Here is a 72,089-nt window from a genome sequence, read left to right as displayed (position 1 = left end):
AAGATCAAGCAATTACAAACATAGGTACAGATACTTTTCTGGCCACAATATAGACACCAACTCTTTGTATACATCTATATATATATAACTTCTCCCCCCAAACTATTCTGTTAGAGCTTTTGAGCACAGTATGTCATTTCTGAAGCTCATGGTCTCGCAATGACAACATGACAACAAAAGACCGAGTTTGACATCAGGAAAGAGACTGGGATCATGGGAATTGTTACCTCATTTGGTTCTGTGGTGGGGAGAGCTTCAGCAGCAGAACACACAGCAAGCGCTAACCCATCAGTGACAGACACACACATTAAAATGGAAAAATAAAAGGCAAAACACTAGCTCACTACAGTAGTAATACCAAATAATTCCTTTGGGTAAGCAGAGTCAGTAAAGTAGAGGAAATTATTTCAAAGGGACATTATTATTTACTGGTTAAGTGGTCAATTTATAGTTATTTACATACCTGCACAGAAAAAAAAATAGTTTGAGCGGTTGAATGTTATGCTTGATTAATTTCTGATTTCTCAGAGAAGTCCAGAAAGTTGGGAACAAGAAGGCAACTTTATGTTTTATTTGCCAAATAAATAACATTAACATTGGAAGATTCCTGAAATATTTATGTTTTATAATTTTTTTATGGCAGGTGGTTTAATAAATGTGTTAAGCACTGTATCTTGGCCAGTCTATAATTAATTTGCTTTCCGAGCTCCACCATCTGGTCTTTGTGTAACATCACCTTCTGTAAAAGGTCCACTTTCCATTCTGAAATATTAATCATTGGATTTAGATTAAATGCTTTGTCTAATCTTGACTGAGCCTATCATAAATCAACATTTACTTTGCCTACAACTCTGTACTTAATTGATATCAGTCCTATCATTTTACTCTCTTGTTACTTCCATTCATGAAGAACTGAGAATCAGAGAAAGGAGGCAGAACAAAAGAAAAGGATGAGCTCTTTAGCAGCTTCAGTGGCAGATTATATTTATTCCAAAGAAGACGTAGAAGTGTAATCCAGTTTTGGCTGTCTCCACCCTTGGGCAGCAGGGGGCCACTGCAATGTTTAAGCAGTCATCCTGGCCTCACAAAGCAATGTTCAGTCTCATTACCACTTAAGTGCCTTATTAAAGTCCAGCTCCAAACCCCATACTTGACATCAAACGTGTTCCATTAAATTGTGACATCTTGTACAAAGTTGTAGAAGCTATTAAAACGCAATGGTGAGGAAAGTGGGTAGAATCTTTTGAATGGTTTCTTTTTTTTCTCTTACTAAAGCTTCATTTAGAAAATTACTGCAGCTCAGGGTGATTGTGAAATGCTTACCATTGAACACTTCCCCTGAGGAAGTGTCTTATAGGAAGTGTGTGCTTTCCCACATGATAATTAACCATAAATATCAAAGTCTCTTGACCCAATCATTTCTGGTGTGGTAGAGCTAATGCAGCTTAATTAAAATCCTCTGAAGGATCACTGTGTTTAACCTCTGGAATATGCTGCCTGGATCATCGCAGAAGCAAACTTCTTTCATTTACAGTCAACATTAAGTTCTTGCACAAACAAAGCAGAATTTCTCAATTTATTATTATTTTTTTTAAATTGTCCTCTTAATGACTGCACATCTTTTTTCATACATGGCAAAAGCTGAATCTAATGAAACATGATTGCTAAAAAGGGAGCAGGGCGCAAATTTCCGTTTAAAGCTGCAGTGCAAAGCTTTTGGTGAGTTTTGTTGATGTTCTGTTTAAGTCCCATTCAGGTCTTTGCTGCTTGTCCACCCCTCTCTTTTCACCTTATTTCATGATCTCTGCCTTATCATATAATAAAAGCAAATATGCCCCAAAAATATTTCACACACTACCATTTTAAAATTTAACTTTTAATAAAGGGACATTGGACAACAAAATATAATCATCTTCTGACATACAACCAATAACCACCCAGTTTTGAGCTTCAGGTGTCTCAATTCAACAACATTGGACATGCTACTAATTACCTACCAGTGTCAGAATCAGAAACATATGTATTGTCAAGTTTTCACAATACAAGGAGAGAGCAAAAACTGTAAAAAAAAAAAATATATGAAATGAAAATTAACATAATAAGGAAATAGAGTTTCAATATCAATATACAGTATATGCACAGTTTTTCATTTTTTTCATATACAACACTTTTTTTCATATGTATTGTTTGTGTCATGTCATCATTAAAATGTGTGATTTTACTTACACAATTACTTTGGTTTGACAATAATAATGTTGTTTGTGTAACTGTCTCGCAGTCTGCAAAAGAAAATTCTGTTGGTGGTGTCATATTTCAATTATTTGTTTTTAACACATGAATAAATTGTTTTTGTGACTATGTCATTTCACCCAAAATGACACAGTTCTTTCCAGGAAACGTCAAATTGACACAAACTGCAAATGAGAAATGTCTGAAGCCAGTCAGTGACAGAGACACAAACACGTTTGTGTGCTGCAAGCATTATTTTTGTCTGCCAGCTGTTGTTGCCTCTTTACTGTTGAGGATGCTCACATATAAATCATGAATGTGAGGTTGGAACAGCACCTATACAGTGAGCTCGCTGTCTCAGCTCTGACCTTCACAAAGGTCCTCCGAGCCACATTCCCACTATTGCTTCTAGTCACTATAACACACAATGTAGTGTCAGAGAAATGCGAGGTGGGATGGTAGAAATGTAGAACCTGGTGCTTAGTTCACATTTCTTTTATTATATTTCTCCTCAAAATGTGTCAAAGACATTGGGAAGCGGTATATGGCCTCAGAGGCACTTCAACAATATATCAATAGTAGTCATGGCATTTAAATGTCACACAGGATTAGATACATCACTACCACACCTGGTGCTCTTCTTTACACATCCCTCCATAAGCAGAGCACTCCTTCGTCCTTTGCTGTTCAAGAGAAATGCATATGATCTCAAGAGAGAAGAGGAGAGCAGGTATGAGTAGCAGAGTTGCCCCCCGAGGGCAGAGGCATCAATGCAGAGCCCGTTGTCCGACCCGCACTTTTTTTTTTTTCCTCTGGCCTCCCTGCATCGTTCTCCTGGCAAATGATTTGGAGAGGGATGGATCACGCAGAGCCAAACCCAAGTTATCTGGCAGAGGATCACACAGATGGGCCAGACTGAGCCAGCTGAACCCATAGGCAGCTGGGAGTGATGATGCAAAGGATGCTTCCCATCAACAGGATGTACTGTAGCGCAGAAGCTTCACAGACTAACACACCACGAGACACAAAAGGGGGGCCTGCAATAGCAGCAAAGTGGACGCGGTGGAGCAGCTACATAAGGAGGGGATCTGATAAGCATAACTGTGGTGGGTTGAAATGGGGAAAAATGTGAGATGGTTTTAGGGAGGCAAGTGACGGGGACGGGAACATGAGGATAAGGTTTGCAGTGAGTTCAGTGTGTGGTGGAGTAATGCAAAGTAAAGTAATGGTGTAATTTTTACACCCCAATCATTGTAATGGTTTCTCTCAGTAAGAAAGTTTTGTGGAATGAGGAAAATATGTCTTAATGTCATAAGCTCTGTTGACCAATTGTCATTGCGAGGTAATGTTGACCTTGTGAGGACATTTTTAACTGGTCCAAACAACTTAAACAGGCTTTTTGAGGATAAAGTATTGGTTTTAGGGTAAGGTTAAACATTTAAAGAGCCCATTTTATACCCTATTACCCCAAGTTAAACTAGTTCCTGATGCCCTAATGAACATGTCTGTTTCATGCTTTAGTCAAAATATCATAAGGATGAAGCACAATAGCAGTTCAATAACCCTGCCAAAACAGCCCTTTTCAGAATGCTTGGTTTTGTGCCTGGTCATTTACATGTGAATGAGACCCAGGTTAACACACATCCACTGCTTCCAGGGGAGTGTCGATTTTACTTAGGTATGGCCCCCTGAGTCCCAAATATCAGTACTAAAATGATAAAAAAGTTGATTTTGCACAATATGGGCCCTTTAATTATGATGCTAAGCTTACTGTTAGGAGCTAGGGAATGCATTATGTCTATGAGTGTCCACACAAATAATCCAAAAGCAGCATGCGTGTGTGTATGCGTGTGTGTGTGTGAGAAAACAAACACAGTTCTCAAATCACCAGTTTAAGACCACTATGTGGATCCGAGGCCACTGCTTAAATTGATCAAGACCAATTTTGACACTTTGATATGATTTATTTATTCTAAACCTCAATAAAAATGTTATATATAAATGCATTTGAGCTTTTTAACCTTCGTTTATGAATACAGTGTGTGTTAACCGTATAGGCATAATGCATTTTAACAATATGCATATGTATGTATCACTCTGTATATTAGGAATATAAAGAACTGTTGTGTCTTTCGCCCCCAAGGATATTAAAATGGCTGGGGGAAGGAAGAGTGTTACCAATGTTTCATTTACACCACTATGTCATATTATTTCAAGTCTCTTACTTGTGCATTACATGCCGCTAACTGCAAATGAAAAAGCAATTCTATATATTTTTTTTTCACTTATTAAATAATGAAACCCTGTTGTTCCTTTAAGGATTCTCTCATTCATATTTATTCCTCTTTCTTCAACCACAATTCACAGGAGCCAAAATTTCCCTGGAGAAAACATATACATATCCTCATTATTTATGGATATATATTGTACAAATCACAACTCACTAGCCACTTTATTATGTTAGTGAACATAAATATCTATGAGTTGGATTTTTTTCAAATTATGTGTCAAGAGGCAGAGGAGGTCATTCCCATTAAAACTTGATGTCCTTTATTGTCCAAAGCATGTCATGTGGATGTAGTGTCCTGTAGTCCTTGAAGAAAATTAGTCAATTTATCCCATTTCTAGGGAAAGATAGCTCCTCTGGACCTCAGACTGAAGGTCATCCTTTTCATTATAAAGATGTCTTTGACAATATTCAACCATTGTTTGAGACTTGGAGGTTCAGGTTTATACCAGTTTTTTTTAACAATTCACTTGACACTTTTCTACAATAATCACTGATGTCAGACATGGAGGACAAAAGTAGTTGTGGTATTTGGTCACCCTGTGTTCGATGACACTTCTCCTTTCCACAAAAGATAGAGTGCAGTGGTGACTAAGCAACAGCCACTCCTCCTCTCTTCTCTTCTTATAATTATTCCTCCCTTTTCAACTCTCTACACTTTCTCTTTCCAGAGCCAAACCTTCCAAGGAGAAAAAAATATACATATTTACATAATGTATTGATTTATTTACATGCATGTGCACTCTCTGGCCTGACTGTGTTATGACCCCAGGGTCGTGACCGCTTTTCCCTTGTGTGTATTAGTCTGCATGTGAGTGTGAGATGGGTTGCAGGTGTGTGTGTGTGTGTGTGTTTGAGTGAATGAGTCTAGTTGGATCCTGGGAGCTGATTGGTCCTGCACAGGAGGAAAACGAATAAGAGGCCTGTACATCCCAGCTGCAGGGGACTTCCTCAAACCTCTCACAGCCAGACTGCCAGCAGACATATTGTGCTTGGTTTTAATAAACCTTTAACATAGTTTCTGTTGTGTGTTGCTGGTGGTTTCTTGGAAGTTGGGAGGAGGGAGTCTCTTTATTCTTGTTGTGATTGGGTTTTTCTCCTAGGCTTGGTCGTAACAGACTGCATGTCAACTCAAATATCTAATCAGGCATTCACATGGCAGCAACTGCAATGAAATGATTTTTTTGAGTGTATTATCCCATGAAAATGCATAGATGGCAGGTATGGTTGTGCAGCAGTTGGTAACGCAGAGGGTGATGTAGTGCTCAGGGTTACTTGTGATATCAGTTGGCAATAATTACTGTATTCAAGGACTTTACTGTGATAAGTTACTTGTTGGTATTCCCACATTTTTCCTCCTTATTCCCTTCTTCACTTTGTAATTGCTTACATTTCCCAGAGTAACAACCTCCAGAGAGTAGGAGTGAGTTTATCAGTCAGCTGTGTTTTACAGAAAGCACTACAGGAAATGACTTCAGTTATAGTACACATTGCAATACCACACAGTAAGATAAGGTGCACCTCACTCATTGAACAGATGTCGTGTGGCTACGTTGCACAGCAGCCAATTGAGGTTGCTGCTGTTGAAGAAATGGATATTCTTGCCACCTCTGTGATAAATTCTTGTGGGAGATTATTTAATGTTGTTGTAAAACAGTTGGCTACAGGCTCGTTTGCTCTGTTTCCAAGAGGCTGATACAAAACCAAACATTTATTGCTGGAGTGGCAAGTGTTTTTTTTTTTTGTTTTCTGCCATTGAAAAAAAAAAAAAAAAAAAAGGAAAGAAAATTTAACCGTGCAGGAAAATAATGTCATGTCATCGACTTCGGTCACTTATCTGTGAGCATTAAGAAGAGCTGCATATCAGGCAAAAAACGAGGCAAGAAATTCAAGGCACACCACCGGTAGCTGCATTAAACAACTAATCCACTTTAATCCACTCTTAAATATCAGCGATGGATGTATTTTTTTCTGCCTAAAAGGCTGCTCTTGCAAAGTAAAAACAGCTGGAGAGGCTGCAAGTAGAGTTGAATGGTAGCTACCAAACAATGCACGACGACACTACCTGGAAATAGTTTAAAGGAAAGCATGTGTCGTAATGCTTTCAGTGATGGGCTAAAAAAAAATTCATGGCATCTGCCAGATTATAGAGCAGCAATGTATGAGGAGAAGTATGATTCACCCAGTGAGACAGAAAATAGTCTATAGGAGAGAGAAGCGTGGCCACATCACCACGTGACCCACCGACTGTTATGACTGACATTTGGAGCTTGTTTCATACAAGGGTATATTGTAGCTGTCATGGGATCATGGGACTTTTTTTTATAAAAAAACATTTTCTCAAATTGCAAGTTAAAATGTGCAAAATGAGTTTTTTGTTTCTTTTTTTAATACAGCACCTTCCACCATGCACTGTCCAGTATGTGCTGCAGATCATATGTAATCATGCCTCAGCAAGCACAGCATTTTGAACAAGAGGAAAGGGTTGAGGATTTTAACCAATTTGTGTGTGTGTCAGTATTTGTTTATATATCTTTGTGAGGACAAAAAAAACAACATATTAACCATAGGAAGTGAGGACATTTTGGCTGGTCCTCCAAATGGCTTTTTCAGGGTTTATCTTAATAGGTTAAGGGTTAGTGTTCGGCATTTAGTTGTGATGGTGAAGGTGTGTCCAATGTGACAAGAATGTATATGTGTGTGTGTATGTGTGGTGTGGGAAAGCCATGACAGACCAGGCAAAAATCCTCCCTCCTCCTGAAACTAAATTTTTCAATGAGACAGTAAAGTAGTTATTATCAAAATCATGCAAATCTGTGCCACCCACAACCCACTTTCATCTGCAAAACTAATTTTTACTGCGCAATGAAAAAGTTGTTGGCAACTGTGGAGCACAATAATCTAAATCGTATTAGGTTTACTATACCTAATATGTATTGTAGGTTGATGAGAAAACCTGCTTGCCAGTAGAGAAGTTTTCCTTTGTGAGGTGGGTTTAAAACATATACATTTTTATCTTCTAGTTTCCCAGGTGAAGTCAGGTGGTTGAAAAGACCTGTTTGAATGGAGATCTATGGGAAAATTAGTCTACTTCTTACTTGATTTATAATGTCAGTGAACATTTTCTTGTGGCATTAATGGTCTCAATCACTCGTTTCAGGTCTTGCTCAAAGATTGTGTAACCTGCGATCCCAATTACAGAAAAATACATGATAAAATACAACACGTGAGTGGACATTGACAGCTCGTTCTATCCTTTAAGTGTCTGATTGCAGGCGACGTCTGTGAACTTCCATTTGCTAAACAATGTTAGTGGCACTGACAAAATTAAGTGGAAGTAGAAGGATTTAGTGCATTCACCTATGTTTCATGCTTATGTCACAGTTAAATGGAACCAGAGCCAAGATAAAAACAGTGTCTATTAAAGTTATTTGACTCGGGAATCAATTCAAATTATATATTTTCCCACTGCAGATAAAAGCCAAATGATAATGTGTTAGTGTTTTTTTTTTTCTTATGTTTTCTTATGTATTTTAAAATACTGGTTGGTCGAGTTGAATAACTTTTATTGTCAGAAATCAGGCTCACATTCACCCAGGTCCATTTAAACCCATGCAGGCATAAACATTACCTGTAATATGGGTACACTGTTGTGCAATTTCTACACATTTGTAACAAAGAGTGTTGACTTATTTTGGCCTCATGGATTTAGCGGGGAGAGGGGGTATTTTGTCAGACAAAAGAACTCTCTGACAGAAATGAAACAGCCTCTCTGCTTGCCAAGAGTGAGAACAGAGCTGGCATATTAAAAGACTACGAAAGGTTAGGACTCTAAGGAGAGATTCTACAGACAAGATCACATAGGAAGCGCAATAACAACCTGATTACAGGACAGTAATAATAAGGGAGAGATGAACCAATGCACAGAAAAAGAGCGAGACAGACTTCCCATTCTGTGCATTCGTCAGTGGTGGTGGTGTTGAGTGCACGAACAAAGAAAATATGTGCAATTTTCGAGAACTGACTTTGATTTAAAGACTGTAAATTTCTCATGTGTGGTATCTGCATCGCAGGCTGCTAGGAGGACAAGGAGGGCCGGTAATTGTTTACAAGCCTTGTAGCATACAGTGTTATTTCATGGCCACATTGAGATGAGCAGATGTTTGATAATGTCATCCTGCCTTGGAGGAAGACATTACACACACGATCACATAGTTGAGTGCACACAAAATGGACTGATAACTCAAATCAACTGCTGCGACACAGCCATTCATTGCGGTCCTAAATTGTTAAGTCAGTTTTTAAACCCCACCTCTGAACTGTAAATATGACTTGAAATGTGAATATCTTCCACCGTTATATCAAACAAGGATAAGGATGGAAACACAATGACACTTATGCTAATATCCTTGATTATTCCGGATGATTGACAGAGAAATAAATGAGGTTTGTAGGTTTGATTGTCATTTTCCTTAGCACATAATTAACAAGTGATAGTATCCATTGAAGTTATTTATGTATTTAATTATTTATTTTTTGAAACTCTTAGATAAGGATCGATGTGGCAGCATTAAAAAAAATCCTCACACTTGTCTGAAATTTATTTTGGAATGATCAGCCCCATTCCATGAACACAGATAGTCAAGTGTGGCACCAACATTTTCAGCATGTTTCTATCTTCAGCTCAAAACCCTCTGCACATTTTAAAACCCCAGAGAAACTCCTATGAAATAATGATAATTTGGTCAGCCAACTGAAAGAGGGATCTCATGTTTTATGGGTTAAAGGCTAAACCCCTGCATGTGTTCATCTAGTATTTATCACAGCCAAACCAAAATGTCAATGTTTAATCCAAAGTGCACTTTTATACCATCCTGTACATGAAGTTGGCTTCTCATCTGCATCTAAATGTGCACTTAATAGAAAAAAACACATGCAATGTTGAGGCAACACCATGGCCACAAAACTCCCACGTTTCTTTCTTTTGACATGAATTCATTCAAGCATGCGTGGCATTCCTTATTTGTAGGACGCCCACACATGAGTTAACCATGTATGTACTGATCACATTAAAATGGAATCAGTGCCAGCATTACATCATAGTAGTATTATAAATGTTTAATGTATTCATTTAGGCTGTAGAATGACAATAATTGAATAATGTAAAAGTTGAGGATGACAGTCAAACTGGATACACTGATTGTTTGAGCAGGCACAGTGAACTAATTCCTGAGCTGCTGTTTAAACACACCGTTACGTTCTGGTTTAACAGAACGATTAGAGAGAGTTGGACCCGAACTGCAGAGGAGACAGTTGTAAGGGTATGAACAATATTTAATGACGAAACCAGGAAGCCAGAGTTGAGCAAACGAGGGAATCACAAGTACGTTACCACTGGAGATGCAAGAACAATCTGACGCTGGTAAAATGGAGGCTCAGGCTTAAGAAGCCTCCTGACTGCTAATCAGGAGCAGGATGTCGTTGACTAGGTTTTGGAACACTGCGGAGGCGTTGGTGAGGCCGAAGGGCATGACCTGATACTCGAAGTGGCTGATGGGGGTATTGAAGGCCGTCTTCCACTCGTCACCTTCACAAATTCGGACCAGGTGATAGGCACTGCATAGGTCCAATTTGGAGAATACCTGTGCCTTTTTGAGGGGGCTGAAGGCGGCGTCAAGCAGAGGCAGGGAATACTTGTTTCGGATGGTGATTTCGCTGAGACCCCGGTAATGGGGTCGATGCAAGGCCGTAGGGAACCATCCTTCTCGGAGACAAAGAAGAAACCTGCTCCAACCGGGAATGATGACGGTCGAATAAGACCTGCTGCCAGGGACTCGTTAACATAGTCTTCCATACTTTTGCGGTCTGGGTGTGAGAGGTTGTAGAGTTGCCCCGGTAAGCGGTCAATGGAGCAGTCGTACGGTAGATGGGCCGGGCAGAGAGTGAAGACAGTGGAAGTGTAGTTCCTGGTGGTTACCAGAAAGAATGAGCGTGATGGGCTGGGTTCGGTGAGTAACCTGGGCAAGAGGTTTGCCGTAAGATTGCCTTTGGTTCGGGCAGAGGGATGGTGGGGATCCCGGCGGCGAGCATGTGGTCCGTGAAGCAGTCATCAGCTCCAGAGTTGACGACGAAGGTAAGAGGAAGAGATTGTTGAGACCAGATGAGCACACACAAGCTCATACATACAAATCAAACTGTGCATACACAAACATAAATGCTGGATTAGCATGAAAAAGCATTCAAGACACAAAGGTCTGTTTATGAAGCTACAGACAACTGACTTAAACATAAGTCTTGACATAAAACAAATCACTTTCTGTGTGCAGCATGAAAATGTTGATCTAAATAGCACAATACTGAGAAACACAGAAAGCCATGTGGAGCTGACAGAGTTGGCATCAGGTGAACATTGACATTGGTTTGAATATAGTACATTTGTTTATATTTACACAATAGTCTCCAGTAATAGACCAAGTAAAAGCTAAGAAACCTAACCAATTGTGTTTTTGCTCTCAATTTCATTCATTCTTAAGAAGAATTTATAACCACTTAAAAGAACATTACATTATGAGGACATGTATTATGTGTGTATTACATGTAAATGCGTTCAATTTCAATAAGGAAATAAGAATTGGCAATCTTTAAAGCTTTCTTGCTAGTAACTTGATTAAGTAAATATGATCACATGCTTATTGTCTGCTTTCAACAAACACATGAATTACAGGAAGCCTTTAATATTTCATCCAGACACACTCTTGCTTTTAAAGTGGTTCCATAAGGTGCCATATCTTACTGGTACATTAAAAGAAGTGTTGCAACACATATTCAGTAATGGGATCCCATGTATCCCCAGTAATGACTGAATTAATTAATTCCAAGAAATATGATCTTACAGCTGAAAACCCACATTTGTCTCATGACAAAAACCCACTAAATTATACCTAAGAAACACATTAGGGGTGGTTGCACACAGCTTTATTTAATAGCAATGCGTCTTTGAGAGTTAATAGCAACAAGTTCTTTATTTTACTTTGGTTATTTTTTCTATTGCTTGAATGAGACTTTAAAGTGAAATGTTTTTGGCTCAGCTTGCAAGTTTCCATTGAATGAAACCACAGTCTGACGTGTCACCTCTTGTTTGAATGATCACAAAAATCCACAGGACCACTGGCAACGTTCCATTGTTTACTTATTCCAACTGAAAAAAGTAATCTATTTACAAAAATAACAATGAAAAATGGAGGAAATTTAAAGAGAAATTGTGCAAGAGAGAGACATAAAATGCTTAAAAATGCTGTGTGAATCCTCTCCTTCTCTGGTTTCCGCTCATAGTTCAAAGATATGCAGATTTGGGGATTAGGTAAATTTGACACTCTGAATTGACCGTAGGTGTGAGAGTGAGAGTGTGGCTCTGTGATGGACTGGTGACCTGTCCAGGGTGTACTCTGTCTTCCACCTTATCAGCTGGATTGGCACCAGCGACCCTCATGTGGAAGATTAAGTGGTAAAAGATGGATGGACTCCTCTCCTCTTCTTGCCTCAGTGACTAGTCAGGTAACCACACCAGTAAGGTCCTTTAACTTCTCAAACTGATGTTGGGCCGAGCCATTGTAGACTGTTGAGGCTTGAAATATAAAGCCTAACTGAGGCCTGGTCAGAAAGTTTGGGGTCATAAAAGCCAAGAAACCACATGGTGAAGACAAAGGAAGATCCCAACCCACCAGAGGGTCTTTAAATCGTTTTCTGATTAGACACGTCCCCTTTCTACCTCACTTCATTTAAAATTTTCCGTGTCACGGCTGTCATTAGCTGGTGAAAGACGGAAGAGCAGAGTGACAAAATCTGAGCACGAGCAACATCTCATGTTGCCTCACGGTAATAGCGAGTGACGTATCGGTCATTTTAGAAGTGGGAGGAGCGTCACCGTGACAACCGTCACAAGACCCCTACACTACTTCCTTTCTCTCCCCCTCCTTCTTGTTTACCTTTTGGCTTTGTTTGCTTACTTCCGGCTTCCCACGCTAACCAGCTGCCAAAGAGTGACACGCCCCTTTTGCTTTATTCACACACACACAATCCATGTCCCTTTTTATGCACACTCAAACAGTTTATCGGTAGTTATTTTAGATTAGAGGATTAATGTTTGTTCTTGTTATTATTTAATGCTTAATACATTTCAACCTTTATCTTAAAGTACTGTTTCTGTCTTTTGTGTTTGCTTGTTTGTGACAAGGGTAATTGAAAGAAGCCAGTGTACAACCTCACACCTTCCCTTCTTAAATTCAACCAATATACTTAATTAGTGATAAGTGATAGTCGAGAGACATTTTAAGGTCGTTAAGTGACAGTCCATCTGTCGTTATCTTCGCTTTGAGAGGAGTGGTGCCCCGTTTTGATATTCTTAAGAAAATTAGTAATATAATTAATTAATAACATTAATTAATCATTCATACTCATATTTTCTCACCAATTATCACCTTAAATCACAACACTGACAAACTAATCACACTGCATAAGATACATATGGACTGTTTGTAGTCCAGTATTATTTATTGTCCGCATTCAAAAGTAAAAATGCCTGGGAAGATGATATCTTTTTGGATTTGTTTGGATTAGGTCAATACATGTCACTCCGTGGCAACTCGAAATCTAAACCCTGAACAGCACAGTGAGCAATGGAAGAGATTTAGGACTGTACAAGTCATGTAACCCTGATGATCAATAAGGTTGGATTTTCCACTGTCTTGGGAACAGGCATGAAAGGTAGAAAACACTGTGCATCTGCCTGTACTGTTCAGGTCCTGTGGAGCAGGTGATCAGTCTTCCTTACAGAAGCAGTCAACTCAGTCTGAACTTTCTGCCAGGACAACTGTGAGCTCAGCTGAAGTCCTTCAGGTTCCCAGTGGGCACCCGTCCTCCCGATGAAACACAGGTGAATCTATTCCAACTGTGTAGGTCTGTAGAGCTGCCAAAGCCTGCTCACTAATTATGGGATATTTATGGATTTACTGCCCAACACAGGGGATCTTTAACCATCTCAAAGAGCACTTTAGCATAAGAATCTTCTTATGAATGTGGCCTCATTGAAACATGCAGCAATCCTAATTACACTTTGTAATAATTTGTTAGACAGTAACAGTATACTCAATCCTGCAATTAGTACATACACTCATTACTGGTCCAATAAAACAACACAGAAATTGATTTTGGCTGATGATTAACGATTATAGCTTATTGACTGCCAGTGACATTAGGATGCTCACTGCTGTTGCTCTACAGAGGTTCTGCTGTGCAAATTTCACCCTGTAAGGCTACATCCATCTAACATAATATATTATCATCCAGATACACTTGCTTTCTACACCATATTCACACATTGCTGCTGTGACACGGAGCCACACAATTAGAGAAGTTTAAAAATAGCGGTGGCTCCATTGTCGAGTCCAGGGCTGTGTTTTTGTGAAGATGAGCAAAAATTGAGACGTTGTAAAAAATTATGCGGTTACAAACTTTCACTTCCTAATCGGTTCTTATCAAAAGCACTCAAACTGTTAGCGTCCATGTGTCACATGATCAGTTCCACCAGTGTCCACGTGACGTACATTGTCATCCGTCAATGTCCACGGTGGTGCGAGCACCTCCACGTTTTGTTGTGGACTGTGCATGCTCTCAACCAGTCCAGTTGGTGGTGCGTTCCTCTTTGGTCAAAAAAGAAGACAAAGATAGTAACCATGGAGTAGTTTGAGAGTATGGGTCAACCTGTACCCACACCTACACAACTCAATTACTCAAATATTACAATGATACAGAACAGGGTGAACTTCTGGGGATAAATCATAGGTACTGGTGAGGAATGTAAGATTGAGTACTCATGCAAGAAATGCTACACTGAAACGGACCATCATTATTATGAATCAAACTACGGCCATCAATGTAAAGTGTCGCTCTATGCACACAGGACATAGAAAGTATATTCCAAGCTGTATAATTACCATACTTTCAACTCGTTGTTAGTCTACTAGAATAAATCCCTCCTCTGACTTTCACCATTGCTGTTTTTCTTTAGGTATACCTCTGACACTGAGCAAACAAATTTTTGCAAACCTACCTCAAAAAAAAAAGAGATCCATGACATATTTTTCAAATGAAATCATCTGTGTCTATGATTATTTTCACTTTGACGACCTGGGGTCAAATGGAATGATATTTCACTCTTAACCAGGCACATCGAAAGTCTGGCCTGTGCCCACGGTCAGATTTTGTACAGCCCGCAGCTTTGGTTTTATAATATATTATTTTTGTCCAGGGACGGAAAATCAGCCCTGATCATGTGCTATCATTATCTTAATTGGTAAGTAGCTTTGAAACCAGAGTGCCAGGTTTGCAACCAAACCATGACAGACCCTTGACCACAGGGAATCTTCACATTATCAAATCTGGCCATTGTTAAAAAAGGACACCCCTGCTCTGAAGTGTTAACAGAAGAATGACAAATTGGACTGACTAAAAAGAACCCAAATACAAACATTTATTAGAAAAGGTAAAATGTTTAAATGTCTCAATAATAATGTAGTGGTAGTCGCAGAAATGCAAAAATCGAGGGAAACGAAAACCACAAAGGGCAGTGTATACGTTTTCATGATGGTCTCCTAACATACTGGATAGTATTTTGTGTCTTTGTTGATCTGTTGTGGAACGAAGGTTTCATCAGCATTTAGACAGCCTCTCCGGCTCAATAATAAGCTTCAAATGCAGTCTTCAGCAAACAGCAGCAGTCATGAGTGATGGCCAGGGAAGCAGCCCTCCCTCGTCACAACATGTTTTCACAGCAATGCTGAAAACTGTGGATTGCATTTGTTGCTCAGCACTATAAAAAAAAATCCCCCAAAAATCATAAAGGACCATTTTCTACGGAGCCCCCGAAGTGCATGAGAAAAAAAAAAAAAGATGAATTTTGAAATCTCAAGATTTCTACTTTTTTCTCTTCCTCATGTCACTTCGGAGGCTCCGTAAATTTCAGACTAGAAAAAGAAAAAGAAAAAAATCAACATAGGCTTCTTTCATCCAGAGTGAGGTGTGCCAATTGAACATGATCAATTCCCACATGCATTCACAGTCAGTAAAACTGTGTTCAGTTGCACTGTGCCTCTGCAGCAATCACTATAGTGAGGTAGATGGTTGTATTACTGGGTCAATTACTCCATGAAGATGCATTTGGGCAGTGCTCATCCATGGTTTCTGGAGCACAAAGTGAGTAGGAGTCTGAATTGCCAAGCTTCCACTCCAGAGGCAACCACACTCACCACTAGGCCATCTGGGTGGTCACTTGATTTTGGTCACAGTTAGAGAGCACAACACAAATCAGCCAACATATTTGTCAATGGACAATCAAAAAGGACCTTTACATCCAAATATGGGACACTGTAGCACTTTGAGGACATGGATATTTCTTTAACTCCATCCTGACTACTTTTTTTATGATTCCTTTTTATTAAATTGCAATGTTGGCCATTCTTTCACATCTTTTTAAAGAAGCCAGATTTTTCATGATGTATAAAAATACATAATGAAAGGTTTTGAATAGAAAGTGAATAACAGTAATAGTAAATGGGTTGTATTTATATTGTGCTTTTCTAGTCTTGATGCTTCACACTACAGTTTTTGCCATTCACACCATATTCATACGGCACATCTATGTGCAGCACATTTGCTATCACACGTCATTCATACACATTCACACGCTGCCGGCATAGCCGTCAGGAGCAAAGTGGGCTTCAGTGTCTTGCCCAAAGACACATTGGCATATAAACTCGGCATGTAGCCTGGAATTTAATTCAGCGCCTTCAAGATGAAAGACATCTCACCATTGCCTAGTCAACTTGATTGAGCAAGAAAATGGATTTTCCTTGGTAATCTGCACTTGTCTGGCTCCACAATGAAAAAAACATGTAGAGAATAGCTCAAACAAAATCTCTGGAAGTTAGTTATATGTAGTAAGATAATCTACTTTCAAAATGTGTCTGGAAAATCATAAATTGCAGTCTATATCACAGTCACATTTCAGGTGCTGATGACACCACACAGGTAAAAGTGCCCAATTTTTTCACTTAATACTTACCATGATGATGATTAAGTGATTACACAGTTTAGAAAAAAATACATAATCAATATATGCAAGACCTCCTAGCTTTAACATTCTATATATTTGTGGCCACTGGGACAGGAAATTATGACTGACTTACGGCATGAAACACATTATTCCTTTACACACAAGCTGTTGTGAAACTCAAAACGTATTCGGAGTACAGGAGCTGAGATATATTAATCCATGGACCAAATGTCTCAAAACACGCACTTCATGCTTTCTAAAGAATGGGCAGACAATCATAATCAGTGACATCGAAGGGTCAGACTGCAGATTAAAATATTATGAATGTAAAACAATAGACTCTTCTATTCACCCCTCCTTTTCCTAATAGCTTCCAAGAACTACATTAGAACAGATGTTAACTACCAACTGTCATGATTGGGATTTTAGTTTAGCTACTTCCTGTTCTACTTGGCTAAACATTAACCTCTGTCATGTTTAGTTTTGCATCTTCATTGTTTTATCCACTTTTCTTGTGGTTTGGATTCGGTTGAGGTCACATCCTGTGTTATTTAGTATACTGTATCGCCATGTATCTAGTTTTAGCATTCCACTTAAAGTTTCTTGTTATTTCCTCTCATCTGATTATCTTAATTGGTTTTGTGGTTGCTTTTTAGCTTGCTCCATTTCCCCTCCCCCTGTGTTTCTTTGCTCCTTTCCTGCCTGCATTCGCCTCCGACACCTGCCGTTCATTTCGCTTGTTAGCGTTGCCCTGTTCCCAGTGTTTATCCCAGCCTATCACTGTCCTTCCTTTCTCATCGTTTTTCTCCTGATTTTCTCCACCTGTGTGTCTCCTCCCACCTGTGCACATGTAGTGCACATGTTCCCTCATTAGGAAAGTTTGTATATTTTTTCTTTATTTATTTTATTATTTGGTTGGGCTCGAATCATCTTAGTATATTCCTGTGTTTCTGCATGTTCTGTACCCAGGTCTGTTTGTGTGTTAATCTATTTTGCTGTGGAAGCCAGTGTTGCCAACTTAGTGATTTTTGTTTTCGGAACTCCTGACAAATCAACAAAACAACCTGCACTTAGCTACTTTCCATGGAAAACGTTTGCCAGTCCTGCCGCAGAAGTGAGCTGCATGTGGCTCTATTCACCATGGATGAGGAGTGAGTCTGCCTGTAGACAAAGAGAGAGAAAACCATTGTGACTGCACAAGACAGAGAATGAGCTGTGCTGCTGGCCATGTGCGGACTAATCTGTATTGTTCATCCAATTTGTTTCCTCCTTCCCTTATATATATTTATTAACACTTGTGCTTCTGTGAGAAACAAAATTAAGAAGTGCATTGAGCTGCTTTCAACTTACCATCTGATCAATAAGTTTACATGTAAATATAGCCAAAATAATATAATCTAATTGATACAAAAACGCAGTCTAACAAGATATTATGACAAACAATTAGTGTATGACATGTATTCTGGCAGAATTTCACAACTTTTCTGGCTGGCTCCAGTTACTTTCCATTGAAAGTAGTTGGCACTACTGGTAAAGACATTCATTTTGATTAAATATTCTTTATTTTAACTCCCTGGTATGAGTTTTTCTTCCATTTCCAACTTTTGAACTTTTCCGTGACAAAAACCTCCCTCCACTCTCCCACGTTCTCTGCTGTTTCCTCCTTCTGTATTGGTTTATTCACTGATTTTTAGCAAGACTTGTTTAATAACTGCTGGTATTTTTAGTGTCTGCCAATAAACTCTGCTAAATCTTACCCATTGGACCTTTAAAGAATATGTTGACCCCGTTTCAAACACAGACATATGCTTATCTGTGTCTTATCTTAGCTATGCATTTGACATAAAACAAACATATACATATTAACACCCCTGCAACATTTCTATCTAGGCCCACACACATTAACTCCTTGAGTGTTGCTAACACATCCTGTTGCTGCATTTAATTCCAAATAGTTCCCACAGCAAAAGTCAGCTCAATTTGGGTGTCCTGCACTGCTAATCTGCTTGGCTTCATGTGTGGGTTGAAGCAGGTGCAACACTCAAACTGTTGAATATGCAAATCAGCAGCAAATGTGTACAAAGTAAAGCTGAGGAGCAAAGGGCAACCAGTACACAAAACATTAGTAAAAAATATCCGCATAAAACATGCTAAGTATTTTCTCTAATGGAGGTAGTTCACTGTGCAAACTCCCTGTATGAAATACATTATGTACCTAAACAAAGGCAATAGGAGATAAATATTTAAATTATGTTACCTGAAGCCTTCAAAAACAAAAGCAAAGAAACTGTTAAGCAGCTTTTGTCCAACATTTTTAAGCATATCCAGATTATATCTGGCTTGATTCTTTGGCAATCTGGACAGCTAAAAAATGTTGGACAAAAGCTGTTAAATGTTTCTTTTCTATCGTCATCGTGTTAAGCCGGCCTCTAGCACGACTGGTTCCCTTTTTTTAAGGAGATTCTTTAGATGTGTGGTGTCCTTGCCATACGTGTCTGCAGAGCAAAATCAAATATGGTGATAGACTCAACTGTTCACCGAGGCTAAGTAAAAGCTGTAGTTTCAAGAGAAGCTAAATCAACACTACCAACATAATTGTACTGAACAGTGTGATGATGGAGTTTGAATCACACTCTGGAGTCCTGGTTTCACCTTATATTACATGTGCTTTATACGTGTTCAGCTAAAAAATAAAGCAATTTACTTGAATGTACCAGCAGTGCCAGGACAAAGTGTGTTATTTTTTTTTTTTTTTCTTTCAGCAATTGGGAAAGAACATGGTGTGCCACTGCTTTACAATGGTGCTCTGTGTCTCATATCGCATGCATCAATTTATCTTTGCATCAACAAAGAGTTTCATTAATGTGTGGGAGTTGATTTCTTACACATCCGCAGAGGTATAGGAGCCAAAGATCTAAAATGATAAAATATAAAATAAAAGAAATGGCATGCAACTCTGTGAGCCTTGATACTCACAAGGCGGAACACACACACAAATGCGACAAACAAGCACAGCTATACAATACAGTATAAACACAATCACAGCAAACTCATACTGACAGCTTGACTCCAACATATGGTGAAATGCTATGTTTTTTTGACTATCTTTTGTACTAGCTCCTTCTCACTCATAGAGGTGTTTTCTATTGACCGTATATTTTGCCGTGCAGAGGGATGCATGACGCAAGTCCTTAAGTTCAGTTAAGCTTCATTTCATCTTGCTATGCAAAGCTATTCTCTTACCAGCAGTAAAGAAGCCAATTCAGTGGGTGCACTTTACCACATTGTCTTGATTATAACAACAATTCTCTGTTCGGAATGGTTGTTGAGGTGGTTAATGGGGTTGGGGGGGCAGAGGAGGAGATGAGAAGGCAGCATGGAGGAGCAGGAAGGGGGAGGAGTACGAAGGGTGGCATCCGCGTACAAACAAATACCTCTTTAGAATTCTACACAGCACTCCGCTGCAGCGTGTTTGGTTTCCAGGCAGCACTGCATTATTAATGCAACCATCACCCCCATCCTCCCAACCCCAGAGCACAGAGAGAGTAAGGTGGGGACAGAGAGAGACGAGGGGAGAGGACAAGTTGGGTTGGGGTTAAAAGAGTGTGTAAGTTAGATATAATATAGAGGATGCTGATCAGCACACGCTTCATGCATTTCTCTGTTTTCTGACTTTTACTAGATACTTTTCTCTGATGTCATCATTTTAATTTGTGTTGCATGATTCAACAATTTTTTGGTCAACAATTTCAATGAAAAGCCTTAAAAAAAAAAGTGTAAAATGTATACTCCACTTGATACCTCAAGAAATAAGGACAGATAAAAGTGTCTTGATGTTGGTCACCTGTAGATTTGGTTGCAGATATTGTCATATTCTGTAGGATTGAACAGAAACATCACACTAGATGTGTCGCTGCTGCTTGGCATGACTGCTCACGTGCATGTTAATACTGGCCGTCATGTCTGCTGAGTTTTGTTTCGCATGTCTCACCACACCACCAATATGTTTATGACTTTATTTACCTCTGCCAAGGAGGTTATGTTTTCCCCAGAGTTTTGTTTGTTTGTCTGACCCAGGCGTGCCGGCAGGGTGTATTTTGTAGGAACTGTGCCTATAACTTCTTCACAGCTTTAGCCTTATCATTTAGGGGGAAAATGCTAAAAGCAAGTCCAAAGGGGGCTGGGGTGCTGAGCTGCCTTGATGGAGGTCTGTGCTCTCCATGTGCTTTTGTAGTTTCTGATTTATCTTTGACAGAAAAGGTTTAAAACATCACATTGTTCTTTGTTTACTCAGACAGACAGAGTGAGAGCATGAGATAATCTGCCCTTCACCTGATATAATTATAATCTGTTTTTTTCTGTAGTTGCAGCCTCCTCTTTCCCAACATACAGCTTCTATAATAGTTTTAAAAATATATGTTTTTAATGAATTCAGATTGAGCATATTTCTCTATTACCAGATACACTCTCTCACTTGTACAGTATGGACACTCTAATCTGATAACATGGGCCGCTAAATTTAAAACATGCCTGAACACAGCAACACACACACACCAATGCGTCCAGAGTGACCAAGGCCTTATTCTCTCAGTTTCTCTCTTGTTTGGTTCAATGGATGCACTGTCCACCTCCATTTCTCACACACTCCCAATTGTTAGCAGAAGTAGGTTTAGAATCTCCTCACCTTCAGATAACTTAGCAATACATTAAACCATTAAAGGTCCCATATTATGCAAAACCAACTTATTAAAGTTGGTTTTGCAAAACCAACTTATCCTTTGTGGCCAGCCATGGCAAAACCGGTCACAAGTCTACTCAGGGACATTTTGAGTTATTTACATATTCTGAAAGTGTGATTTCTAACCATTCCAACCATTTCTAGCCAATGTAAATCGGATAATATTTGAAGAAGGTATTTTTTTTTTTTTTAAATGTGCTTCCCTCAAATTCTTGGCTCCACAGTGCATCACAGAGTTCTACACAAACTTCCAGCCTCAGAGGATTTTTGAACTGCTTTGGTGCTTCATTCTTATGGTATTTTGAACAAAGCATGTCACAGATGTTCATTAGGACACCAGGGATCTAGTTTAACTTTAGGAAAAAGGGTATAATATGGGACCTTTAAATTATGAAAACGAAGAAAAAGTTGCCAGATATATAAATACTAGTACTGTCAAATGATTAATTGCATTAATGTCATAGTTAACTCTCGATTAATCACAATTAACACACATTTTATCTATTCTAAATGTCCCTTGATTTCTTTTTGTACCATTATTTTTCCTCATTTTAATACTTTGTGTAAATGTAAATTGCATCTTTTGGCATAATGTAGTGTAGGGCTGAACAATTAATCAAAATCTATCGAAATCACAATACAGCTTACTGCAATTTCAAGATACAATATTTGTTCAAGCCAAAATATAATTTTAGATGAATTATTATTAAACATCTTATTCGAAAGACTGAACCACCCTGGCAGACAAACTAAACCTGGCGTGTGCGTGAGGAGCTGTGTATGTGTGTGTGCTGTAGGAGGTACGAGACATTTGTGTACTTAGTGTTGCGTGTAACATCGGAGAGGTGCGTAGGTGAAGCAGGAATTAATGTGGAATTAATCTTGTTTTGTTTCCGGTCTAGCTAGATCCGGTGTGGTGCTGTACTTGTTCTAAAGTTACTAGCATGTGAAAAAAAAAAAAGTTTGCTCGGCCTAAAAAGATTGTTAATCGCGATGAAAAAAATTGATGCCGTTAAAATGGGTTTTGTGGTAACGCCGTTAATAGCGCGTTTAACTGACAGCACTAATAAATACAAATTAATAAGCTGGCAGGATACGCTGCATGGAAGTAAAAGGGGCCAGTGGAGGACATGTGGTTAACATGGCGATGACTGAAGACTTTCACAGAATAATGAATTTAATTTAAGTTTTGTTGATTGACAATTATTCAGGAGTTATCAGGCAGTTGTTGACTGCCAACATCTATGTTAATGGATCTTGGCAGTCTAATTAGGCTCAGGCAGTTGGTTGTTGTTTCACTGCGTTTCTTGACAGTCACAGTTGTATGCGATATTTAATATCACAAGCCTTTAAACTGTTTGTTTTGTCTGGAATGGTAACAGCACGAAGTGACAGATAGACAGCACTTTCTCCACTTAAGTAATTTATTTACAAATGAAGCTTGAAAAACTGGGAACAGCAACATTACAGGGGTTTTACAGCCCAGCAATATTATTCTGCCAACACCGGAGCCTAAAATGATTATCTGATAATATCTGACTTCATATAAAAAAAACTCTCGGCCAGATTGCCAAAGATTTACACCATGAACAGTCTCTCACTCTCTAATTAACAAACTCAAACATGATTGGAATCTGGCAGTCAGTGAGACAGAGACAAAGACATAAAAACAGAGAGAGAAAGAGTTGGAAAGATAAAGATTTCAATTTCCCAAGTCACTGACATCATAAGGAACACAATGTGTCCGCTCACAGATTGGCAGCATGTGGCAGACTTTACGCTTCAGCCACCACTGGGAAAATGTACGGAGTTAACCTTTGGCAACCTAACTTTGTGTTTTTTAAAAGCCAGCACATTCCCCTCATCTTTTAATTCCACATTTCCAAGGAACTTCATTTTCTATTCATGGTAATGGGTGCTGGAGTAATGAAATCTTGTAGTGTCTAAACTATGTTCCCCTTGTGACCTCCTGTCTGTAAATGAAGCAGTCAGCAGTGCACTGGGCAGGAGGTCATTCTGTTATATAGCCTCCGCACACAGCTCTGCAGGGAACGTTCACCGATATTCTTCTCTCCATCATCTCTAAATTGAACCTTTTTGTTTTCTTTAACCACTTTTAGAATCCATCTTGTGCGGCAATCAACAGAGGATGTCAATACCCATTATCTTATCTGTGTTTCTTTGTTATTGTGTATGGGCAAACAAAAGAAAAACAAGGCAGAGACACTGACTGTCGTCTGTGGTCTCTCTGATATGCGACTTGACCAATCAAGCTGTTAAGCCGGCAACATTTATGTCCTGTGAAAGTGAAATCTGTGAGCAGAAAAAGCCAACTGTGGTGAGAAATTGTGTGACATCACCTTGTCAAAGCAGTTAGTCTGAATTTGCTGAAGGGGAATTTACAGGGTTGTTGATCCCCCAGGAACACTGACTTTGAAGCCCCCCTGAAGCCCAGTGCCGCATTGCTGTCATGGTTGTCATGTATGGATTTGTGCAGAATTAATGGCAGAAGGGTTTTGAGTTAAATACAAGACTGAGACATTCTTAGTAGTGCCTTTACAGGAGGTGGTAAAATATCCATTATCAGTGAGCTGCTTCTCTAACATTCACATTTGATTTCTAACATCAATAGTGTTCAGTTGATACGCGAGTGTGCACAGCATGTTGTCTCTTTCAGGAAAATGGCACAGCTTTAAGAGGGTATGACTATCCTGTGACACTCATTAAAATCCTCTTTATATCATTATACAAACCAAGTGTGCTCCAAAAAATTTCTGAAATGTGCCCCTATCATTCACCTCCAATAATAAAATATGATCATACCCAACTCAAAGCAGAATATATGCTGTAGAGAAGCTTAATTACAAGTCTCTGGGAACTATTGGAGAGATTAGTGCTGAACATTTAACTTTTTTTTTCTTTTTTTTTTTGTAAATTTAATTCAGTTATTGAACCTGTGCTGTTTTCCCTTTGAGGGTACAATCAGCAATTACCTTCAGTTTTACAATTTCCTCTGAGGTAGTACAGGCAGGTGACATGATCTCATATCAAAGGTTAATTTGGAGCCGCGTTTTTAAAGCGGACCTAGACCGGAAGTTCCAATTAACGCTGTTTTTTAGTGTGTATCTGCGTCATTACCTTGTTTAAGAAGCCCTGAAGATTCATAACAAACAGTTCAGCCACTGCTGAGAACGCTGTGTTTTATTGTAATCTCGGGCTCAGCGAGATCTCTGAAAAAACCCGGTCCGGTTACATAAACAGCAGTTCTCCTGAACAGCAGATCCTCCTGCTCCAGGCACTAGTCCGGGCACAACCGGTTGCGTACATTGAACCGCAGAAGAAGAATAACGTCTGTTGTGGAGGTGTTTCACAAGCGACAGTGTCTTATGACTCTGGGTCTGACTCCGGGTCAAAGTCATAAAAGGGACTGCCGCGGGCAGTTGTGACGAAGCTATTTTTAAACATTGTTAAAACAATGTTTTGATAATGAGTAGCAGTGCATCCACCGTTCCAGAGGGGGGAGCTGCACTTCTGAGAGCGGGTGTGCGGAATATGTCACTTCCGGGTACTGGCCAATCACAAGACAGTTGGGAAGGCTCTACGCTGGCTGGCCAATCACAACACACTCTGTCTTCTGGGTGTGAGCGTTGAGTCTGAAATATCGCGGCTGGGGAACAGCGTCAGAAAAGAGGATTTCTATCGGCTCTTTTACAGCAACTAGGAGGACCATAAAAACAAGTTAATGTATGTAAGTAGACTTCCATTACTCACATAATATTGCACACATATTATATGTGCAACAGGACCACTCTTTGTGAGTTTTAACAGTGATGACTTTCTCAAACCCATATTTAGAGCACACATCCAGTCAGAAACCATGTATGATTCAAGTCAGGTGCATGTTTGTGTCAGTTGTGTTTACTGCAGTTCAGCATTTTTCTTCTTCTTTTTTTGTGTATGTACAGTTTCAGTGTGTGTGCTGTGTGTACTGTCGTTAAAACTGTTTTTAAGTGACAAAAGACAGTCAGCTCTGCAAGTCTGCAATGCAGTGTCTGCACCAACGCTAATAAATACAACAGTTCAATGACAGTGACACCAAGTTCTGCACCAAGTGACAGTGAACGAGAAGACTAGCAGATACACAGACAGAACAAATTAGGTATGCGAGTGCGGAGTGGGTTGACAGATAATAGTGGAACAAGATAAATATATGAAGGTAGATTCTAATTTAGGAATACAATTACTTTTTAATAGCTCTGTGCATAAATAGTAATATAAATAGTGTTCTTTAATTTGTATTTAATGTGCATAATTAGTTTGTAACAGGAATTCTATCAAATTGGGATGATTATTTCAATAACTTGTTTTTCATTTGGTATGTAGGGGGAAAAATTATTGAGGATCTTGAACAAATACTCGGATCAAAAGATTTTAGGTAAGTCACTTTAAAACTCCAGTGTATAAAATATTTTTTTATTTTTCTTTCATTGGCAGAAAACGAAGATAGTATAATTATTTTTATTTTCTTTCCTAAGTGTGCAATTACCTGATTGTGAGTGAGATGGGGAATATTCAGCTGTAACATATGGCTTCACCAATAAAAGTTGGTCAAAAATGTTCACTTAGGAGCATGTTGAGCAAGAAAGAGAGAGGATGTTATTTATTAATTTAATGTAGAAATGAACTTGCAAACTGTGTCGGAATACAGAGCACTATATACACTAATTCATAAGCCGACAGCCACATGCCACATGCAATTCAATGTGAACTTATCCGCAGGAACATTTAACGCTGCCTTCCCCATGTGTCTCCCAGAAAACAGGGATGATAAGGAAACTTTTAATTATTTCTGTTGCTGTTTCCCATGCCATCCATTGCTCTTCGTCGTCAAATAAAATTATAACAGTTTCCCCAATGGTGATCCTGTGATGAGAAGAAACAATGCACTAAGAAAGATTGTTTCATCACACCCTTCCGACTTTGTCCTCTCAGTGTGTACAAAACTTAAGGGACAGGAAATGACATCAGCCACAGAGGCAACTGGGAGCTAACAACAGTTAGCATTTGGAAAAGTGATCATTTGCAGGCTCTAGCAGGCACATTGCCGTCATATATAACATGCATCCACTGGACAGATAAATCCTCTGAGGCTGAACGTTTGTGTAGAACTCTGTGCTGCACTGTGGAGCCAAGAATAGAACTTTTCACAGACTTCCAGTTTTCGGATACCGTTGCCCTCGCCAGCACTCTCACGTGTTTTACGGACAAAGTGGAGCTCGGGGAGACACCAATTCCAGGAATTTAGTGCATTGTGACGTCCCAAGGAGCACGGAGGTCAACATCGCGTGTTTTATCTCCTGTACTTAGACTGAGGAGGACCACAAAAACATGAGTCCTAAACGTAAGGATTTAAATGATTAAAAAGTTGATTTTGCATAATATGGGACCTTTAAAATAAGCCAGAGCAGAGCTTATTGCTGGTCTTATTTTAAATCATACACCCAAGCTTACTCACGCACTCATTTTATCACATTTTACACTTACTCAACTTTGTATGACTTTCACAAAAGCAAGCATGCCTGCAAACTGTCATTGATCTCGGGAGTGCAGTATTTTAGACAGTGTGTAACAAAATACTGCAGAATCAATGAGTTGGATTAAAATATATGGAATTCCCCAAGTTTCATACTTATTTAATTTCAGTTTCAACATAGGCAATAAAAAAGTTATGTATGGACTTGCTTAGATAAATCTTGCCATATTTTCTTCTTTCTTTTTTCTGTTCACAAAAAAACATTACACTGATAAACTGAAACTTATTGGCCTTTCTATATATTTGGGGCCATTTTAAATATTATATCCACAAATATGCGTCCTCATATCACTAATCACTGGTTCCAGTTCTAAAAACTCACTGCATCTCTATGTAAACTGCCTCCCAGCCATAATCTCAGAATTTAAGTTAAGCATGGCAGGAGCTACACTGAAGCTTAGTCCTCTGTCCAGAAGTTAGAAATTTAAAACAGATTATTCTGTTTTTGGAATATAAGCTACACGTATCCTCGAGCCTGCCTTTTGGCAGCAACACTGTGATCGTCTCTGTTTGAAGGTGATTACAGAATAGCTAGAAGGCATTGTGCGGTACAACGGGTCTGGATGGAGTGGTTTTGTTGCCGAATAAAATAGTGGGACTGAAACAGCTGCATTAGAAGAGCAATTCTTACGTCACGCATGACCGAATTCAATGGTGTATGCTGTTATTATTGATATATATAATGTAATTTCTTATGTATCTGCTAGATAATTTATAAATAAAGATATAAGCATGGCTTTATTGGTTTGTCTGTTTTTCCACTGAGATTTTTTTTTTCATAGCATGAGGGAAAAGTAGACCAAGCTCTGTCTTTCAGTGCATGCAGAGGGCAGAGCGTCCTCTCACAACAAGAAAAAGGTTTTGTGTTCCATAACTGTGTTTTCCACATTCCCAAATGAATGGAGGAAATGCCCCCGTTTGAGTGGGTTTCAGAAACTATCAGGTCGTTGTTGTTACCTTGGCTTCAGTGAGGGGTTTTCTTCAGGTCAGTGACCTGAACATACTGTGCTCAGAGAGGCAGGAAATGTGACTCATGCTGGCAGTGTGTATATGAGCACCTTTACCCCCAAGTCACAGTGAGATGTCACCTTTTTCCTCAGAGCCACATGCAGCAACTCTTGCATAGGACAACATACTGTTTACTGTCCTTTTACTGGGGTGATGTATGAATTGTTTTTCATTGGGGAAACATTTTTATAAAACATCAGATGCCTTGTCCGATGTATTAAATTAATTATGTATATCGTGCAGAGCTCAATACATACAACAGGAACGTGACACAATCAAAATACACATACCCGTTCAACATAGACATTTCAACACTCACCGATGTGTATGTTGTATGGATCTACAGTGCATGGGTTTTGAAACATCCTGTACTGTATGCCTCTACTTTATTGTACATAGTGCACTACTTAACTCACACTGTAGATAATTACACGGATTAATGGTTTTAATGCAGAGTTCAGTGCGGAGGTGGCTTGGGGATAAAAAATCATCAACAGTCTGGTGTTTATACTTTACTCAAAAGCTGTACTAGCTGGAAAAAAGAGTGGAATGTTCAGTCTCATCCCCTGGTGGTTAAATACATTTTTTTTTTTTTTTTTTTTTGGGGGGGGCTCAGTGTCCTGAGTCCTACCCAATAGAGCATAAAGTGACACATGCATTTCAAACAATCTCTCTTTCTGTGAATCACTCTGACATGTTTTATTCAAAAGCAATTGTACATGTATACACACATTCAATGGCTGTCAATAAACTCTCCTCAATATCACAAAATGTACATTTAAACTTGTTTTAAAGATAATATTCTATGCAATATTCAGATGGCTATAGGTCAGTAGGTAAAGTGTGCCATAATCTAATGAGGTGCTAAACCTAGCTCTTCTAGTCTGTACAGCCTCCTCTGTCTGTTTTCCTGTGCTCTGTGTGTGGGCGTGGCTAACACTCTCTTGCAGCACAACAGCACCAGGTGAAACTCATTTCCGCGATCAGACCCACTCCATAAAGCCTCTGGATTTCCAGCCGCTCATTGCCAGATTGTCCCGTTTTTGCAGCGTGGTAACAGTGTTGGCCAGCTCTCTACACAGTTGTTTTGCTTCTGTGTGTCTTTTGAGAAACCAATATTTTTTTTTTGTCGGCCTCTGCTCCGCAAGTTAAATCCTTCCTTCACCTGCCTGCTTCCTGTTCGTACTACATTACATTCCCTACCTGTCTGCGTACCTGCCTGACTGTCGTCAGTCGAAGCCGTGAGTTCTTTGTCCAACAAACTGGTCTCCCGGTTGGACACTGTCCGCCTTTGCACGTGGACGACGCCACACAAAGAGACACTTGTTCACTTGCCACTTCCACCAGGCCACATGCGATTCCAGGATTCTCCAGCGCCCCTTCCCCCTGCACATTTATTCACCGTGTCACAAATATTGACTTTAATGCGTCTTGCATTTGGGTCCGATCCCTGTTCTTACCATAACAGTATTTCTAGTATGTATGAGAATGATGTGTGAAATAAAAATTTAAAAAAAGCTTTTAAACACTGCATATTAATCTGAGCCAATTCATTCATTCCCTCTTTCCGAATTAATGGAGAGGCCAGTTACTTAAAGTTCTTTCACATTTGACACTGAGGTGCCCTTTCTCTTTAGTGTGCATGATGAATGAGAATTCTTTTTACCACGACTTGATTTTCAGGGCATCTTGTCCAGGACATATAATATATATTCTCCAGGCACATTGAAACTCACTCATCCTCTGCTCAGTCCACTTCTTAATCAACCTCAGCCACAAGATCAATAGCCTGCGAAGGACAATCCAATCACCCACTCAAAATAAGAGACCAATTAAAACATAATCCATTTATCCATCACCTTTAATAAGCATATTTAATTTTCAATACGATTTCCCCAGCATCCTGACGATCCATAATGAAAATTCTCCTTCAAGGGCATCGTGGCATGGGTGTCGACAGCATAAACCTAAATCCCTAAATAAGAGATTCACCTTTTGTTCTCATTATGAACTCGGCAGCATAGAGTTGACCTGTGACAGAAGCAGCTTCATTGAGATGCTAAGCGTTCTCTCACCTTCTAGGGAGTGAGTCTGTCGAGCATGTTAGGGCAATGAGGGAGTGCCCGTCAAATACTGCTATCAGAGCTTTGATGTAGTGCTAAGTGTGTGCATCGTTAATGGCCCTTGCCATTAGTATTTTAAGGGGAAAAATAAATGTTATTGCCTCTACAGGGAAAATGGGCCAAATGTGAAAAAAAAGCATGACCTTCCACCCTACAGAATATGCAGAAACCACAACCTTTTCAAATGCATTAAGAGGACTATTAAGGATCACCTTGAAGACATTCAGATGATGGATGGACCACTATTGATGGTTAGGCAAAATTGACAGCGGCAGAGATAAATATGAGCTAAAGTCTGCCAAGTGCTGTCATAACCACTTGGACCTACACTTGTCAGTTAACTGTATGACTTTATGTGGCTTAGACAGGCATTATAAAGCAATTTCCATCCCATTAGGCCTACAAGTTCAGGAGTAATTTTATAATAACAGTATAATCATCAACCTCTTTTGAGCCATAGGACACATCAGAATTCAGAATAAAAGTTTAGAAATGCCATAAATACCAGATTATGTTTATAGTGAAAATAATTTAAGTAAAATAGGATAGCAGAGTCAAGTGGCTGATTAAAGCAGACGTAGACCGAAAGTTCCAATTAACGCTGTTTTTTAGTGTGTATATGCGTCCTTACCTTGTTTAAGAGGCCCTGAAGGATCTAAACAAACAGTTCAGCCACTGCTGACAACGCTGTGTTGTATTGTAATCTCGGGCTCAGTGAGATCTCTGAAAAAACCTGGTCCGGTTACGTAAACAATGGTTCTCCTGAACAGCAGATCCTCCTTCTCCGGGCACCAGTCCAGGCACATCCGGTTGCGTACATTGAACCGCAGAAGAAGAATGGAGGTGGAGGTGTTTCACGAGTGACAGTGCCTTCTGACTCTGGGTCTGACTCCGGGTCAAAGTCATAAAAGGGACTGCGGCAGGGAGTCGTGAAGAAGCTATTTTTAAACATTGTCAAAACAATGTTTTGATAATGAGGAGCAGTGCATCCACCGTTCCAGAGGGGGGAGCTGCGCTCACTTAGTCTTAGTTTCTTAGTGCGGGTGTGCTGAATATGTCACTTCCGGGTACTGGCCAATCACAAGACTCTGTCTTCTGGGTGTGAGAGTTGAGTCTCAAATCTCGCGGCTGGGAAACAGTGTCAGAAAAGAGGATTTCTATCAGCTCGTTTACAGCAACTAGGAGGTTTTTGACCATAAAAACAAGTTAATGTATGTAAGTAGACCTCCATAACTAACATTTATGTGCAACAGGACCACTCTATGTGAGCTTTAAATAAAATAGGATAGCAGAGTCAAGTGGCTGATTAACTTGTATTGATGGAGTTGTATGTTGCAGCTTCCAAGTGTGTTTAGCCTTCATTTACCATCAGTGTGTCCAATGTGGGCTGTTCAAACTGTTCAAATTATATGTTCTACTCGAGGACTTCATTCACAAGTTTCTTCACTAATCAAAAATGAAACAAAGCATTCACAGCTTGCATCAGTGTTGTTTGCTGGCCAGTCTACATCGAGTGGTTAATGATATTCAAAAAAGCCAAAAATCAACAACCAACAATGGAGCTGCAAACAATTGGGCCAAGTGGCTTGTTACACACTGGACGAGATGATAGTATCGATGACAGTTATTGATTCTTGAAATACACCTGTTACACAGCTGTATATCTCTCCTCTCTCCTTTCTAGTCTTCTTTTCACCCACCTCTCCTTCCCTCACCCCCTTCCCTTCCCTCTCCTCTCTCTCCTCCCTAACCAGTCGAGGCAGATGGCGTACAATTGTACACTGGTTCTGTCAGATATTTCTTCCTGTTAAAAGGCAGTTTTTTTTCTCTCTCTCTCTCCACTGAGTGCTTGATCATTGTGTTCCCGTTGGGTTTCTCTGCAGTAAATGAAAGGTCTTGACCTCACCATGTAATGTGCCTTGAGATAATGTATGTAACGCGTCTGTGCTATTCAAGTACATAGCAAATTGAATAGACCTGAACAGAAGCAAAGAAAGTATGAAAACTAATTTTAGTGGACAATTCACACAGTATAAGCCAAGGTGCACATATAGAAGTGGGAGAATGCAGCACAGCAGATCACATCACCTCGTTCACTCTGGTTATGGCCATCGGTGACAAGCACTGGTGTTGAATGTGTTCCAGTCTGAAAGTGAGTGGGAGATTGTGGCGCATACACATGATTCTTCTATATCACTACCTTACAGCTGCTGGAGAGCTCATAATTTGCAGTTTTGCTTACGAAGTCACCGGCTTCTTAAAGTAATCCACCCTACACTTAATAGTTTTCCCTTCAGGAGCTTTTTTCAGGGTGAAGATACCTTATGAACATCAACTATATCATAATCTAATCTTGAATGTGAGTGGGAAATTCTTTTAAAAAACACTTACTTGCTCCAAATAACACTTGGAGCAACATAGGAAGATTCATAAATAGGATTCCTGGTCATGATTTTATCGGGACATTTGTTTTGCTTAACACTTAATATGCTATAATAATAAAAAAAAGGAAAAGAAAGCTCACACATATTACACTCACAGTTATACAGAACATGTTCATACAGAGTGTGACGTGTCACGACACTCTGGCATCAAGGCCATATGTACAAGAGGAGACACCTGCTCCCTCTCCACTTGCCAAAGAGACCTAGTGAGTGCAGGACTCAGATGGCAGGGAGAGCTGGGTGAATTTTCACCACCCACCTCCTGCTTAGCACACAACCACAAACCAGCAACACAAAGTCCAGGCAAGGACCCACTCTGCAGAATAACCAACCCCCATCTCTCACATCCCCTTCACAAGCAAAGAGACATACATATGCAGTAGACATGGTGAGAAAGCCATTATATCCTACTGTACAAATTGCAGCTGATTAGTTGGCACAACCATGAGAAGGACTTCACTTAGTTAGACAGTGCATTGAATTGTGTTGAAATACCACAATAAAGAAATACATTGAACATTGACCAGTTTTTCTCACTTGGGATTTGCCTGATCATTTAATCTCTATTCTGCCTTTATGCACCAAATTCTACTCACATAAATACTGAAACCTAAGCCGTAGGTTGCGTAATTAACTAAACAAACGATCCTGATTGATTTCATTGATTTCATAAACCTGAGCCATTTTTAAGCCAAAGTGTTTGTTTCTGGAGACAATGAGCTATTTTACAAAAGGAAACCTTGGCTGGTGTATTGTAGAACCCTCAAACGAAATGTTAGCCTGTCACAAAGACTTACCATCACCCTTGTCTCTGAAATATCACCCAAGACCTTTCAAGTCAACTGCTTTTAGCAGCAAAGTAAAGCCTAAACTACATGACCACTAACCTCAGGAGATTTTTCTTTTCAGAATGCACTCAAAATCTTCCATTCTTCATTTTGAATACATTTATGTTTTCCTGTTTGCATCTCACAAAGTGCCCTCTCCATTTACATCATTATCTTAACTTTCAGTGGACTACTTGAGCATTTGATGATACATTTTTGTAAGTAAATGTCATTTAAACAATAAAAAGTGATGTTTATTATAACAGACAGAATAAAGGCAACCAGGGCTTTTATTGTAAACCCTGTATGGTATATAGGCAGACAAGAAATGTAGAGACATACATGAAGGTATCAGATTCGAAACAGAGATATTTCAGATATACAGTACCTTTAAGACCACTGAAATTAACAGTTTGCATCAGTGTATAATGAATTACCTGTAAGTAAGAATTGAGTAAAAATGTTTTCTTTTTTATTATTTTCTTTATTATTTTTTAATATATATTTTAGAAGGAGCCTTTGTCGGTTTCCCAGTAACCCCCTGTTATCAAAACAAACAGGATCTTTTGGATCTATTGAAGCTTCTTCTATGTACAATTTAATCAACTTGCAGTTTTACCCATATACATTCAATATGTTGAAACATCAGATATATCTGCTCTGATAGCTCTGTTGTTAACTGCATTCACAACTATACATGACATGAGGCTAAAGTGGATTTCTGTGGTATAGCTGTTGGTGGAGGACACGCGTGCAAATGCTCAGTAAACACATATTTTTGGTATATTTGTGACTGGTATATACTGGTATGTATTTAATTAGAATGTGGATATTGCACAATAATGAACATCTACATGCCAGACTGTACATTTATGTTCATCTGTTATCTAAGGCAGGTTGATGGTACAGAAAAAAATACACAAGTACTTGCTGGAGACAACCATGTGAAAAACAACAGGTAAAGAATGGTTGCATACTGGTCGCGTTCTGGTTAACAAAGACAGACGGATGACAATACAAAATGAGCAATGCAGCAAAGCTAACCAGGAGATACGGAAATAAAGGTTATAAAGCAATGACTGTATTGCTTGTATTGTATTTGTAAGTAGTTTGAATAAATTGCACATCTTGCTAACAAGTAACCATGTGTGATTAACCTCAACCTGCTGCTATGTTTGGCTCAACGGCTGATTGACGGGTAACAAAGGTGCTATATCCCTGCTGCTGTTGCTGCTGCTGCCGCTGCTGCTCATGATGAATAGCCACAGCAAACACTATCAGCCACAACCTGCCTCCTCTATGCTACACATAATTCCAGTTTAAAGAATTCCCTTGGCTCTGACATTTTTATATCACAGACAATGTGCTCTGTATAGTACGATCGGTGTGGATGTGTGGGCAGCATGTATTAGATGTGGACATGGTGCCCTGTCTTTGATTTTATTTATATACCTTGACATATTTGTTCAGGATTAACAGTGCAATGAATCCCCTAAACTGACAAGAAAAAAAAACATTATCACAGATAAGTTTTTCTAAACCTTCTGTATCCTCTGTGGTCCACAGAACTTCAGGTGATATTTCTCTGTAGGTGTCCAAAGAGGATGCCATTATCAAACCCACTGGAGTCTATAGCTGCCTGGTGGTTGTGCAAGCTGGAATCAATTGGATTTTTTTTTTTTTTTTTTGCGGCTGTGGGCCACCTCTGAGGTTAGCTTAGCTATGCCTTCTCAACTGTAATGCTGGGCACTGGGCCCTCTCCATGAAGCAGAATGGTGAAGCACAGCGTTAATCTCACCTCTCTGCTGTGCTGAGTCCCAGATGCGGCCCTGCAGGGGGAAGGGGTACTGCATCAACCTTTGCCATCACCACTCAGTACATGTGCATGACATTAGAAAAATAAAGGGAAATTGTGTGTTATTTCAACTAAAACTGGGCTGTTAAATAAAGCTTTCTTACTGTAACTGTATTTGATGGAATGCAATATGTGACTTGAATATGTGACTTGGAAGTCATTAAAGCTGATACACAGAAAAAGAACAGCTCGATAAATTACATTACATTTTATCCAAAGCAACTTACAATTGAGTACAACCAGCCAGGGGTGAAGTTGAACTTGTGACCATGATGTCTCTGCACAGGAGTAGCAGTCTTAACCACTGAGCTACTCCATAAACATGGCAAATTCCAGACCAGAGTATTGTTGGACTGATGAAGAAAACAAATTAAGGCTCTTTCAGCTTAAATAATTAATTAAATATTTTTTTAATGGTAGAAAGACATGGGATGGCATTCTGTAATGTAATGGGTCAAGGGGACATATCACAACCCTGTGTGGCAGAGGCAGACACACTTCATTCAATAAATCCATTCCATTGTTTGTATACTGGAACAAGGACAGTAGTCCAATTAAATGACATAGTCGAGCTAACAGTAGCTGGACTTAGGTATCTGTGCATGGAAACACAAAGACAGTTGCACAATATTCAAATGTCATGATTGCTACTCTTTGAATGAATCCAAGTTCATTGTCTCCTTCCAAGTAAAAAAATAAATAATGTTTTTATTTGTAATTTTATGGTTCCATGAATATGAAGTGCACACGTAAAGACATTTAGTTCTCAATTGTAAGTTATTGCTGCCTTTAAAGGGGTTCGTGGTTATTACTGTCTTGAGTCGAGTCCATACAAATAACCCAATATTATGGTATTGAGGTATTATAAAATAAATGTTTCGAAAGCTCAGAGTTAAATTAGTCTCATGCAATTTTAGTAATTTAGACATTGAGTACATTATACTTCTGGGGGAAACAATATTCCCAATTATGTTATATTTTCCCATTGTCATTATTCCTTCTCATGTCCCGCATTTCATTGTTCAACTCTGCTGTATCCATGTCACTGTTGCCTAGCAGCTGCATGCGTTCTCAAAAACATCACCATATGAACGCAGGAGTTTGACACATCCATGTATGTAGTTTGCTGTTGTTTTGCCAACATGATAAATGTTTCGGGTCGGTCCAATTTCGATGAGACACATTTGAAATTCAACTATGTAGCTTTCACAACTAGTATGGATGTTTTTTTAATGATATTCAAGAAAAAAACTAAACAAAAACCAGACTTATCAAAACTTAAAAGTAACGAATATACAGTATAATGATGATGCAGCATGATGACACACTTCAATGGCACAAATTAAATAATGATTGGATTTCATTGATCATTGTGCAGGTACTCTGTCCTCTCACAGGGACAGATGCTTGCCAACTTGTGTCACCTATTTTGAATAATTGAATAATCATATGAATAATCATTATGTCACAACGCCAACTCGTCCAGTTTGTGCAATTTAAAAAAAAGTATAAAATATCAATACAATTAATAAAGAACTGAACTTTTACATAAATGGCTACATGCTGTTGAGTTCAGGATGTAACCCCACTTAGGTAATGCACTGAATTATAGAAAGCCTGAAAAAGAAAAATTGCTCATTGTTATCTTTTGTAATCCATAAGGTCTCAGAGCTATGGTATAGCATGGTCTGAGGCTTGGGTGCTAATCTTAAATTCACAGAAATCTATTTAGAGAAAGGCAAATATCAACAAGTCCTTTACTGGCTTCTCTATTTTCTCATTAGGCTGATAGATGGAAGATAGCGAGTACTGAGAGAGGTGCAGGGAAGAACAGATTAGTCTCCCTTCACAAACAACCACATATCCTTGACTTTTAATTAAAAATGCCATCGCAATTAGACACGGTAGTTTAAAGTGCTGCTGAAAATAAAAAGAGTTCAGGCACTGCTATAAAGGCAATCCAGTGCGGTTCCAGGAGAATAAAGCTATTCTTCTCTTTTTTCATTGTGAATCATACTTCATTTTTTATTTCTTAAAAGGAAACTTAAATCGGCTTATAGGGGTTTTTCGCTAAAGCACTGCAGTAGGAGAAAAGGAGAAGCCAGAGCTCAAAGTCATCACAGTGGTTACAAGCTACATCTTAGATTGGGTCAAGGGAGAGAGGAAAACTATTCTGTCAGCACAATAAATGAGAACAATTAATCAGCAGTTCATGTGAATCACACCATTTATCCGTCTAAACAATCTGGTTTTAATTCACGACATTACTAAAGTAATTTATTTGTGCAACTCTTGAAACTTAAAACGCTTTAGAAAAGCACAACAAAGTACTCGTAGTTGCCAACACAGAGGGTTTTCCTTAAAGCTGTAGTGTGTAACGTTCAAATAAAACAAAAACCCAAAATACAGCACAGAAAAATACAACAATCACAAACATGACCACATACAGTACATACAGTATATGACACTTTTTCACTACACAGTAAGGATCTAATTTACCCATTCACATAATCCCATTAAATGAAAGCGTTTATCTGATACGGAAAATGTGTGCTCCACCAGCAGGACTCTGAGCACTCGCTAACAACTGCCTGACTGTGTGCCTGCATGTGTCACAGCTGCTTCTGTTCCTGCACCACGCAGCTCCAAGTTTCCCAGATGCAGTGTGGAAGAGTAATATTACTTAAAAGGCAGATAAACAACACATAACTTAACAAAATGATGTTGAAAAAACAAAAAAACAAAGCAGAGCCTGCTTTCTTGCACAGCTAAAGACAAAGGGCTCTGTGGGTGTGACAGCGAGACTGGGGGCATAGACTGTTTTATCAGTATTCTCTGCAAACCTTTTCATTTCACCTACTGTTTTACATATTCTTGTTTTTTTTATATATAAAACACTCCCATTTATCACTTTGATGTTATTACATTAAACTCATCCTTGCATTATTCTCTTGTAATGCATTTTACCTGCATGTGAACAAATGGGAATGCATTGCCACACTCAGGTGTTTCTGTTTTTTTGCAATAGAATAACAAATCGGTCTTGGTGATTTACTATTCCCCTGGATAATTGGTTTTCTGGATTGGTGACCATGTGGAGATGAAAAACAATCAGCAAAGCTTTTAACAGATGCTGTAATTACCGGAGCAGACTCGCACAAGCACTTAAGCACACCAGAGTAGTAGATACGTACACCCTCTGCGATCTACCAAGGAAGGGCACGATACCACTTGAGCACTGGCTTCATCTTGACAGGAAATGTAATGCACCATTTAATTGTTCGGCGGAGCCACATGAGACAGATGGAGGAGATACAATGAGTTGTAACTACTGTAAACATTAATATTTAATCCAGTATTTCCAAATGAATAGAAGCAAAACAGCATGTTGAATATTAATAGTACTGCTAATAACAAGAATCAATGGGACGATGGCTGTTTATGAATAGTTGGTCAGCAGTTCCACACTGATGTAGCTCAAAAACTGTCGGACGGATAGCAATGAGATCCATCTCAGGATGAAGTGTGATGACTTCAGTAACTACATCAATCAAAATTTCAATTTGCACAGTAATCTACTTTGGTTTATGAATTAATTCCAGTGAAACTAATACACCCGTCATCCTCAGCTTTATTTGTCAGCACGCTAACAATAGGGGAACATACATTTTATGAATTGCCATTCATAAATCATCAACATGTTAGCCCTGTGAGGATATTAGCATCCTGGTGTTATTTACCTCAAAGCCCCACTTTGCTGTTTTAAACAATATAAGTTTCATCATATTGGGTTTTGTTTGTTTTCTATTGCCTACAGTTTTATGACAGATTTCTTTTTATGGTGTGTGTAGAGGCAATATTTCAGTTGGTTCTTACCTTTTACCTTCTTGATGAATCTTTGTGTGTGAGCAGCTGAAATGGTTTGACTCCTATCTGGCACATAACTCTGATCATTTAATTCAACTTTACTGTGCAAACGTCTGAGGTAAGATGTGTTTTCTTTCTTTCTTGTTTTCTATCATAAATTACACTTTTTTTTGTGATTAGCAAGCAACTTGTATCTGAACAATGACGTACAAAAGCCTTAGAATTAAATATGAATATTCTTAGTGTGTGTAATACCATTATCTGAGCATTTAAATGCATAGATTCTAATGTGTGGCCATGATTAAAGAATGAAGCACTATAGCTAATATATGTTGAAGTGCTATTTTATTTTTTATTTTTTTTTCTGACAATGACAATACATAAACAGTTTAATAAAGACAAAAAAAGGGGGGGCTACATAAAGGTCTGGCCTGACTTGCATACTGTGACGTACTAATCGAAAAGCAAAGTTGTTGTAACCTCTGAGCAGCAATCTGTTGTATGACTAATGAGAATAATATTTGAATACACTCTGGCAGAATATGCTCTCCTGCCTCCTTCAGGCTGATGTCCTTGTAGTGATTCATCATTTAGTTCAGCAGTATATATGAAATGTTAAGGCTAAAACACATACATGATTTTGAAGAAATAAAGAAAGAATCTCACAGGTATTGTTTGAAGATTAACTTATTCCCCTCCATACAAGGACTTTGCAACTTCTAAACTCAAAATAACCTCTGATGCTTGTCAGGCACATCCTATAATATAATACCTGCCGGGTGACAGTGACAATTATGCTTTAAAAATCGTTGTTGCTTTATATATACATATATATATATATATATATATATATATATATATATATATATTTATTTATACATATACTACCACTCTATCCTCCACATATCTGCATGTATTTGGACAGTCAGTAAGAAATAGGAAAACCTGAAGAAAACCCTTGCACAAACAGGGCAAACTTGTTTTATATATATGTATATATACATATATACACATATATATATATATATATATATAATACATACTCATATAAATAGACACACATGACAGGTTCCATTTGTAAGTTGATATACAGCATACAGTAAGAGACATGCAGAGTAAAGACCTCAAACATGTTTACAGAACAAAATAATCACAAAACGTTTCAGAAGAAATACCTGCCTTTAATGGGCCAATGCCTGAAGAATATATAAATCCAATAAGCTTCCCTTTTTCTCAGTAACATGTTGTGACTTTATTTATGCTAATGACAAAAAAACATATAGCATGTGGTGACTTTATACAAATGAATGAGTATAGATAACTCCAAATAGGGGCTGAACTGGGTAATTTAAGGGAAGCCAGGTATGAAAAATGTCCATACAGAATATTTACATTGGAATAGAGGTCAAAGGCTCATTATTTCCTAAATGAAAACATGGTGATCTCCGTGGCTTTTTGAATACAAAATGTGAGGATCCAACCAACAAACGTTATTTCACTTATCAAGAAAACCTCAAAACTCTACAAAAGAAATGCAGTCCTTCACATGTAAATGCAATATTCAGCACTCCATTGAATGCATTTATCTTCGTTAAGAACCATAGAGTACAGATTGCATGAGCCTGAAAATTACCTATTTCTTTAGTCAATATTTAATAAACTGGGACATGTAGAAATTGTAAGAACAGACCTTGACTATTTGTTACAAATTGATTTTATTGTAAAAGTGAAAAATGATGCCCTTAATTATTTGCATTAAATGAACCATACATTAAACAATTGTGTACATTTTCACGTGCCTTCTATCCCACATACAAGTATTGACATTGGAATATTTCCACTGCCTTTGGTGATACATAGGCAAAAAGGCAAAAAGGGAATACATAAGAATTGGCGGTTTCACGACTGTGTGACTGAACCATAATTTCACGGTTCAGTCACACACACGTTTGTCTTTGAGAACTGAAACATCTTGGTTTTACACAATTAACATACAATACAACTTGATATGATATAGATTAAATCAATAAATCTTTACAAAAAAAAAATCTGACATAATGTTACAACCTGTTGTTCACCGGCTTCATGTCTGTCTGAATTTACAGGAAAAGATCCTACTCCACTGGAAACAAATTAAATATGTCTGTAAAATCCTGACATCTCAATACTGAGTGAAGTTTAGAAATAATGAATAGATCAAGGAGAATCAGTCCTGTCCTCCATCTGCTGCTCATGTGCTTTTACTGTCTGCAGGGACTGAGGACACACAGGTACACACACACACACACACATTTTATATTCAACTTGTGATAATACTTTATCAGCCACACTAACACTGTCCTTGTGTACAATTTCTGCTTGTTGAACAGATGTATTGATTATGATTTTTTTTTACTTGTGGCAGTTTTATTGCACTTAGAGTAATGTGCATAGATAGTCACCAGCTGAAGTACATCTTTTTTCCCACAATGAACGCTCCAAATCTGTGCGTGCAGCTCGATCATAAATTACACCTAAATGTTAAAAGAAACTGATAAGAGAACCAATAATGTCAGCGCTAATCAAGATAGTCTTTAAATATCTACCAATGAGGGTCCATGTATTACTTGTTCTCAGTAGCCGATGTTTTAGCCCATCATTCAGGGAAAGAACTAAATGCGTGAATATTTTCAGTCATTATGTAATAAATTGCCAGTTAACTTTAAATATACATTAACATTATCTCAAACAAAAGGAACAGAATACATCTATGCATGTTTGCCTGTTTGGCAGCAGAGGGTGGTTTTCTGCCCAATTGTGCTTCATCTGAACATGGGCTGGAAAAAAAACATTTTGTTGGGTTTTTTTTGGAAAATATTCCAGAGAAAATACATATTAACGGAAAAGTTGCCAATGTGGCCAAAAACGACAAACTTTAGCATTTCAATAAACTGCTGTGTCCTCTCGCTCATATCATTAGTTAATTTATTTTGAAATGAGAGAGAATCTGCTCAACGTGACATCATCATCGGTGATTCATTGGTTACTCAAGTGTCACTATGACATGTTATTGGTCACTGGCAAATTATAAGTGCCCTAACTGTACACAGTTCTCTATGTTCAACATTCCCCAGTCTAGAGGAATCCAATGGATAAACTGTGCATAGTTGAGATTTTAAATTGTGTGTGACTGACTTAATTGTTGAGGCTGATTCATTCTTAGCTGATCATCTTAAAACAAATAATGTTTCATGGTAGTGAGTGTGTGTAGTGTGAGTAATGCTTTACAGATACACATTGCATGTGGGTGTATGTGTGTCTGCGTATGTGAGAGCAAGAGAGAGAAAGGTTATTAAGATTCTGCCAGCTTAATTTTATTTTACAGGTTTTTGGTTGATCACAATACCACATGTTGGTATTGGATAACTGGCTGCTATTATGCCATGATTATAGGAAGACAATTTGTATTGGTAATTTGGTTGTCTGATTGCGCTCTTTGTGGGGAGTCTGTTTGTGTTACCTTTTTCCTTTGGTTATTTAGTGCAGTTTTTTTGAGCGTGTAGTACACATGCAATAGTTTTACAGTTTCTAGAGCGGTTGTGATTTGGGTGGGTTTTACATTATGTTTGGGGGTAGAAACTGCCAGCCAGATCTGGCAACCCTGTTTGGCAGTCCACACACATCATCCAAATCTCTACAAACACAATTATGGCTTTCGCAATACTTTTTCATGAAATTATCTAGATACCACAAACATGACTTGTATTGTTCTCAAACTGCCCTTCTGCAATGTTCAAAAGTAAACACAGTCACCCCTGCCCTTGACTCTATGGACAGTCCGTTTGTCCTTTTTTTTTCCAGCACTCACCACCAAGACTATACCATATATACTCTACAGGAACTGTACTTAGGCACAAACAAGTATCAGCAAGACATCTCCCTGTTCAACTTGAAGAAATTGTCAGAAGTTGAAGTCCTGGTGTTTTGCCTCCTTTAATTACAGACACATCATGGTGACAGAACCTTGTGTAGTTTAATAACGTTTCAGGAACAAAGACATTCTCCTTTAAACAACCTTTGCACATAATGTCAGCGAGAAGGAGAAATAGTTATTACCATCTCATTGAGGAGGAGGGACCCCTTCACAGCTTGTAAAGTTGCTGGGCATCATGTCCTACTTCCATGCAAGTTGACATCGCAAGCATCAAAACTAGACACTTTTCTTTGGAGGGCGTTTCAATTATTCACTCTTCCCTTATGAAGTGTCAGCGCTGTCTCTCTGCTGACCACCACCTGTGTCTTGTCTTTTTTACTTTCTTGATCAGTTTCAGTTTCATCTCTCCTCTACCTGAAATGGGCAGGTGTCACACTTTCGTTAAACCCCCTGGGTGAGGGGAAAAAAAAGGAATACGGAGGATTAAATAGAAGTACATCGGGGTCACAGAGAAAGACCGAATCCTATTACACCGGAATGACCAAATAAGACACCTAACCAAAGGGAATAATTATCTTTCCAATTTGGCTAATCTAAAGCTATTAAATAACAACAAACCTCACTATGTGTGTAAGGAAATGCAATTATTCAAATGGGTTAGAAATGCAAATGTGTATGCTATTAGCTGTGTACCTTGTGTTCCCTATAAACTAGAATCCCTACTGGCTTATAATTTTCTGTAATGAATGTCAACATCCTTGTGTATCCTTTACTTTTTTCTAAGGACAGTAACATTGCATGGACTATGCTGTCCCATAATTAAGAATAAATGTGCCTAACTGTGTGAAGAAAACCTCTTTCACAGCAAATATATAATCCTTATTTTATCAAGTAAGAATCTTAATGTATTCCAAGGTACTAAATACATTAATTTAGCCTGATCTTATACTTTCAAAATCCACTAATTACTACCTGTTCTGTGTTCTGTAAAATGTGTCAGGAGCCTGGGAGTTTTTATGACCATTTTATTTTGTGAATATGTTTTCACATTATTGTGCAGTAGAATACACGAGGATCAATGTTGCTCCTGGCACTAATGCTAACACGTTGACAAGGACAACGGTAATAAGTTGTTGGGCTGGTAATTACTGTATACAACATTAACATGCTAGCACTTGCTAATGAGCATTAAATGCAGCAAAGGCAGATGAGCATGTCATCGTTGTTGCTTGTGTCTAATCTTGATTTGTGACAGAATACAGAACACTGCAAACAGCCTAGCCAGTGCTCCCTGCTGGATAAAATATGTCACAGAATTAGTTTTAAATAATGAAACATGGCGTTGTGTATTTTTATTAGTACATATATGTGCCAAACACAAACATGTCCTATCCAACAAGCTCTCATTCCTGAATATATTACATCTTATTTTTGTTCAGTTTATACTGATGCAGATCATTTCTTGAAACAGTAATATCCTTGAAGCACTAAAGCATTTCTTGTGGAATGTGCAGATGTTTTTATTCTCTGTATTAGACTCCTATGAAACACACGCACACGCACACACTATTACCACTGTCACCCTTCACATTGTCCCTGTCTCACTTCCTTTACATTTTGCTTGTACGCTGTCATATCAAAAACACACTCCAGGTTATGTAAAAACAAAAGTGGAGAAATTTCAGAGGGCAACCAAAAGTTTGGCAGCCCTTATTTTGCAAGCAACCACAGGCCAAAAAGGGATTAAAAGAAAAGAAAACAAGGTAACCGTTGTTCATTATTACATTTAAAATAATAGCCAAACAGATGGGAATAGGAAGACTGGGGTCAATCTTAGCCCAAGTGTTATTGCTAGTTTCCAAGTGGTTGTAGTAGTAGTAGTAGTAGTAGTAGTAGTAGTTTTTTTTTCCAATTTTCATGCCCAGTGCCTATGTCGTGTAAGTAGCCAATGCACCTGCACTCATTATTGGCATTCATGGGTGTATTGGTCTTAAATTGAGCTGTGGTCAGGTGCAATGGTGGCGCATTGGTATCTTAGATAGCAACAGAAAGCCACGGTGCTATTTACCAAAAAAAACCTGGTCTAAAATCTATGGTGCAGTATTTTCATGTGTATGTAAGTGGTGCATTAGATGTGTTAAAGTGGGACATATTATGCCCTATTTCTCCAAGTTAACCTAGTTCCCTTGTGTCCTAATGAACATGTCTGTGACATGCTTTGGTGAAAATACGCAGAAGCACCAATATGAAGCACCATAACAGTTCAATCACCCTGCCAAACAGCCCTGTTCAAAACGCTCTGTTTAGTAGCATCTCTTTTGAGACACCTTAAAAAAAGATAAATAAATAAAATAATACGAAACTTTAAGGAAATTACATCAGCCACAGAGGCTACTGGAAGATAACAGCAGTTAGCATTTGGAAAAGTGAAGATTTGCAGGCTCTAGCAGGCACATTGCCGTCATGTATCCACTGGACAGATAAATCCTCTGATGCTGGAAGTTTGTGTAGGAACTTATGGACAAAGCGGAGCTCCATGAGACAACAATTCCAGGAATTTAGCGCATTGTGACGTCCCAATGAGTGCGTAAGTCAACATCGCGTGTTTTCTCTCCTGTACTTAGACTGAGGAGGACCACAAAAACATGAGTCAGTCATCTTTTTTCACACTTTGCCGACTGATAGGACCTCCAGAGTCCCAAATATAAGGATTTAAATGATTAAAAAGTAGATTTTGCATAACATGTCCCCTTTAACATGGGTTCAAGGACCACATTATTATTGGACAGGGGAGAGGGCTGTTGGCTGCTGGGACTGCAGTGTAAACACTTACAGATCCTTCAGATCTCAACTGCAAGGTCAGAACTCATATCTGCTAGTGTGCTTCTGCCTCTTTCTCTTCTCCATGAGCAAATTGTTATACTGCTGTTCCAGCTGAGAAAAATATAAACAGGTAAAGTGTCTCACAAATTAGTGGCGACACTATGTGTCATCTTAAATGTAAAAAAAAACAACCTATAATTAAAATTTTTCAATAAACTGTTATTAAAATGTTCAATGTTTTTATTGAGCATTATCCATTTTCATTTAAATAACAGTAACCCAGGCACAAGAGCACCTGGTTCTCAAAAGGAATGACAAGCAAAACGTAATTGATGTTACACCTAAACACACTTACAAATAATTCAGACAATAAAACCGCCACCTACTTTAAATCCATCCACATTACATTTTTTTTTATTTTATTACAGTTTTATGGATTATTACGTTGAAGTGACATAACCCTTTATCTCGTTGAATCAACTTTTTGTTATCATTCACATGATACATGAAATAAAACTTCAACCTGCACAAGTAGCAGTTATAAACAGAAAGTATCTACAGCTGCTGTAGTGATATCTCTTTCATACACACCTGGTGAAGTGCTGCATGTGCACATTCTTTCATTTATTTATATTGGTTGCAAGGTTGCTCTAATTGAGTTACAAAGACACTTGATTGGTTCCCAGTGCCAGAGTGGAATGGTAGTTCCCCCCCCCCCCCCCTCCCTGTAGATTACTGTTGCCCAACAGTCAAAATGACAGGTTACAGAAGATGAGTTTGGGACTGCAAGCACACACACTTATGTATGCTCTGTCAGCATCATAACACATGCACCTCACATACCAGTAAGTCTCTGACTCCTTTCTCTTTTAACTACTGATCTCTTCCTCCTCTTTTTTAACCACCCCACTCTTTTGACATCTAACACAAGCATCAACATACATCCCCAATACACATATATTTCCTTTTGAGATAAAAAAAAATACATATATATAGATGTGCAAAAGAAGTAGATTTTTAAATATAGTTTCTTGGCTATCTTCTGTACATAAATAATTGATCACAGAAAAGCACCAGGGGGTGTTGTCCACATAGATATGTTGATTTCACACCAATTTCTGCACATGTATATAGAGCCCAGTATCTGTATTTACCCTGCATAAATTAACATGCACTGGACAGTATCTCTGCAGCTCTGCTGGAGACGAGAGCCGAAATGCAGTAATTACATAAAAGTGCCTTCAGGAAGTACGCTTTGCAGAGTGTGAGCGGTAAAACGGCTTGAGGAATTACACAGAGAAAGCTCTCATATGCCAATGAGACAGATTCTACATGATCCATATCTCTCAGAGAAGAAGAAAAAAAACACCCCACACAGCAGGATAAATAGTGTGTGACTCTGCCATGAGATCTAAAGAAATGTTAGATGTTAATAGCTTGAACTATGTAAGTATATACACACACACACATATATGTAACATCATCAACACAACATTCTAATCACTGTCTATGATTCTGCAAGCAATGCAAATCTAGAGCAGTGTGTGCTGCTGGCAGTAACATGGGAGAAGCAACAAAGGGAGGTTAGAGCTTTTCAGCTTAGCAACACTGACAAGACCTCAAAGATTTCATGACATGATCCCATGAATAAACATGCCCAAAAGTTTTTCTTTTGGGCATTTTTTTTTCTAAATACATTTATTAAAGGAGTTGCACAGTAATGTCTCTGGGATGTTATCCCAAAATAAACACCGGATTATTTGAGGCCAATAAATGATGATGGGAATATATTCATCATAAATTAGTTTGAGCTCATCTCAACAAAACTGACATCTGTGGTGGGGGAGGCAGATTAGGTTTGAAGCAACCTGATATGGAAGAGAGCTAATAAATCCTGAGTCACCTCAGATTAAAGACGCAAAAAACAAAGTTGTGCCGTGCTGCCCCAGCTACACATTGCTATTTGGATGTTAGCATATGAAACGGTCCACCCAGAACCTCACCCATATTTTCTTTCCCTTTTCAGTTCAAAGTAAAGGATGCCTGGCTGTAATTTGTTTCTGTCACGATGATTAATGGATCTCAATAATATTACAGCTTATATGGATATGGGAAGGTGCATCTCTACAGCAGCCAATCGATAAATCTGTGATCCTCCAACCACTCACCCTCTTCGTGCCAAGAGATTTAGAGGCCATATGAGCAGCCTCAAATCCCCACACAGTCAGTCTTATGCAGATTAATAAAAACATTCTTTAAATGTGCCTTAACTTGGTCCAATAATACTCTAGGTATTAATTCTCCAGGCTGACAGCCTGATACCTTTTCCTTGTGGGGGATCCAGAATGCAAAGAAACACCATGTGTTTCATGAGCTAAAAAGTTAACATGCAGATAAAGTATGTGTTTGTTTAATAGCTGAAAAGATGCCTTTCAAATAACAAGGCAGTCTGCTCAGTTTCTTTGTCTGCTCAAGTATGTGCTTGCTGAAGTAAATGAGGAGACAAAGTGACTGCACACTGATAATGAGAGGAAGTTATTTAGGTTAATGTTACCTAAACAGAAATATTTGTTTCTATCTGTGGCCTTTTTACTTTTTAGAGCCTTGCTTTCTGAATTCCACCATTTTGCGGCATATTTAAAGACCACAATACGTCCTTGACGCACCAGTTGAGCAGAAGAGTCTATTACATTACATTACATCTGCCTCTCCTCCCTCTGATGGCTAATTGTTTGCCTTTTCCCCCAGTGTGTCTCTCCCCCCTCCGCTCTGTATTCTGGTTGTTCAGGTGTGCCAGAGACAGAGCAGAGAAATCTCCACCAGCTGCACCCAATCCTGAAATCACCTGCCTGTCTTCTGAGGCTCAGCCTTGCCACATCCACAATGCCAGATTGTACCCATTGTTGAGTCTGTAATATGCATTTTACTTTGTATTTTTGTGCCTCTAATTCTATTTTCCTTGATTCAGACCTGCCTGCTCTGTTCTCCGGACCCTCCCCTCTGGATTGATCCAGCTCAGCTCTTCCTCTGCCCGTTTTTCCAAATGAGCCTGCTTTATTTTGAACACTTGTCTGTGCCCACATCTGCGTTCAATGACTCTCCTGCCACATAACACAGTCCTCCGTTTGTTCCAATCTGCAGTCTCACATTTACTGTCATTAATTCTTACCCACTGGACCTTTAATAATCCACATTCAAAGTTAAATTTAGATAAGGTATATGGCATTGCAGTTGGCTGTAGTTGGCATCTGGGACTCCATAATGTCCTCAAATAAAGACCAGCATGTTTTTTTTTACTTTTCGCAATTTGTTTCTTCTTCTACATCATTGAATTATAAGAGCACAGCTGACCGCATTCTGCTGAATGAGATGAACCAAATGATGTTGATGGTGTTTCAAGGTGGAACTGAAAGGCTTGTCCAGCTGTCGGAAAACAAACCCTTGCCTGTGTGGTCTTTGTCTCTCTGCTGCTACACAGCAATAATTTTCTGATCAGCAAAATCAGCAAATCTGGAACAGTAACAGTGTTATGGGCAGACGTAGTACCCACCAAATAATAGCACAGTATGAATAAACCTTTCACAAGATAAACAACTTGTTCAATGCACTGTCACTTGTGACACACAATCTGCTACAAACAGCTCAGTTTTCCTTTAACATGCTTAGTTATGAAATGGTAGCTCCAAGCCGAAATTCCAGTGGAGGAGAATTAAGGAGTAATTAGTCAAGATGGATCGATTTAAAAACAACTAAAAGTTGTGTTCAGTAAGCTATACTGACTTTGGTTTGCTTCGGCCTGGTGCTCTGCGCTGCACACAAACACACCTGCAACACAAAGAAACCTATTTTCAGACTTTACCCGGCAACAAGAAAAAATATTTTCTGATTGGCTGATGGTTTGCAAATTCAAGACAGCTGTATGAATGGACTAAGCGGAGTAATCTGCCTTTGCATCATCCATTTATAGATTATTAATTTATATGCAGTGAGTTTTATCACTTCTCAGTGCAAGAAATGTCATGTGTGGCACATGAGCATGTGAACTTATTGAAATGCGTGAGACTTGAGGGCTCTGCCCAACAAATATTGCTTTACAAATCCAGGCTGACTGTTGCTTGGACAACTGACAATTAGTGGCATAACCTAGTTCCATTTACAGGTGGATAGCTGCTGCATTTGACACAACCAAGCACGTGAACTACAACTGCAGCTAGCCATGGCATTCACCAGCAGGTTAGCAAAAGCACCTTTTAATTTAATATACGACTGGGTTCTCCAGTGGATTTTCAGAATATCAACACTGAAGGGAAAAGTCCTCTTCAGGCTGGCACGTTTGTTCAGTATCACCAAACACTGTTATTCCCCCACTGGATCACCCTTGGGTGAATATTTTTCTGACCTGCCCACAGTGCAGGAAATCAAAGCAGCAGACAAGGTGCTAACAGTTTAAAGTCAGCAGTCATGCATAGAGTGCAATGAATAAAAGGTGCATCAGGCAGCTGTATGTGCAGCTACATACCTTATATTAATTGTATTGAATATAGCCTTTACGAATACTCATATATTATATAATACTAATTTTTAACCGAGACACATTGTAAATAGCCAAATGGTATCTGGAAAGCTGTGCTCTGACTTTATCAATTGATCAGTGCAGTGGATACAAAACATATAATGCACAATACAATATAACATAATACTTGCATGTTCCACATGTGTGTTTGATAAATTCTTCTTGAAATTGGATGTTATTTGTCCCAACAAGTTGAATGCTCATGTTAAACTGTGCATTCTGTAAATGTATGGCAGTTGCATGAGGTTTAAACGACTTGGTGAGTGAAATTCAGTGTGAAATGGGATGTGATGGTGCATGGAGGTGTCTCAGTCCCACGGGCTGTGTGGTAAAGCACAATTGGACTTCACTGGCTCCTGCCCACCTCCCCTCTCTTCCATTTCTTTCTCTCTCTCTTTCAATACCTCATGTCCTCTTTTGGTCTCCACCTGGGGGACAATGTGTATATTCTCTTTATAAAATCCGTTTTCCTTTGGCTATGCGTCCTGTGGGTGATATTGTGTGGAGATTTTGCTGTTCTTAATTATTGCATGGTAATAAATGAAATCTGAGCTCCAACTCTCTGGAGTAGCAGCATGCTGAGTTACACCACCATGCCTTTACCAGAGGCACTGCTGTTCACCTAGCTCAGTTTCATCAAGAGTTGTGGTTTTACTTCACTTACAGCTCACACACATAAAACGTGCTGGAGTGCTGTGCCGATCTCAGCTGACATAGGGTGATAGGCGGGGTCACACCATGGACCCTGGACAGTTGGCCATAGAGTGACCAATTTACCTAATCCTCATATTGCATGTTTTTTGGACTGTGGGAGGAAGCTGGAGAACCCGGAGAAAAGCCATGGACACACAGGGAAAACATGAAAACTCCATGCAGATAGGCACTTGTTCCAACCAGGTCTTCGTGGTGCAAAAGCAAAAGGGCTAATCACTATGCCACTTATACTGTATACACACACACACAAATGCATATATCTATTATATATACAGTACATGTATGTATACGGACTGATTCATTGATTTATTTCACCCACAAACAATTGGGGAGAACTGACATTAGCAGAGAAACAAGGCAGACAAAACAAACTGTTAGAGAATAAATAGGAGGGCTGAGCACGTTGCAACAGCTTTGCAGGCACATGCAGCAATACTGATAATAAAACCATCTTTTTCAGACAGGACAATGATAGACTCATAACGTCCACTCTCTCTCTCTCTCGCAAAACACACACCAATCTTCCTTTATTCTTATGCCGGTCTCCTGCATTCTTTTTTCCTTATTCACTCACTCACACATGATGAAAAGGAGCAGGAGAGCGATGAGCAGCTGGTGGGGTCTTTGTGGGATGAGGGAACACATTTGACAAAATCAAATCAGGTCGGTCAAAGGTGAAGCTTGCCAGTTTTCTCAGAGGAGCAATGCACAGTATGAGCACTGCACAGATATCCAAAATGCTGTGTAGCAGGCATCTGTAGTGAATATCCCCTCACTTTCAAGCTGATGCTCTGCCACAAAATTGCATTGCAGTTCAAAAAAGACTGAACCAGAATAGAAATGGTTGGATCTTTCAACTCCTCTAACTGTTTGAATTAAGTCCAATGTCTATCAACGCAGCTGCATCAAAAGACTAGCTTCATTTCCACCAAGTGGTACAGTTTGGTTCAGTTCAGTATGTCGTGCAATTTATTGATGCTGCCATTTTCAACCATCGAGAAGGGTACAAAAATATCTGATCTCTATACTGTCCCAGTTTTTTGGCAGCCTTCTTTTACGGTACCAGCTTCTAAAGGGTGGAGGTAGACTGACGCACTGCAGTCTGATTTATCGACAGACTCACTTGGGTGCAAGAGTATGGAAAAATGGCTGTGTTTTTCCATGTAGCCTGCAGCCGTTTTGTCTTCTTGTGTTATACAGCCACATTCCAAGAAGAAAGAACCCAGAAGTCCTACAGTGTTGCTCTTTGTTTAAAGTGCTACGCTCTTTTTTTCATGGACTCTATTCTGTGTAGCTCCACTGCCTCACGCTGGTATGACTTAAAAATGTTTACATAGCCGAAACATTTTATGTAAATAGCTATGTAATTTATGTACCCGGCCCACACACATTGCGGAGGAAACGCAAGTCAGATCAGGAAGTATCATTACAAACAGCACGGAGCTAACGGTTCCTCATTATTGTTATATCAGTCTGCACAGATCTGCCACCTCCACCTCACAGTGTGAGGTCAGTCCATTACAGCTAACATATGATGTGACACACCTTACAGAGCCAAAGCACTGACTGATGCTTTTACACAATCTTTGGATTACTAATGTATTTATTAGAGACGTTGACAAATACTTCTTAGAGAGTTTTAAAGAGTGATCACTGAATCTACATGCTACAGCATGCTTCACAAAAGGACCATACATTGGTGCTTATGAGGACTGAAATGGTTGAGAATGTTTGAGAAAGTGTCCTTTCTAATTTTATAAGTGAGGCCGCACATTCCCCTCATCAGAGCTCGCAAAAATGTTTATTCTTAATCATCATCTACATAGAAAAGTCATTCAACAAAGGTCGTCTTTGGAATCAGACAGGTAGCACTTTAGAAATCTGCATATTTATGGAAAGGAGAATAGAATACTTTAAACCAATTCAATTAGTTTACAATTTGAGAAGATGATTTATTTTCTACATCTCTTCAGATTGCATCAAATCCCCTTTGGTCCCAATAAAGTATTCTCAAAAAATGAAATGGAATGGTGAGGATTCAGGCTGCAATTTTATATTCATAGAAAATACTTAATGATAAAGTACTCTGACACTCCAGTACACTTATGCAGCATACTCTTTAAAACCTTTGTTGAACGCTGAACGTAATTAATTTCTGGAAGCACTTGTGCATACATGATAATGAAACACTCCTCATGTGTGTGTGTCAGTGCCACAGTCTCTTATTCTGCGCCATTCATATCGATGGTCCAGTCATTGTGTTACGGAATGGTAAAACTAAAAAACATTGTCACTTCCGATGTACAGTTTTTTATCATGGGTGTGTTATCACTTCATGATGGCAGGTGTGAAATAAACGGATAAAATTAGGAGTCACAGATTTAACAAAGTCTCAACAAAGGGGAAGGATGTCACTCTGCCTCGAATGAAGATTGTAAAATAAATTGGCATTTGAGATAATTCTGTCCCCAAACAGCATTTGTTCACTACCTTAATAACCATAACCCTCAAAACACAGAGTATGTCAGCTGCTTTTTTCCATTATGATGTTAAAACATACAGAGGATAAGAATGTGCAATATAGTGTAATGTAGGCAATGGAAAAAAACAATAATGTTCACCAACTATATAAACACACCTGAGCAAAAAGTACTAAAAATATTTAAAATGGGATTGAATTTGTGAAATTTGTAAATACGTCACAGTTCAAAGTTCACTTTTTTTATGAAAAAAGGAAAAACACTCAATTGTGTTACATCTGCGCAATTATTGCTAATTTATATCACTACTAAAACTGTGATACAAAATCAGTCGTAACTTTTACTCAGCAACACATACAAAGACGAAAACCCCACACATTTTTAAAGCCTGATAATATGACAAAGACACACCCCCAGGATGTCTATATAAGGAGGTGTGTATTAATCTCTTGGCAATTTACGATTAGTGCACCTGTACATAAGCACTAAAAGTTAACCACATATAATTATTGAACAAAGGCAAAATACCCCAAACATAATCCCATTAAATAGGCGGAAGCAGTGAACTGGACTGATGTGACAGCAGTTATTTTTGCCTTTGTGAATCCTTTCCCAAAATCAATAGACATAAGAACAGAAGTTCTCTTCCACTATATGGCTGTGTTGTGTAATTTAAATTGAATTTAAAAGTGAAAACAATTGGAATTAACTGTCTTCCTTTTAATTTCATACTTTGAATATAAATAGAAAATGGTCAGTATTTATAGAGCACTTTTCTAGTCTTGATGATCACTCAATGTTGCCATTCACACATATATGTGTTGTATCATCTTTAAAACCCATTCATGCACTGCTTATACAGCAACATGGGGTTAAGTGTCTTATGTAGACTCTCTGAGCAGGAATTTAAACCAAAACCTTACCACTGAGCTATCATCAATGTATATTAGTATATTTGTTATCCCTTAGAAATGAATCACAACCACATATTTCACTCTTCACATATTTATGTTTAAGAATGAAAGTGTAAATTACTTTCAGTCTCATATTTCACACAATTTCATGAGCCTCTGAGTAATGGGGTACTATCCAACTGTCCCATTGAATGCACCATGAAATAAAAGCCAGATTTTTAAGCAACAATAAATCAACTTTCCAGGAGATTTGCAGGGATTTAACGCAAGAGGACAGTACACACATTAGTTTTTTTTTTTATTTAACTTTTAACTTTTAACACCTACTGTCTCAGCGACAATGTTGATAGTTTTGATCTCATTCTTACATTTTAATATCTCCATGATTTAGAGTTAAATACAAACATTTAGGTGTGTTATATTGTGTTCTTTTCCATGTTTGTTGGTTTTTGTAATGTTTGAGATGTTATTGGCTTTTTATTTAAGCATCAACTTCAAAACACAATGTTTTACATGATGCCCTTTCATGATGTTTTGAATTATCAGAGCTCACCAAAAGGACTGGTGCAAGAAATAAAGCTGGGACATACACACCTGGAAAAAAAGCCCCACACACTGCTTTTGTATAACGCAGAGTGTTATCCAGTGCTTGTCCCATTCAAGTAAATTAGTAGATTAAGTAAAAGCCTCTTGAGCAATAGAACAAAGGACATCAGTACCAGCAATTTCAGTAACTTGGCTTCTTTTAACGAAATCTGAACCCAAGCCTTTTCAACCCACTGCTTTGTTTACTTCTGTCTGAAGTCAATGTCTGATTGTTTTGAAACAAATCATGACTTTCAAGTGATAATTATCCCATTGTAATTAAAATACAAATGCAGTGCTTGACTGAATAGCTTGTAACTATAACCCAGAGGTGGTGAAAACGAGTCAGTTAATCATTCTGAGAAAAACAAATCGATCCATCTATTTCAATATTAGGTATATGTGGACACAATTATCTGAACCGTTATAGATTTTTGAAACTGCATAGTATTTACATATGCTTTCCTCCTATCCCACAGGTCAGGAACAGGCCTTTATTTTCTGCATCAATCAGATCTTGATTGTACACAATAGAGCTTAAATTGCTCCTCACGACACATGTTGTAATGCAATGCATTGGCCTGATATTCATTCCCTCTTCCTTGTCTTCCAAAATCACTGCTCATTTACAGTTCTGAGCATTTCATTGCCTTTCACATCCACCTTTACTGGACATGCAAGGCCAAACAAGAGTAACCCGATAGCCAGTGGTGTATGTGCACAATTTCCATCCCCCCCACATACATCTCCCCCAACCCTTTTGAAATGGTGGCCATGAATCTTCATTGCATCCGGTGGTGTGGAAAGCAGCCCTCTTCTAAATGACTATTGATGATGATGCCACACTGTAAGGAATGTGAACACAGTATGGAAATGGTACAAGCCTGGAGGACTGTAGAAAGGAGGGGAGGAGTGGAGTGCTGTGAAATGGTACGAATGGGCAGGAAGGAAATGCAATCAGCCCAGAGCATGAATGCAAATTTCCTCCAAGGGGATATAGTGCATTACTTATCAACAAATAAATAAATAGATCCACAATATGTATGTGTGTGTGAAATTAGAGGATCCAAATTCATTTAACAGACTTCAACAGGGAAATAATTTCACTGGGGCTCAGATAATGGGTTTCCTTTCCTCGCTCAAACATTTAAAGGTAACTTCCTTCGAAGCCACATTTTTGAGGAAAAACTTTTCTTCAGCAGTTGTAAAAAAATAGTCAATATATTTATTTATTTATGTTATATATATATATATATATATATATATATATATAGATATATAGATATATTTATATTTACTTCAATCCAAGGTGGTTATATTTTCATCAGTGTGAGTTGTATCTACAAGTTTGTCCTTCTGTTACTGTAGAACCTTTCTGTGTTTGTTTTGACGGATCAGGATTTCTTGTGATCAACCAAGTAAAGGCCACATCATACTTCTCCAACTGCATAATGCATTATCCGACTGCGTAACGACAGAGACCCCTCAAGCCTTCATAGTTCTCCGTCGTGGTGACGGATACGCACTGCAATTTCCCACCCGATCATCATCGCTACGCAAGGTTGTTGTGCTTTTGGCTAGAGTGAGCAATGGCGTCCGAGAGAGAAAGACTGTGGAAGCGGAATGACATTGAAACAGTGGCCGTTTCTCACTTTTCTGTATCACGGAGCGCAGTTTTAAGATCATTTGAGGCGAGAAATTGGCCATTTAGGGTCTAAACGTGCTGTGTGTATTAAGATATGAAGTATTTATAGTTTGGCAGTGACGTTGTTGGCGGTGATCAGCTCTGCCTCTGTGGACGCTCGCTGTGCACTGTGGCCGGCACAGAGCAGAGTTGCTCAGCGTGTCCTGACGATCAATCGCAGCCCTTGCCTTCTCCGTTGTCCCTTGACGGAGTGACGGACACTTAAAAAATATTTTGTGCTGCCGGAGACGACGCAGAGGCAAGCCGACAGCCTCTGGGTCACTACGTGGAGCACTTTACGCAGCAGTATAAATTGGCTTAAGTTCCCATTAGATTGTGGTTAACAATCTGCCCACTGACGTCACAAAAAAAAGAATCAAATTCCCCAATTACAAATTTGGTGACAATTTCAATTTAGCATTTAAAGTCCTATTACATAACAGATCACAATCACTTTTGTTCATGCTTATGTAAGATAGTAAAACTATAAGTTCTTTACAGTTCCAGAAAATGTATAATGTCTTAAGTCTTTGGCGGAGATCTCCACTCTCTGAGTGCTCTTGATTCTATATATTCAGGGGTAATTTTGTAAAAAAGAAAAAAAAAAAAATGTGATGGAACACAGATTGTTGAAAATGTACTGTATTTATCTTGCACTATTCAGAGTTCTGACCTTGCCGTGTGCTTGAAAGCACAGCTGCTGACTGTAGAGAACTGCATTTGTTATCAAAGACACTGAATGAGTGGTAGCAATTGGTCTTCTAAAGATCCTACTCCTTTTTTTTCCTCTTTCACTGCTGCAAGAAACAATTTCTACAGCTAGCTTGTGGGTCTTGTGTGCACTGGCGATATCCACTCCCCCTAGGCCCATATAACTTGTCCTTGGTTGTAAGGAACGATGAAAAGTTATCCATACAGCACAAGAATCATCAGTTTACAACCCTTGAGAAGAGATCCTGTCTAACAATATAAACGTCATCTGCAGCCACACACATCAGCTCAGATCACTGATTAAAGTCAATAATAGGTTAGTTAGTGGTCACACTGACTGTACTTGGCTGTCAATCTGTTGTCCATAATATATAATAAGTATTTGCACATTCCTTATTTCCTCATTTATGTGTAAGTGTGATTAATCATGTACTTTGAACGTTCTGCTGTGATAGAAGGGAAATCCTAACAGATTAGCTTTCCAAAATTTGATAAAGGATTACAGCTGGGGGCCACAAGGTTGGAATAGTGGTTAACACTCTTGCCTTTGCAACAAGAAGACCCGACCCTGCATGGACTTTGCATGTTCTTCCCGTGTGTGCAGTTCCTCTCACAGTCCAAAAACATGCAGATGCACATGCACATGGGGATTAGGTAAATTGGACGTTAAATTGACCATAGGTGTGATTGTGAGAGTGGGTGGTTGTTTGTCTCTATATGTGGCCCTGTGATGGACTGTCAATCTGTCCAGGGTGTACCCCTATAATCAACTGAGCACAGTTTATTCATTCAAAAATAACTTTTATTCAAGTATCCGTCATCTTCCAAAGTTGCCAAAGCAGCAGGATTTTCCATGATTACTCAAACTTTTGTGCCACATTCAATTGTCTTTCATTGAATGCATCACCTTTTTTGTATTGGTAAAAAATTCATGGTGATCTGGATATGGATCTGAATTCTTCTTTAAAAAATAAAATAAAATAAAACATTGTTAATCTTACAATGGAGTGGAGTCTATTGACGCTGTGGGGAAACTGCACTCTCTGATTTCTTTCTCTATTATAATGAATGTTGTTTTTTTAGCAGGTGGCAGATTTATTTAACAACATTACATGCCCACTCACTTCTGGTATTAAGTCAAGTGTATTTTCTTAATAAACTGATGCAGATAAAGACAGATGCTTTAGATCAGGGGTCACCAACCTTTTTGAGATGAGAGCTACCTTTAGGGTAAAAAATAATATGGAGGGCTACCATATAATATTTTTTTGTTTGTTTACCATTTAAATTATTAATATTATGCATTCAACTGCATACACATTAATTCCAGTGCTTACTCCTAACGATTACCAAGTTTTATAAACAATATCAAAGATATTTTACTGAGCGATCATACAGATACATGCAAGTGAGGTGAAGTGAAGTGAGCCCGCGGGCACCGTATTGGCTGCCTGCGGGCTACCAGGTGCCCGCGGGCACCACGTTGGTGACCCCTGCTTTAGATTATACTCCAGTGTCTATTGGTATGGTTCTGCATAATCCCACTCCTGAAAAAACACATTGTAATGTGAACAGATAAAAGGGTTGAATCCATCTACATAATTGCTCTTTTAATCTAAACTTGCTCTGTAACCAGTGGTCAGTCCAGTCTCCACACCAGTGAGACCAATATTTACCACATAACATGGTCGACTCTGACAGGGAAATATGGTAACATAATCAAAACCTTGATATCAACAAACAAATGCAACATGAGTCCAATCAGGTAACTCTGTTTTATTGTTTCCCCGCTCCTTAACTGTTGATGTTAAAACAGAAACAGAGGGAAGGCAGTCATGTCACAGAAGATTTTCTGGAGGCCTTGACAGAATGGATGGGTCTCCATTACTGTAATGAGGCCACGGGAATGGCCGCCACACTTCCCTCATTTATGGCATCTCAGTCTGCGCCTCCTCCAGGGGATACACTCTTTCCTCTATAATAACCCACTCAGTCTTCTTTTACTCCCTCTCTCTTTTGCTCTTTGCTCTCATTCCATATTTACTATCCCAGAAATTTACAAGAAGTGTGCACATTTGTGTGTGTGCATGAGAGAGAAATGTATCACACAAGGGGCATAAGGTTAATGAGGAATACTGCTATGTGTCCAGCTACTGAACCTTAATAGTGTTGAAAAGGTTCATAAAGGAGTTCATAAAAATTGCCTAATTTATTACATTTTTGGGTGCTCTGGTGGTAAGATACGGTATTTAAGTTGTTTCAGTGGTATTTAAGTAAATGTTTTACTGTATATCATCTACCCCAGCATTGTAGAGAAACTAGAAAGGCTAAAGAAAAAGGAAGAAAGAGATAATTTGAAACTTTGCTATTTATGCACAGATAAGCTATTTGCTGCAGTTCCCCAAAGAGAGAATCACACTAAAAGTTTTAAAAGAGCAAATTATGTGAACTCCGTTGTGGAGAAAAGTTATTTGTGTTTCAGATTACTGTGGTGACTACTGAATGTCATAGTGGTGACACTATTTTTATTTTTAATTTGGCTGTTTCATTATTAAAGTTGTGATCCTTTACTTTTAAGGTTAATTTTCAGTTGTTTTGCAAAAGTTTCTATTTTTAAACATACCCTTACCTGTTGCACACCATCTTTGTTCATCTTTACTTCCCAAGCACAACATGCTTTCAGTTTTTCCTATCATGTCTGCACATGGCAACTATAGGTTAGGCAAAGGTGGGCTTTAGCATAAATCATCATAGTAAGTGTGGATAAACATAAAAATATAACACTATGGGCTGCATGATTTATTGATATGCATCATTTATCAGGCAGGAAATACCACATAAACCAGGTGGTTGTTAAGTTTTATGAAAGGCTATAGTTTTTATTAGAAGATGGCATTGGGTCCCACAGGTTCCAACATAAATCTTACAGGATTGGGAAGAATTGAGATTGCTGCTGGCCGACAAAAAATATAGGGTCCCTGTCTGGAAGAATGGAGTCCGCAGGTGACGAGGATAACAGCAGGAAAATGCATCACCAGACTTTATGCTCAAAACCTCAGCCCTGCCTCTGACACCTGAGCAGCCGCTAATCAATTAAAAAGATTTAACAATCCTAAAAATGTGGGTTAATCTCCAACTATTACCAGGGATGTCTAAATTCTCAATATTTAACAAAGGAGTCTGGTGTATTTAGTGACAATACTGCTGATCGCGACTGGCATCACAAACCCTGCCGCTGTATTTCAGTCCAGTGACTGTGTCAGACGGCGTCTGTGCTCCGGTCATGGAGGAAGTACTGAACACATGTGTGTGTGTTGCGTGTAAATTCACCGCAGATTCATGCAGCCGTGCAGTGATGACTCCGCCCACATTGAGAAGGTATTTTTTTTTGTGGTGGAAATGCAACCTAAACCGTGCCATGCCAGGGCTAGGCTAGTCGGGACCATAGTGGAAACGGGCCATTATTTTGTTTTCCACCTCCAGACCAACATGAACCAGAACAGGAGTCTAAGGTGATAATCTAACAGCCATATAAACAACTGGGATACAAAATCCTTTAGCAGATCAGAGCATGGAGCTCACAACATATGGTGGGTATATCTGTCTGACTTTCCATAATATATGCTTAAATTAAAATTATTTTGGGTGTCAATACACAAATAGACATATAATAATGTTCATCAGCAGCGCAGGGAGACAGGAAAAAAGTCACAGAATGCACCATGTTCATTTATACATAAAGAAGACACATCATAAAACAGTCAAAGCTGAGCACAACTAAATCAAAGTGAGGAATCATGAAGATAAGTGAATGAAGTGAATCAGCTTCACCACTGAGCAGCAATCGCTTGTGATGCACAGAGTCCGTCAGCGACCACCTGTCAGTGAGTTTGACGACATCAAAACACTTTATAGATGAAGGATTATTACCATTAAAAGAAAGAAAATGTGAGAAGGATCAGAGAAGGATTCTGTGACAGCTCCTGGCAGCCTTTTCAGTGTGTGTGTGTGTGTGTGTGTGTGTGTGTGTGTGTGTGTGTGTGTGTGTGTGTGTGTGTGTGTGCACGCGTGTGCGTGTGTGTGTGTGGTGGCTGGAAAAGGTTGAAAATCACTGCTCTATTGACAGCTGGTAATGTGAAGGAGCAGACTCAAATTATTTGTCATGCATGGAATCCTCCATGAACACGTTTATGATTGCCAATAGCAGCGTTTACGTTATCGCATGGACGCAGATAGGAGTGGTTAGAAGTCTTAACGGCAACGGTACTAACAAAGTAGTCCCATGCAGGGCTGTAGTTTGTATCAGGCAAATCAGTCGATGTCATAGTTTTGTAACATGACTAAGAAATGTCCTATTTTCAATTTGTCACAGAAAGGCTGCATCCATACTATTCCATTTTCTTTTAAAAATGCTTACAAACTAGAGAATGAAAACTCTTAGTCTGACATGGCAGAAATTGATTCACTTCATGATTGTTTATTATTGACTAGACTATCATCTGTGAATTAAAAGCTCTTTTTTACACAACTGCTTCCTGTGTACACTGACATGTGGTGTACCTATGGTTATGTAAGTACTGATGCAGACTGTGATCGTTTTTAATCATAATCTGTTTCCAATTCAAATGAGAATGTCCTAGTTTTTTATTTTCTTTACAGAACTGTTAAGTGATGCCGATGGTGAGAAAATATTTCAAGCTCCTGGATACTCAAATGGAACAAAGAGGGGAATTTAGTTCTTGCCTGTGATGTGCTGCAGAAATCACTGAAGGAACAACACTTATCCTTAAGAGCAAATAAGAAATTAAAGTTAAATAATAATGGAGTCTCTATGTTCATATTATTGGTGTCAAATGTTCGTAAAACATAGATAACTACTGAGGATTGCTAATTTGAGTTTGGTCCACACGGTCGGCAAACATCAAGGAAAACAGCCTCACTATTTATTCATACTATATGTATGTAAATGGATTTGCACTCTAAACATTGTGGCTTTTAGATGGACTCGTTTTGCTTTTGGGCTAAAACCTATATGCCAGCCAGACATTATGTGTCTGCCACATTACTGTGTTAACTATGAGCAATTATGAAAAGAAAAGGACTTGCAAAAAAAGCACTTTCTAAACAAGCTTGGAAATCAAACTTTAATGCCAAAGGGTTTTGTTCTGTGGGTTGAAAATCATTTAAGCATTGCTACAATTAATTAATACATTAGGTTAATTTATTTCACATTTTATTTCCATGTGCATTGGTCCATATGATTAGCTCTCAGCTCCAGACTGCATACCAGTCATGTGGACTCCAAAGGTAAGAATGTGAGTCACAGAGATGTTGACCCCTCAAGCTGCTTGACACACACTCAGGTCACCTCTGCCTACAAGCCACAGCTGCCCAGCACCCTGTAAACTGTGACGTCTGGTAGCCCACAACCATAGCCACTTACAAACCATTATGGCCCCACCATAACTGATTAACAGTTTGATAACCAACTGGATTGTAAATTGGCAGTTGCAGCTAAAGTGCTAAAATCTCATACAACGTTATTCATTTTTATGGGGCAACTTGTTGCAGAGCAGCCCAACATTCCACCCAATGTGGTTGTGGTCAGACTATTGAATAGTCATTATAATAGTCGTAGTATAGGGTAGGGTATATGTATAGGGTATCATGTGACCACTGAATGGGCTCCATGGCTTCACTGATCCGTTTAGTGGATCACTGATAGAAATGGTTGATAACAGCCTACTGGGCCTAATAGTAGACAAGTAGGCCCATATTATGGGACTGATGTTATAACAACCATTCAATAATCTGACAACAACCACCTACAAAAAGGAATACCTTTAGTCATAGTTATTAACTGTGTGTTATTATTAGTTTTTTGAAAGCATAGACACTGTTTTGATTCCATAAAAAATGTATTTAATCTCAATCATAATGCAAATTAATGGCATGTAGTAATTTCACCCTTGGGTACAGGGTCCCCTGCGTAAGATCTACTAATTAACTCATTGCCAGAAGAAGTCCTTTTATCAAATTTCTCACTCTAATTGGGAGACAGGATGTTAATTTTCACTGTCTGCCTAACAGGCCCCTCACAGTTTTAGTAGTGATTGCAATAACATGTCTTTGGCAAACAATGAATTAACATACTTCAGAATTATTGGGAACATTTTAATGTATATTTTTGCATACACTACTAAGTATCTCAGTCATGGTATGCTTGCAAGTGTCTGACAATCAGAATCATTCCTCATACAAACACTGTGTGCACAGTAGCACATGCTGAAAGTCTACAGTACAAAGTCTACAGCCTAGTTGTGTCACAGAGAATGCACTGTTTTCCTGCTCAGCTCTTAACAGACCTACCGGACACTGTGCTGGGCGCCTGCTTACATGCTGATTTTAAAGCACTACATGAATGAATCATTTTCATACCACACACCTGTCTCAACAATAAACCAGTGGCCATCTTAAAGACCACCTGATGTGAAAGAGCCAACTCAGCATCTCAGGAACGGCTTGCTTTAATGGTCACAGATTAATGGGACAGCTGACCCTTTTCAGCAAGGAATGGTTTACTCAGCACTTCAGAATAGACTATGCGCACACCAAAGGCTTCAAAAGTAAGATAGAAGCTGTGGAAGTAATTATACTAACCTGGAAACGTTATACACGAAGGAGGATTTCTGTGTGATTGATGTTTTGAAGTTTTAGCCTACATTAATTTGCTAAATTAGTCCTGTAGTGTTCTGGGTTTTATTACAACTTGCCAGGGTTCAAAGGTGCATGAAACGGTCATTGTTATTAGGTAAGATGGACTTTTTTAATCGTATTACTGACAAAAAACAATCCACTTCACAAAAGCTTTTAGCGCTTTATTTTCTAATATGTTAACAGTTGTAAGATTCATGTGGGCTTTGCAGCTTTATGGAAGACAAGTCGTGTGCTTTATAATGTGGACTTTAGTTTGTCAAAATGTCCATCATGTAAGAACTAGTGACATCTAATGGTAAGACTAAGAAGTACAACAAACAAAGACCTCCGCTGAACCTAGATTCCACAAGTCCGTCAGGAAAATACAGTGGCCTTCACATACCAGAAAGGATGTTGTTGTCCTTCATTCACATAGTAAGCTTTCACATCAATATGGCAAACACACGCTTTGACTCGTTTTTCGCTTTTGAATCATGGCTGTGCAAGATGCAGCCTCTTTAAAGCAAGGCACTTGCCTAAATTATTTATATATAAGAGGCTACAAAAACAAACAATTATGCACCTATACAAACATACCTATGGGTAGTATATTAGATTTATGCCAATAAACGCAATGTTGCACACTGGACTTTTAGCTAACTTTTATCTATATCTTGTTCGACACTGAACTCAGTATTTTTCACTGGTTCATGTCCTTGCTAATGGAAAGAATAAGTCTCTTGTCGTCAGCTGTTACTTGGTGTTATGTTCCTGCTCTGTGTACTGCTGTTCAGTGATAAAGGTGACTGTTTGCTTGACTGAGAAGAAGCATTACTTTTCTTTTAGAGACCTTAAACAAAAAAAACAACAACAAAAAAAAAAAAAAAACGCTGAGATAGCTTATTTCTTAGTGGCGAGCTAAAAGTCATTACTACTGTATTTGGTGAAATGTGTGATTTTCTGTCTCCACATTTTGTGTCCACCAATTGCCTGACCTATGATGCTGTGCATCCTAGGTGTTCATGTAACACTTAGGTTGACCCCTCTTATAATTTAAATGCATTAGAGTACCTGTGCAACTGCTGGTTTGCGTAAATATCTAATCAGCTAATCACACAGCAGCAACACATTTTATACATTTAGACATGGTCAGTGCGACCTGATGAGACTGAGCATCAGAGTGGGTAACAAAGTTGATTTCAGTTTCTTAGAAGGCAGACAATGCAGGAATTGTTGGCTGCTGTTTATGAGCACAGCATATGCAAAGTTGCCCTCTCCTCCCCTGCTCACCGCCAGTAGCACATAGTCTCACATTTTAACTTTACTAGCACCTGCGGCATAGTTCCTCAGCATGCACACCACACCCACTGACTGCAGAACTAAGCCTGAGGACACTTTTCATAGGCGGCCATGTAAACAAAAAAGGTCAGATGTGGTGCCTTGCATTATCCAGAGTGGTGGCTCATGTGATTCAAATTGCAAAGTAGTAGTTCAGTCGGTACATTGCAATCTCTTCTATTGTAGGAACATTACATTTAAACATTTATAATTCAGCTTTGAGCTACTTAGGCTAACCAGTAGACCTACCTGTCTAACAGCGAAGAGGTCACTTCCCATCCTCCTCCTCACCTTCAGTGCATTAAGTAGAACTCCAGATTCACTCCCACTACCGCCTTTGCTTTTATTGGCTGAATGATATTAATATACAGGCCACACATTGCAGCCCAGAATAGTTTTGATCTAAAGCAAAACAAAGATAAAAGAAAGTTACAAATAATGGTCTGACAAACAGATGTACTTCTCTTAGCAAAAATGTTTAAGAATGGCCAATGGTCTGTTGAACCTTGAAGACCACACTGGGTACCACTCCTGCCACTTTGTTAGGTGTCCTGTGCACCTACAAATGTGCTCGGTGAGATAATATATATATTTTCTGCAGGCCTTTGATACTGTAAAATGATTAAGGGATATTCACACCCATGCAGTTCAGAGAAAATATGAAACACTCAATTCAAAGTGGCGAGGTCTACTTTTACAAGAAGACATCATCATCACAAAGACGTTGGTTTTCCTGTGATCATATCTTTAACTCAGATACTCCTGCACCATTTGTGTCTTCCTACAGTGACAACTGTTTGATAATAATCCTTAAGACATACAGACCGTCATTCAAATCAAAGGCATACAAGTCAAGTCACTGCCTGCCACAATGACCTATTACAGCATGAGCAGTGTGTGTTTTCACAGTTTCATCTCCCAATCAGCTTAACACATGCATGGAGAATAACAGTAGAATGAAAACCATTGTCTATCCTGCACTTTGAAGGTCAGCCAGTTTACACATCGCATTGTTGCACCCCACCCCAGAAAAGGGCGCAAAAATGGTGAGAAAACATTTCTACTTTCGAGAGAGCTCCCTCACTGAATGTCTGAAATTTCTCATTTGGAGTTGACAGGATGCTGCAGGAAGCAGAGTGGCATCAGGGACAGCTCTCTGGCTGTGGCTCCTATCTCTCATTTTCTCTTTTTTTTTTTTTTCCTGAAAATACGCCCCCATGCCTACTCACATAACCCACAAACAGCCAGGCTTCGCAGCAGTGTGGGCTCCCTACTCACAACAACACAGCTTGCTGGCAGACTCACAACAGAGTCACTATAGCTGTGGTTCACAGCAGTATCATTCGAGCCAGGTGATGTATATTTGCTGCAATAAGGCTGACAGTTGGTGATCATACCATAGTCTTGATAGGGAAAGAACATAGTGTAATTCAACAGTTTTATCATCAAAGGACCCTTCATTTGAGATAATCAAACAGTTTTAATTAGGATGCTAGGTAAATATGTAAACAGGATGAGTAATGCAGCATAATAAGCCCGCAGGATGTGGCAGATCTGGTGAGGATTTGAGAAAAGGGTTTGGTGTTTTGTTTTTTTTACAACTCTAATGACATTTCTATGAGCCATGGCCCATGACGATGCCCTTTAGTCCTTAGACATTCATGAAGTAATTAACAGCTGACTTAGAAGGATTATACTACATGAACATGCCTTTGTTTTGGTGACCTTGGAGAGGTTGATTAATCTCTCTAATTGAGTAGTTGTAAACACTATTGTTTCCACTCTGTTCCAATGTCAATTTGCCCATGTTTGTTGACGACTAGAACGTCTTCAAGTGTTTGTCATATACCTGCACCTATGGAGCAATCTATTCATCTTTGAGCGATATGACATCACAAGACGGCAAATGCTGCAGATCAAAAAGCCTTGCTTATAATTAATGTATTCAAAGTAAATGAAGAAAAATAACTTGGCTCGGGAACCACATGTTATATTTAAATCATGTTTTCAGTATTCTCTTGACTGTACTATTTTGTATAACAGCAGAAAGAAAATTATACTAAATATTCATACTTTAATAGTATTTCTGCAATTCACAATGTGATGATGGATTCCCCTGTCTATCGCCTCCTTGAAAATCCAGTTTCATACATATTTAATCAGGTCTTCTAAACAATTTTTACATTTTGTCATCTTCAGTGATGCATACCATCAAACACATGGGAAAAGAGCATCATCTCCCCCACAACAGTGCAGCATTACCACCACACCCAGTATGTTAAATTCTCACAGGTCTGTGTTTATTATCAAATCGTTTTAACCCCAACTCAAACGAATGGCTGTAGTCTCAAAGCACCTATAATAGACAGTGTTTACATGATGTATGCACGAATGAAGACAGGAATTTGAATGATGTGATTGCAACGCTCAAGACACATGTCTAGAGAGTGTAGATGCGCCTGAGCTAAGTGGAAACATTAATCACGACATCCCCGAGGCTGTTTCAGTGCATGCAAAAGCAAATGTTCCTCTTCACTGACAGCAATAGAAAATTAATGTAGCCAAGACGCATGTTCAGGAAATCAATACACACATGAACACTATGATTGTACAATAACTTTGGGAAAACTAAGTGTTACTTCGATGAGGTGCATTATAAACTGTAGTGCTTAACTTTTAAGTGGTATGGCAGTCCATAGAGAAGAGGAAAACGAATTGGACTTGCAATTGGAGGCTCGCCAATTCAAATCTTGATACAGGGCTGAGGTGCCCCTGAGCAAGGCCCCCAAATCCCCCCGTTGCTCCCTGGGCACAGACAAATGCTGCCCACTGCTCTGGTGCCTGACTTGTGTTTTTACTATTGAGTGTGTAAAAAAGGGTGGATTAAATGCAGAGGTTAAATTCACTATCAGTCTGTCTGTGTACAAAAATAATACATTCTAAATGTAAACAAATCCATTATATTCAAACCACTATAAGAGATCAGAGTTTACGCAACACTCCACACGACTGTTTCTCAGTATAGCGTGTTCAGATCTTGTGTGACATTTCCACTCTGCACACAGGAAGCGATTCATTTTACGCCAAGACAGATGAAGGCAGCGGCAGTTAAGGGGAGACGGCTGAAAACAGATTGGAGTATGATTAAAAACACAAAAAAGTGCCCGTGAAAAGTTTCAGAAGTGAATTCTGCCCAGTAGTAATTCAACAGTTTGACGGGATTGATGTTCCTTACCCTTGCACATCCCTGCACTACCAGAGTCCGGTTTTAGCTAAAAGATTGCTGCAAACAAATGGTACATTTTTTAAGAAGTAGAACAACAGCAGACTCTAAAGTGAATTTATGAGTAATGTGTGGTATGCAGTGAAATGATGTACAATGACGGACTTAAGAAATGTTTCACCTCCTATTGGTGTGTCCACCTCCTAATCCCAAATGAAGCTGTGCAGTAGCCTATCACTGAACATATTCATATACTGTTACAGCCTTATTCATCCTGACAGTCACTTTTACTCCACTGAAACAAAACAAACTGAGAGGAAACATGCAAATTGACACTTGATAGACAGTGATAGTCAGCATTCACAGTATTACCACTCTCTCTCTCATACTCTTCCCTCCTCACACACAGCCTTTTTTTTTATTTTCAGGCACGCCAATGTCCTCTCCCAGAAAACTCACCATTAGTTCTTTTAATAGGATTCTGCTTCCCCACTTTCCTCCTGAATTTATCTCACTACAGTGGTCACAGGAAAAGATAACCTTTGATAAATGAACTCTCTACTTACAAAAGTGTACAAACACACAATAGAGATAATATTAAATAGGTAATTTTTTTTTTTCGTTTTTTTTTTCAGTGGTTTCTCCAACTGCAGCCACGGGCTTTTAGATAATTCATAAAAAGCAAAAGCTAATTAATTTGGATAAGAGGATGAAGCAACCTCTTAAATGTGTTTGATGAAGTTTCTGAATCTTAGGCTCCAAATCGATTTAAATTAACAGAAGACACGGGACTAAACTTAAAAACTTCTCTGTACGTTTATAAGGACCCATCTTATTTCACTCAGACTCACAAACCGCTATTTCACTTCCACTAACTTGGCTCTCAGTCAATATGCATCAATATCCTTGTGACTTCATTAAACCTGATTCCCCTAAAGTTTGGCTACTTCTCATTTCGCAATATTTATGTCATGTTGATTTATTTTGCTGTCATACACGACAGTGAGATTCAAATCTACAGAATGCCTGTCATTTTTATTTATAGCACCATTCTGAAAGTTAAAAATGCAAATGAATGTTTTGTTAATTGTGGGACATATTTTGACCACTTAGGCTAGTTTGTTTAGTGCGGGATGGTGAATATGTCAAAAACATGAGCATTAGCATTTGGAGTATTACATTTGTTGATGACATTGATGGTGATAACACTGTTAAATACATTATTTACCTGAAAGTACTATATTTAGATGAAAGCTATTTAAAAAAATGGTAAATTATGCGCACAACTCAAATGCATGTTTGACTGATGAAACAATAATGAGAACAAAGCTCTCACATTAATAACATGGCTCAAATTTAGTCTGTCCATCATAATTAATGGCTATAACATGCACACTTTTAGCCTCGCTTCAACTTTTAACTTCAAAACAGAAAAGGTCATTAATTGCTTCCCTCCTACAAGTGTGGCTGATTTAATTCCAGCAAAGAGCCTCGTCTCCTGCTTTAAATCATCTAAATGAAAAAGTCCCCCCTTCACTGTTTAAATGCACCATTTATAAAAGTTTATATTAAACAAGTAGAACACGTAAAGCAAGGAAATGCCCTTTCAGACAGGTGTAGGTCATCCAGCATATTAGTTTGCTTGACAAAATGACTGTAATACAGTTATTAACATTAGCATTATTAGGTGTGTCAGATAATAAACCTAAAATGATACAGATGGCACTGGCCATTGCCAATATCTTGACGATAAATACTGTAAACAGACCAGTATTCAGAGGGCAAAGACTCTCCTGCATGTGTCTGCTATCCCATAATCAGGTTCAAATTCCATTAACAGAACCCTGTCTTCAGCAAAATTTCTCCCTCATTAAAAAGGCTTGGAGACAGCAGCACTTTCCCGTATCCACTCCCACTCGAAAACATGCTCCTGCCTAATTCATTTACTCATGCTTCCCATACATACCAACAGTATAATTGCAGCTGTAATGAACGTGCAAAAGCTGCAAATAGGGATAGGATTAAACCGACCACCAACCAGCACTTGGCTGCTCCTATCAGCCTAACCACAGTTTCTTGGACCATGCAAATGTGAAAATGTGTGATTCAGGTAGCTCTTTGCCAGTGCACTGATGGCACCTTGAGACCAAAAGGGTGTCCTCAGGGATCACTCTGCCCTTTCTACTCAACTATGCAAAGCCACACAGCTGAAGGTCCCACAGCTTAAAGGTGGAGTGTGCCGCTATTGTTTGTAAACACCGCAGAAGCAAAGTCGTGCCCTCTTCCCTTTGCTCTCTAGCAGCAACATGAAGTATCCAATAATAAACTAACTTACATCTGAATGCATGCCTGGAAACAGTTTTCATAGGCGAGCGTGTAAACAAATAAGGTCGGTCACACTGCCTCAGACCCAACAGTCTAACTCGACACTGCAGACCTCCAGGGTTCGTCTGTCAGAACCTATTATTATACTTGCAGAAATGTTACATTTGCTGTAGAGATGCCGATACTTTGGCTTCAAGCTACTTAGGCAAACCACAAGTACTTACCTGTCTACTAGAAAACAGACCACCTCCGCGTCGCTCTTCATTCTCGTCATCCAGAACAACTCAAGTGTTTTAAACAGCTTTTGTTTTGTAGGTGTCCACCATGACCACAGCTTCTGTAACCTGCCCGGCTGTAACCTGATTATCCAGCCCTATCGCTTTTATAGGCTGGAGGAAAAAAACACACTGTGCAAGTGTTGCATCCCAGAATTAGTATAATTCAAAATGTCCGAAACCAGAGCTAAACAAAGACAAAATGGTAAATAGCAGAAAAGGGCAACATCTCTGCAGTTAAGCCACTAGAAGTATGTTGGTGTTTTTTTTAATATTTCTTAGAATAATCCTCCATACTCTCACTTTAAATCACAAAAAAAGTCCATACATGTATATAAAACAAAACACAAATATGGGGCCACACGGTTGGTGTAGTGGTTAGCACTCTCACCTTTGCAGCAAGAAGACCCGGTCGGAACAAGAGCCTTTCTGCATGGAGTTTGCATGTTTTCCCCGTGTGTGCGTAGGTTTTCTCCGGGTTCTCCGGCTTCCTCCCACAGTCCAAAAACATGGGGATTAGGTAAATTTGACAGCCTAAATTGTCCGTAGTTGTGAATGTGAGAGTGAATGGTTGTTTGTCTCTAGGTGGCCCTGTGATGGACCAGTGTACTGTCCAGGTACATATGTACCCCGGCCTTTGCCCTATGTCAGCTGAGATTGGCACAGCACCCACCATGACCCTCACGTGGAGAACAAAGTGTGAGAAAATGGATGGATGAATGGAAAATAAAAATAGGGGAAGAACTCAGTTAACC

Source organism: Microchirus variegatus (assembly GCF_963457635.1).
Source record: "Microchirus variegatus genome assembly, chromosome: 8".
NCBI classification, from domain to species: domain Eukaryota; kingdom Metazoa; phylum Chordata; class Actinopteri; order Pleuronectiformes; family Soleidae; genus Microchirus; species Microchirus variegatus.
This window is presented reverse-complemented; position numbering follows the sequence as displayed.